The 72089-nt window shown below is 58.6% G+C and overlaps 1 long non-coding RNA gene across 2 annotated transcripts; it reads right to left on the reverse strand.

Annotated features, from left to right (window-relative positions):
* Positions 1 to 25246: 25246 nt before the first annotated feature.
* LOC146759471 (uncharacterized) lies at positions 25247 to 28655 on the reverse strand. Of its 2 annotated transcripts, XR_014932432.1 has the most exons (4): positions 28564 to 28655; positions 28139 to 28262; positions 27129 to 27230; positions 25247 to 26339 (listed from the first exon to the last, which is right to left on the reverse strand). It is a non-coding gene; the product is annotated as an uncharacterized LOC146759471 (long non-coding RNA). The 2 variants fall into 2 exon arrangements; XR_014932431.1 differs by having other exon boundaries at positions 25247 to 27230.
* Positions 28656 to 72089: the final 43434 nt, after the last annotated feature.

Raw genomic sequence — 72089 nt, forward strand, 5'->3', positions numbered from 1 at the left:
GCCACCTCCTGCCCCACAAGTGCCGCCTCCCGCCCAACAATTGTGGCCACATGACAAACAAGTTCCACTTCCGCCCCACAAGTGCCACCTCCTGCTTAACAAGTGCCATTTCTTACCCCACAGGTTCCAAATCCTACCCCACTGGTGCCATTTCCTGCCCCACAAGTGCCAATTCCCCCCCCACATGTGCCAACTCCTGCCTTACAAGTTTCACCTACCACCCCACAAATTCCACCTCCCACCCCACAAGTTCCACCTCCTGCCCCACAAGTGCCAATTCCTGCTTCACAAGTGCCAGCTCATGCTTCACAAATGCCAGCTCATGCCCCACATCATCAACTTCCTGCCCCACAAGTGCCACCTCTAACCCCACAAAGACAGCCTCCTGCCCCACATCATCCACCTCCTGCCCCACAAGTGCCAATTCCTGCCCCACAAGTGCCAGCTCATGCCCCACAAGTGCCACCTCCTACCCCACATCATCCACCTCCTACCCCACAAAGACCACCTCCTCCCCCACAAGTGACAATACCTGTTCCACAAGTGCCACCTCCCGCCCCACAACTTCAACATCCCGCCACACAAGTGCCACCTCCTGGCAACGTGTGCCACATCCTGCCCCACAAGTGCCAACTCCCAACCCACAAATGCCAAATCCTGCAATGCAACTTCCACCTCCTGCCTCACAAGTTCCACATCCCGCCCCACAACTTCCAACTCCTGGCCCACAAGTGCGACCTCCTGCCCCACCATTACCACCTCCTGCCCCACAATTTCCACCTCCTGCCCCACAAGTGCCACAACCTGCTCCACAATTTCAACGTCCTGCCTTACAAGTGCCACATTCTGCCCCACAAGTGTAGGCTCCTGCTCCACAAGTGCCACCTCCCGAACCACAACCTCAACCTCTGGCCCCACAAGTCCCACCTCCCGCCCCACAAGTGCCACATCCCACCCCACAAGTGCCACCACCCGCCCCACAAGTGCCACCTTCTGTTCCACAACTTCCACCTCCTGCCCCACAAGTTATAACTCCTGCCCCACAAGTGTTGCATTTTGCCCCACAAGTGCCACATCCCGCCCCACAAGTGCCACCTCCCGACCCACAAGTGCCAACTCCTGCCCCGCAACTTCCATCTCCTGCTCCACAAGTGCCACCTCGAACCGCACAATTGCCACCTCCTTCCCCATATCAACCACCTCCCATCCAACAAGTGCCCCACCTGACCCACAAGTGCCAACTCCTGCCCCACAAGTTCTACCTCCTGCCTTACAAGTGCCACCCCCTGCCTCACGGCTTCCACCTCCCGCCCCACAAATGCCACCTCCTGCCCTACAAGTGCCACCTCAGACCCCACAATTGTCCCCTCCCGCTCCACAAGTGCCACGTCCTGCCCCACAAGTGCCACCTCCTGCCCAACAAGTTACACCTCTTGCCCCACAACGTCGACCCCCGCCCCACATGTGCCACCACCTGACCCACAAGTGCCAACTCCTGCCCCACAAGTGCCATTTCCTGCACCACATTTGTCGCGTCCTGCCCCACAAGTGCCGGCTCCTGCCCCACAAGTGCTACCTCCCGCACCACAAGTGCCACCTCCCGCCCCACAAGTGCCACCTCCCGCCCCACTACTTCCACGTCACACCCCAAATCATCTTACCTTCCACCCCACAAGTGCAACCTCCTGCCCCAAACCTTCAACCTACTGCCCCACAACTGCCACTTCCCACCCAGCAATTGCCACCCCCCGCCCCACAAGTGCCTCCTCCCACCCCACAAGTGCCAACCCTTACCCCACAAGTGCTAACTCCTGCCCCACATCATCCACCAACCGCCCCACAAGTGTCACCTCCTGCCCCACAACTTCCATCTCCCACTCCACAAGTGCCACCTACCGCACAACAAATACCATCTCCTGCCCCATAAGTGCCACCTCCTGCCCCACAACCGCTACCTCCTGCCTCATATCATTCACCTCCCGCCCCACAATTTCCACCTCCTGCTCAACTAGTGCCACGTGCTGCCCCACAAGGTCCATTTCCCGCCCCACAAGTGCCGCCTCCAGCCACACAAGTGCTAAATCGTGCCGCACAACTTCCACCTCCCGCCCCACAACTGCCACCTCCCGCCTTAAAAGTGCCACCTCCCGACCCACAAGTGCCTCCTCCTGTCCCACAGTTGTCACCTCCCGCTCCACAAGTTACACCTCACCCCCCACAAGTTCTACCACCCACCCCACAAGTGCCACCTGCAGCCCCAGAAGTGTCAAATCCTGCCACACAACTTCCACATCCAGCCCCATAAGTGCCACCTCCCGCCCCACAACTTCCACTTCCCGCCCAACAACAGCCTCCTCCTGCCCCACAAGTGCCTCCTCCTGCCACACAAGTGCCACCTCCTGCCCCACAAGTGCCACTCCCTGCCCCACATCATCCACCTCCTGCCTCACAAATGCCTCCTCCTGACCCACAATTGCCACCTGCCGCCCCACAACTTCCACCTCACGCCCCACAAGTGCCACAACCCGCCCCACAAATCCAACTCCTGACCCACAAGTTCCACCTCCCGCCCCACAAGTTCCACCTCCCGCCCCACAAGTTCCACCTCCTGCCCCACAAGTGCCACCTCCCGACCCACGTGTGCCAACTTCTGCCCCACAAGTGCCAGCTCCTGCCCCTCAAGTGTCACCTCTTCCCCACAAGGGCCACCTTCTGCTCCACAAGTGCAACTTCCTGCCGCACAAGTGATACCTCCAGCCCCACAACTGCCACCACCCGCCCCACAACTTCCACCTCCCGCCTCACAAGTGCAACCTCCAGGCCCACAAGTGCCACCTCCAGATCCACAAGAATTAACTCCTGCCCCACACGTGCCACCTCCTGCCCTTCAAGAGCCACTACTTGCCCCACAAGTAACATTTCCTGCCCCACTAGTGCCACCCCCTGCCCTTCAAGAGCCACTTCTTGCCCCACAAGTAACATTTCCTGCCCCACAAGTGCCAACCCCTGCCCAACAAGTGCTATGACCCAGCCCACAAGTGCCAACTCCTGCCCCACTAGTGCCACCTCCCGCCCCTCAAGTGCCACCACCCTCCCGACAACTTCAACCTCCTTCCCCAAAACATCCACCTCCCACCCCACAGGTGTCATCATCTGCAACACAACTGCCACATCCCGCCCCACAAGTGCCACCTCCTGCCCCTCAAGTGCCACACACTGCCCCACAAGTGCCACACACTGCCCCGCAACTGCCACCTCTTGCCCCACAATTTCCACCTCCCACCCCACAATTTTTACCTCCCGCCCCACAAGTGCCATCTCCTGCCCCACAGGTGCCACCTACTGTTCCACAAGTTCCACCTCCTCCCCACATCATCCACCTCCTGCCCCACAAGTGCCACCTCCTGACCCACAACATCAATCTCCAGCCCCACAAGAGCCGCCTCCTGCCCGACAAGTCACACCTGCTACAAGTTCCACAAGTGCCACCTCCCTGCTCACGAGTGCCACGACCCGCCCCACATGTACCACCTCCTGCATCACAACTTCCACCTCCCGCCCCACATGTACCACCTCCTGCATCACAACTTCCACCTCCCGCCCCACATGTACCACCTCCTGCATCACAACTTCCACCTCCCGCCCCAAATGTACCACCTCCTGCATCACAACTTCCACCTCCCGCCCCACAAGTTCCACCTCCTCCCCACAAGTGCCACCTCCCGCCCCACAAGCACCACCTCCCTCTCCACAAACTCCACCTCCCACGCACAAGTGCCACATCCTGCCCCACAAGTGTCACCTCCTGCCCACAAGTGCCATCTTCCGCCCCACAAGTGCCACCTCACGCCCCACAACTTCCACATCCTACCCCACAAATGCCACCTCCTGCCCTACAAGTGCCACCTCAGGCCCCACAAGTGCCCCCCCCCGCTCCACAAGTGCCACGTCCTGCCCCACAAGTGCCATCTCCTGCCCCACAAGTGCCAAATCCTGACGCGCAACTTCCACCTCCTGCCCCACAAGTGCCATCTCCTGCCCCACAAGTTCCACCTCCCGCCACAAAAGTGCCACCTCCCGCCCCTCTGTGGCCACCTCCTGCCCCACAAGTTACACCTCTTGCCCCACAACGTCGACCCCCGCCCCACATGTGCCACCACCTGACCCACAAGTGCCAACTCCTGCCCCAAAAGTGCAGGCTCCTGCCCCACAAGTGCTACCTCTCGCCCCACAGCTTCAACCTCCAGCCACACAAGTGCCAACTCCTGCCCAACAAGTGCCACCTCCCGCCCCACAAGTGCCACCTCCCGCCCCACTACTTCCACGTCACACCCCAAATCTTCTTACCTTCCACCCCACAAGTGCCACCTCCTGCCCCAAACCTTCAACCTACTGCCCCACAACTGCCACTTCCCACCCAGCAATTGCCACCCCCCGCCCCACAAGTGCCTCCTCCCACCCCACAAGTGCCAACCCTTACCCCACAAGTGCCAACTCCTGCCCCACATCATCCACCAACCGCCCCACAAGTGCCACCTCCTGCACCACAAGTGCCACCTCCTGCACCACAAGTGCCACCTACTGCACAACAAATACCATCTCCTGCCCCATAAGTGCCACCTCCTGCCCCACAGGTGCCACTTACTGTTCCACATCATCCACCTCCTTCCCCACATCATCCACCTCCTGTTCCACAAATGTCACCTCCTGACCCACAACTTCCACCTCCTGCCCCACAAGTGCCACCTTCTGCCTCACAAGTGCCACCCCTTGCCCCACAAGTGCCACATCCCACCGCACAATTTCCACCTCTTGTTACACAAGTCCCACCTCCCGCCCAACAACAGCCTCCTCCTGCCCCACAAGTGCCACCTCCTGCCCCACAAGTGCCACCTCCCACCCCACAAGTGCCACGTCCTTCCCAATTGCCACGTCCTGTCCCACAAGTGCCACCTCCTGCCGTACAAGTGCCACCCTCTGCCCCACAATTGCCACTTCTTGCCCCACAATTGCCAATTCTTGCCCCACAACTTCAACCTCCCACCCCATAACTTCCACCTCCCGTCCCACAGCTTCCACATCCTGCCCCACAAGTGCCCGATCCTGCCCCAGAAGTACGACCACCTGACCCACAAGTGCCAACTCCTGCCCCACAAGTGCCACCTCGCATCCCGCAAGTGCCACATCCCGCCCCACAAGTTCCACCTCCAGCCTTACAAGTGCCCATTCCTGCTTCACAAGTGCCAGCTCATGTTTCACAATTGCCAGCTCCTGCCCCACATCATCAACTTCCTTTCCCACAAGTGTCACCTCCAACCCCACAAAGACAGCCTCCTGCCCCACATCATCCACCTCCTGCCCCACAAGTGCCAATTCCTGCCCCACAAGTGCCAGCTCATGCCCCACAAGTGCCACCTCCTGCCCCACATGTTCCACCTACCACCCCACAAATTCCAACTCCTGCCCCACAAGTGCCAGCTCCTGCCCGACAAGAGCCACTTCCTGCTCCACAAGTACCTCTTCCCTCCCAACAAGTTCCAATTTCCGCCCCACAAGTGCCACCTCCTGCCCCACAAATGCAACCTCCTGCCCCACAAGTGTCACCTTTCGCCCCACAAATGCCACCTCCCGCTCCACAACTTCCACCTCCTGCCCCACAAGTGCCACCTCCCGACCCACAAGTGCCACCTCACGCCCAACATCTACCACCTCCCACCCCACAAGTGCCACCTCCCGCCCTACAACTTCCATCTCCTGGCCCACAAGTGCCACTTCCTGCCTCAAAAGAGCCACCTCCCGCCTCAAAACTTCCACGTAACGTCACATAAGTTCCACCTCCTGCCCCACAAGTGCCATTTCCTGCCCCACAAATGCAACCTCCTGCCCCACAGGTGCCACATTTCACCCCACAAATGCCACCTCCCGCTCCACAACTTCCACCTCCTGCCCCACAAGTGCCATCTGCTGCTCCACATCATCCAACTCCCGCCCCACAAGTGCCATGTCCAGCCCCACAACATCTGCCTCCTGCCCCAAAAGTGTCAACTCCTGCCCCATAAGTTCCATATCCCGTCCCACAAGTGCCACCTCCCGCCCCACACGTGCCACCTCCTGCCCCACAAGTTCCTACTCTCGTCTAACAAGTGCCACCTCCTGCCCAACATTTACCACCTCCCGCTCCACAAGTGCCACCTCCTGCCCAACAAGTGCCATTTCTTACCCCACATGTTCCAACTCCTGCCCCACAGGTGCCATTTCCTGCCCCACAAGTACCACCTCCTGTCCCACATTTTCCAACTCCTGCCCCACAAGTGCCATTTCCTGCCCCACATCTGTTGCATACCACCGCACAAATTCCACCTCCCGCCACACAAGTGCCACCTCCCGCTTCACAACTTCCACATCCTGCCCTACAAGTGCCACCTCCCGCCATAAAATGCCACCTCCCGTCCCTCTATCACCACCTCCTGCCCCACAAGTTACACCCCCACCCCACAGGTACCACCACCTGCCCCACAAGTACCACCTCCTGCAAACAAATGCCATTTCTTAAACCACAGGTCCAAACTCCTGCCCCACAAGTGCCACCTCCAGTCCCACATGTGCCACCTCCTGCCCCACAAGAGCCACTTCCTGCCCCACAAGTACTTCTTCCCTCCCAACAAGTTCCAATTTCCGCCCCACAAGTGCCACCTCCTGCCCCACAAGTGCCACCTCCTGCCCCACAAGTGTCACCTTTCGCCCCACAAGTGCCACCTCCCGCTCCACAACTTCCACCTCCTGCCCCACAACTTCCACCTCCCGACCCACAAGTGCCACCTCCCGCTCCACAACTTCCACCTCCCACCCCACAAGTGCCACCTCCCGCCCTACAACTTCCATCTCCTGGCCCACAAGTGCCACCTCCTGCCTCAAAAGAGCCACCTCCTGCCCCACAACTTCCACGTAACGCCCCATAAGTTCCACCTCCTGCCCAACAAGTGCCACCTCTCGTCCCACAAGGACCACCTCCTGCCCCACAAGTGCCACCTCCTGCCCAACAAGTGCCACCTCCTGCCCCACAAGTGTCAACTCATGCTCCACAAATGCCACCTCCTGCCCCACAAGTGCCACCTCTTGCCCCACAAGTGCCAAATACTTCCCCACATCTTCCACCTTCTGCCGCACTAGTGCCAACTCCAATTCCACAAGTGCCATATCCCGCACCTCAAGTGCCATCACCTGACCCACAAGTGCCAACTCCTGCCCCACAAATGCCATTTCCTGCCCTACAACTTCCACCTCCTGCCCCACAAGAGCCAGTTCCAGCCCCACAAATGCCACCTCCCGCCCCACAACTTCAACATCCCTCCATACAAGTGCCACCTCCAGCCCCACAAATGCCACATCCCTCCCCAAAAGTGCCACCTCCTGCCCCACAAGTGCCACCTCCCGCCCAACAATTGTGGCCACATGACAAACAAATTCCACTTCCTGCCCCACAAGTTCCACCTCCTGCCCAGCAAGTTCCATTTCTTACCCCACAGGTTCCAACTCCTGCCCCACAGGTGCCATTTCCTGTTCCACAAGTGCCAACTCCTGCCCCACAAGTGCCATTTCCTACCCCACAACTTCGACCTCCCACCCTACAAGTGCCAATTCCAGCCCCACAAGTGCCAGCTCATGCTTCACAAGTGCCAGCTCCTGCCCCTCATCATCCACCTCCTGCCCCACAAGTGCCACTTCCTGCCAAACAAGTGTTACCTCCCGCCCCAAAAGTGCCACTTCCTGCCCCTATATCGCCACCTCCTGCCGCAGAAGTTCCACTTCCTGCACCACAAGTTACACCTACAGCCCCACAATTTCCACCTCCTGTTTTACAAGTTCCACTTCCGCCCCACAAGTGCCACCTCCTGCCCAACAAGTGCCAGTTCATGCCCCACAAGTGCAAGGTCCTGTCCTTCAACTTCCACCTCCTGCCCCACAACTTCCACCTCCTGCCCCACAACGACCACCTCCTGCCCCACATCATCCACCTCCTGCCCCATAAGTGCCACATCCCGCCCAACAATTGTGGCCACATGACAAACAAGTTCCACTTCCGCCCCACAAGTGCCACCTCCTGCCCAACAAGTGCCATTTCTTACCCCACAGGTTCCAAATCCTACCCCACTGGTGCCATTTCCTGCCCCACAAGTGCCATTTCCCCCCCCACATGTGCCAACTCCTGCCTTACAAGTTTCACCTACCACCCCACAAATTCCACCCCCCACCCCACAAGTTCCACCTCCTGCCCCAAAAGTGCCAATTCCTGCTTCACAAGTGCCAGCTCATGCTTCACAAATGCCAGCTCATGCCCCACATCATCAACTTCCTGCCCCACAAGTGCCACATCTAACCCCACAAAGACAGCCTCCTGCCCCACATCATCCACCTCCTGCCCCACAAAGGCCAATTCCTGCCCCACAAGTGCCAGCTCATGCCCCACAAGTGCCACCTCTTGCCCCACAGGTGCCACCTCCTACCCCACATCATCCACCTCCTCCCCCAAAAGTGACAATACCTGTTCCACAAGTGCCACCTCCCGCCCCACAACTTCAACATCCCGCCACACAAGTGCCAACTCCTGGCAACATGCCACATCCTGCCACACAAGTGCCAGCTCCTGCCCCACATCGTCCACCTCCCACCCAACAAGTGCCACCACCTGACCCACAAGTGCAACCTCCTGCCACACAAGTGCCAGCTCCTGCCCCACAAGTGCCAGCTCCTGCCCCACAAGAGCCACTTCCTGCCCCACAAGTACCTCTTCCCTCCCAACAAGTTCCAATTTCCACCCCACAAGTGCCACCTCCTGCCCCACAAGTGCCACCTCCTGCCCCACATCGTCCACCTCCCACCCAACAATTGCTACCACCTGCCCCACAAGTGCCAATTCCTGCCCCACATGTGCCAGCTCATGCTTCACAAGTGCCAGCTCCTGCACTACGTCATCCACTTCCTGCTCACAAGTGCCACCCCCTGACCGACAAAGACATCCTCCTGCTCCACAAGTGCCAATTCCTGCCCCACAAGTGCCAGTTCATGCCCCACAAGTGCCACATTTGTCCACACCACTGCCTCCTCCCCCCCAAATAATTCACCTCCTGCCCCACAAGTGTCACTGACTGACCAACTTCCTCCTCCTGACCCACAAGTGCCAGCTCCTACCCGACAAGAGCCACTTCCTGCCCCACAAGTACCTCTTCCCTCCCAACAAGTTCCAATTTCCACCCCACAAGTGCCACCTCCTGCCCCACAAGTGCAACCTCCTGCCCCACATCGTCCACGTCCCACCCAACAAGTGACAATTCCTGCCCCACAAGTGCCAATTCCTGCCCCACATTTGTCCACACCACTGCCACCTCCGCACCCCAAATAATCCACCTCCTGCCCCACAAGTGTCACTGACTGACCAACTTCCTCCTCCTGACCCAGAAGTGCAACCTCCTGCCCCACAAGTGCCAGCTCCTGCCCCACAAGTACCTCTTCCCTCCCAACAAGTTCCAATTTCCGCCCAACAAGTACCACCTCGTTCTGCACAAGTTCCAACTCCTGCCCTAAAAGCTCCATTTCCTGCCCCACAAGTGCCACCTCCCGCCCCAAAAGTGCCAAACTTCCACCTCCTGCCCAACAATTTCCAACTCGTGCCCCACAATTGCCACCTCCTGCCACACAAATGCCACCTTCTGCCTCTAAATGCCACCTCCTGCCCAACAACTCCAACCTCCCGCCCCACAAGTACCACCTCCTGCTCCACAAGTTCCACCTCCTGCCCCATAAGTGCCAATTTCTGCCCCACAAGTGCCACTTCCCGCCTTACAAATGCCACCTCCTGCCCCACAACTTTCACCTCCTGCCCCACAAGTGCAACCTCCCTGCCCACGAGTGACACAATCTGCCCAAGTGCCACCTCCTGCCTAGAATTTCCACCTCCCGCCCCACAAGTGCCACCTCCCGCCCCACAAGTGCCACCTCCCGCCCCACAAGATCCACCTCCCGCCCCACAAGTGCCACCTCCCGACCCACAAGTGCCAACTCCTGCCCCGCAACTTCCATCTCCTGCTCCACAAGTGCCACCTCGAACCGCACAATTGCCACCTCCTGCCCCACATCGTCCACCTCCCATCCAACAAGTGCCACCTCCTGCCCCACAAGTGCCAATTCCTGCCCCCCAAGTGCCAGCTCATGCTTCACAAGTGCCAGCTCCTGCCCCTCATCATCCACCTCCTGCCCCACAAGTGCCACCTCCTGACCCACAACATCAATCTCCAGCCCGACAAGAGCCACCTCCTGCCCGACAAGTTACACCTGCTACAAGTTCCACAAGTGCCACCTCCCTGCTCACGAGTGCCACATCCCGTCCCACATGTACCACCTCCTGCATCACAACTTCCACCTCCCGCCCCACATGTACCACCTCCTGCATCACAACTTCCACCTCCCGCCCCACATGTACCACCTCCTGCATCACAACTTTCACCTCCCGCCCCACAAGTTCCACCTCCTCCCCACAAGTGCCACCTCCCTGCCCACAACTGCCACCTCCCGCCCCACAAGTTCCACCTCCTCCCCACAAGTGCCACCTCCCGCCCCACAAGTGCCACCTCCCTCTCCACAAACTCCACCTCCCACGCACAAGTGCCACATCCTGCCCCACAAGTGCTACCTCATGCCTCACAAGTGCTACCCCCCCCAAGTGCCACCTCCCGCCCCAGAAGTGCCACCTCCCACGCACAAGTGTCACCTCCTGCCCACAAGTGCCACCTTCCGCCCCACAAGTGCCACCTCACACCCCAACAGTGTCAACTTCCGCCCCACAAGTGCCACCTCTTGCCCCACAACTTCCACATCCCGCCCCACAAGTGCCACGACCTGACCCACAAGTGCCACCACCTGCCCCACTAATGCAACTACCTGCCCCACAAGTGCCAACTCGTGCCCCACAAGTGCCAACTCCTGCCCCACAAGTTCTACCTCCTGCCTTACAAGTGCCACCCCGTGCCTCACAACTTCCACCTCCCGCCCCACAAGTGCCACCTCCTGCCCCACAAGTGCCACCTCCCGCGCCTCAAGTGCCACACACTGCCCCACAAGTGCCGCCCCCAGCCCCGCAACTGCCACCCCTTGCCCCACAATTTCCAACTCCCACCCACAATTTTTACCTCCCACCCCACAAGTGCCATCTCCTGCCCCACAGGTGCCACCTACTGTTCCACATCATCCGCCTCCTTCCCCACATCATCCACCTCCTGTTCCACAAATGTCACCTCCTGACCCACAACTTCCACATCCTGCCCCACAAGTGCCACCTCCTGCCCCACATAATCCACGTCCTGCTCCAAAATTGCCACCTCCTGCCCCACAAGTGCCACCTCCCACCCCACAAGTGCCACCTCCAGCCCCACCAGTTCCACTGCCCGCCCCACAAGTACCACCTCCTGACCCAGAAGTGCCACTACGTGACCCACAATTGCCACCTCCCGTCTCACAATTGCAACTCTCGCCCAACAAGTGCCACCTCCTGCCCCACAATTGCCACCACCCCCCCAACAAGTGCTACCTCCCGCCCCACAAGTACCACATCCCACCCCACAAGAGCAACCTCCTGCCCCACAAGTGCCAAATCTCGCCCCACAAGTGCCAACTCCTGCCCCACAACATCCACCTCACGCTCCAAAAGTGCCACCTCCTGCCCCACAAGTGCTACTTCCTGCCTTACAAGTGCCACTTCCCGCTGCACAAGTGACACCTCCAGCCCCACAGCTGCCACAACCCGCCCCACAACTTCCACATCCCGCCTCACAACTGCAAGCTCCTGCCCCACAATTGCCACCTCCTACCACACAAGTGCCAACTCCTGCCCCACAAGTGCCACCTCATGTCCCTCAATTTTCACCTTATGCCCCAAAAGTGCCACCTCCCGCCCAACAAGTGCAACATCTCGCCCCACTAGTGCCACGTCCCGGCCCAAAATTGCTACCTCCTGCCCCACATCATCCACCTCCTGTTCCACAAATGTCACCTCCTGACCCACAACTTCCACCTCCTGCCCCACAAGTGCCACCTTCTGCCTCACAAGTGCCACCCCTTGCCCCACAAGTGCCACATCCCACCGCACAATTTCCACCTCTTGTTACACAAGTCCCACCTCCCGCCCAACAACAGCCTCCTCCTGCCCCACAAGTGCCACCTCCTGCCCCACAAGTGCCACCTCCCACCCCACAAGTGCCACGTCCTTCCCAATTGCCACGTCCTGTCCCACAAGTGCCACCTCCTGCCGTACAAGTGCCACCCTCTGCCCCACAATTGCCACTTCTTGCCCCACAATTGCCAATTCTTGCCCCACAACTTCCACCTCCCACCCCATAACTTCCACCTCCCGTCCCACAGCTTCCACATCCTGCCCCACAAGTGCCCGATCCTGCCCCAGAAGTACCAACACCTGACCCACAAGTGCCAACTCCTGCCCCACAAGTGCCACCTCGCATCCCGCAAGTGCCACATCCCGCCCCACAAGTGCCACCTCCTGCCTTACAAGTGCCAATACCTGCTTCACAAGTGCCAGCTCATGTTTCACAAATGCCAGCTCCAGCCCCACATCATCAACTTCCTGCCCCACAAGTGCCAGCTCCTGCCCCACAAATGCCAGCTCCTGCCCCACATGTGCCAGCTCCTGCCCCACAAGTGCCACCTCCCACCCCACATTGCCAAATCCTGCAATGCAACTTCCACCTCCTGCTCCACAAGTGCCATCTCCTGCCCCACATCGTCCACCTCCCACCCAACAAGTGCCACCTCCTGCCCCACAAGTGCCAATTCCTGCCCCACAAGTGCCAATTCCTGCCCCACATCATCCACCTTCTGCCCCACAAGTGCCACCTCCTGCCCCACATCATCCACCCCCTGCCCCACAAGTGCCACCTCCTGCCCCACTACGACCACCTCCTGCCCCACTACGACCACCTCCTGCACCACAAGTACCAATTCCTGCCCTACAAGTGCCAGCTCATTCCCCTGAAGTGCCAGCTCCTGCCCCACAAGTGCCACATTTTGCCACACCACTGCCACCTCCCCCCCAAAATAATCCACCTCCTGCCCCACAAGCGTCACTGACCGCCCAACTTCCTCCTCTTGACACACAAGTGCAACCTCCTGCCCTACAAGTGCCAGCTCCTGCCCGACAAGAGCCACTTCCTGCCCCACAAGTACCTCTTCCCTCCCAACAAGTTCCAATTTCCGCCCCACAAATGCCACCTCCCGCTCCACAACTTCCACCTCCTGCCCCACAAGTGTAGGCTCCAGCCCCACAAGTGCCACCTCCAACCCCACAAAGACCACCTCCAACCCCACAAGTGACAATACTTGTTCCACAAGTGCCACCTCCCGCCCCACAAATGCCAAAACCTGCCCTGCAACTTCCACCTCCTGCCCCACAAGTGCCACCTCCTGCCCCACAAGTGCCAATTCCTGCCCCACAAGTGCCAGGTCATGCTTCACAAGTTCCAGCTCCTGCCCCACATCATCCTCTTCCTGCTCACATGTGCCACCTCCTGCCCGACAAAGACCACCTCCTGCCCCACATCATCCACCCCCTGCCCCACAAGTGCCACCTCCTGCCCCACAACGACCACCTCCTGCCCCACAACGACCACCTCCTGCCCCACATCATCCACCCCCTGCCCCACATCATCCACACCCTGCCCCACAAGTGCCACCTCCTGCCCCACATCATCCACCCCTGCCCCAGAAATGCCACCTCCTGCCCCACAACGACCACCCCCTGCACCACAAGTACCAATTCCTGCCCTACAAGTGCCAGCTCATTCCCCTGAAGTGCCAGCTCCTGCCCCACAAGTGCCACATTTTACCACACCACTGCCACCTCCCCCCCAAATAATCCACCTCCTGCCCCACAAGTGTCACTGACTGCCCAACTTCATCCTCCTGACACACAAGTGAAACCTCCTGCCCCACAAGTGCCAGATCCTGCCCAACAAGAGCCACTTCCTGCCCCACAAGTACCTCTTCTCTCCCAACAAGTTCCAATTTCCGCCCCACAAGTGCCACCTCCTGCCCCACAACTGCAACCTCCTGCCCCACAAGTGCAACCTTTCGCCCCACAAGTGCCACCTCCTGCCCCACAAGTGCAACCTCCTGCCCCACAAGTGCCACCTTTCGCCCCACAAGTGCCACCTCCTGCCCCACAAGTGCAACCTCCTGCCCCACAAGTGCCACCTTTCGCCCCACAAGTGCCACCTCCCGCTCCACAACTTCCACCTCCTGCCCCACAAGTGCCACCTCCCGCCCCACAAGAGCCACCTCCCGCCCCACAACTTCCATCTCCTGGCCCACAAGTGCCACCTCCTGCCTCAAATGAGCCACCTCCTGCCCCACAACTTCCACGTAACGCCCCATAAGTTCCACGTCCTGCCCCACAAGTGCCAGCTGCTGCTCCACATCATCCAACTCCCGCCCCACAAGTGCCATCTCCAGCCCCACAACATCTGCCTCCTGCCCCAAAAGTGTCAACTCCTGCTCCATAAGTTCCATATCCCGCCCCACAAGTGCCACCTCCCACCCCACTAGTGCCATCTCCATTTCCACAAGTGCCACCTCCCGCCCCACAAGTTCCAACTCTCGTCTAACAAGTGCCACCTCCTGCCCAACATTTACCACCTCCCGCTCCACAAGTGCCACCTCCTGCCCAACAAGTGCCATTTCTTACCCCACATGTTCCAACTCCTGCCCCACAGGTGCCATTTCCTGCCCCACAAGTACCACCTCCTGTCCCACATTTACCAACTCCTGCCCCACAAGTGCCATTTCCTGCCCCACATCTGGTGCATACCACCCCACAAATTCCACCTCCTGCACCACAAGTGCCACCTCTGGCCCCAAAACTTCAACCTCCCGCCACACAAGTGCCAACTCTTGCCCAACGTGTGCCACATCCTGCCCCACAAGTTCCACCTACCACCAAACAAATTCCACCTCCTGCCCCACAAGGGCCACCTCCCGCCACACAAGTGCCACCTCTCGCTTCACAACTTCCACATCCTGCCATACAAGTGCCACCTCCCGCCATAAAATGCCACCTCCCGTCCCTCTATCACCACCTCCTGCCCCACAAGTTACACCGCCTGCCCCACAAGTTACACCCCCACCCCACAGGTACCACCACCTGCCCAACAAGTACCACCTCCTGCAAACAAATGCCGTTTCTTAAACCACAGGTCCAAACTCCTGCCCCACAGGTGCCATTTCCTGCCCCACAAGTGCCACCTCCTGCCCCACAACGACCACCTCCTGCCCCACATCATCCACCCCCTGCCCCACAAGTGCCACCTCCTGCCCCACATCATCCACCCCTGCCCCACAAGTGCCACCTCCTGCCCCACAACGACCACCCCCTGAACCACAAGTGCCAATTCCTGCCCTACAAGTGCCAGCTCATTCCCCTGAAGTGCCAGCTCCTACCCCACAAGTGCCACATTTTGCCACACCACTGCCACCTCACCCCCAAAATAATCCACCTCCTGCCCCACAAGTGTCACTGACCGCCCAGCTTCCTCCTCCTGACACACAACTGCAAGCTCCTGCCCCACAAGTGCCAGCTCCTGCCCCACAAGAGCCACTTCCTGCCCCACAAGTACCTCTTCCCTCCCAACAAGTTCCAATTTCCGCCCCACAAGTGCCACCTCCTGCCCCAGAAGTGCAACCTCCTGCCCCACAAATGCCACTTTTCGCCCCACAAATGCCACCTCCCACTCCATAACTTCCACCTCCCGACCCACAAGTGCCACCTCACGCCCAACAAGTGCCACCACCCTTCCCAAAATGCCAACTCCTGCCCCACAAGTGCCACGTCCAGCCCCACAACTTCCACCTCCTGCCCCAAAAGTGTCAACTCCTGCCCCATAAGTTCCATATCCCGCCCCACAAGTGCCACTACCTGCCCCACTAGTGCCATCTCCATTTCCACAGGTGCCACCTCCCGCCCCACAACTTCCACGTAATGCCCCATAAGTTTCATCTCCTGCCCAACAAGTGCCACCTCTCGTCCCACAAGGACCACCTCCTGCCCCACAAGTGCCACCTCTTGCCCCACAAGTGCCAAATACTTCCCCACAACTTCCACCTTCTGACGCACTAGTGCCAACTCCAATTCCACAAGTGCCACCTCTGACACCACAAGTGCCACCACCTGACCCACAAGTGCCACCTCCTGCCCCACAAGTGCCATTTCCTGCCCTACAACTTCCACCTCCTGCCCAACAAGAGCCAGTTCCAGCCCCACAAATGCCACCTCCCGCCCCACAACTTCAACATCCCGCCATACAAGTGCCACCTCCAGCCCCACAAGTGCCACATCCCTCCCCAAAAGTGCAACCTCCTGCCCCACAAGTGCCACCTCCCGCCCAACAATTGTGGCCACATGACAAACTAGTTCCACTTCCTGCCCCACAAGTGCCAAATACTTCCCCACAACTTCCACCTTCTGCCCCACTAGTGCCAACTCCAATTCCACAAGTGCCACCTCCAGCCCTACAACTGCCACTTCCAGCCCCACAAGTGCAACCTCCCGCCCAACAACTTCAACATCCCACCACGCAAGTGCCAACTCCTGCCCGTGTGCCACATCCTGCCCCACAAGTGCCAACTCCTGCCGCACAACTGACAATTCCTGCCCCAAAAGTGACAGCTCATGCTTCACAATTGCCAGCTCCTGCCCCACATCATCCACCTTCTGCCCCACAAGTGCCAATTCCTGCCCCACAAGTGCCAGCTCATGCCCCACAAGTGCCACCTCTTGCCCCACAGGTGCCACCTCCTACCCCACAAAGACCACCTCCTGCCCCACATCATCCACCTCCTCCCCCAAAAGTGACAATACCTGTTCCACAAGTGCCACCTCCCGCCCCACAACTTCAACATCCCGCCACACAAGTGCCGACTCCTGGCAACGTGTGCCACATCCTGCCACACAAGTGCCAGCTCCTGCCCCACATGTTCCACCTACCACCCCACAAATTCCACCTCATGCCCCACAAGTGCCAACTCCCAACCCACAAATGCCAAATCCTGCAATGCAACTTCCACCTCCTGCTCCACAAGTGCCACCTCCTGCCCCACATCGTCCACCTCCCACCCAACAAGTGCCACCACCTGCCCCACAAGTGCCAATTCCTGCCCCACATGTGCCAGCTCATGCTTCACAAGTGCCAGCTCCTGCACTACGTCATCCACTTCCTGCCCCACAAGTGCCACCTCCTGACCGACAAAGACATCCTCCTGCCCCACAAGTGCCAATTCCTGACCCACAAGTGCCAGTTCATGCCCCACAAGTGCCACATTTGTCCACACCACTGCCTCCTCCCCCCCAAATAATCCACCTCCCGCCCCACAAGTGTCACTGACTGACCAACTTCCTCCTCCTGACCCACAAGTGCCAGCTCCTGCCCCACAAGTGCCAGCTCCTGCCCCACAAGAGCCACTTCCTGCCCCACAAGTACCTCTTCCCTCCCAACAAGTTCCAATTTCCGCCCAACAAGTACCACCTCCTTCTGCACAAGTTCCACCTCCTGCCCTAAAAGCTCCATTTCCTGCCCCACAAGTGCCACCTCCCGTCCCACAACTTCCACCTCCTGGCCCACAAGTGCCACCTCCCGCCCTACAACTGCCAAACCCTGCCCCAAAACTTCCACCTCCTGCCCAACCATTTCCAACTCGTGCCCCACAATTGCCACCTCCTGCCACACAAATGCCACCTTCTGCCTCTAAATGCCACCTCCTGCCCAACAACTCCAACCTCTTGCCCCACAAGTACCACCTCCTGCTCCACAAGTTCCACCTCCTGCCCCATAAGTTCCACCTTACGCCCCACAAGTGCCATCTCCTGCCCCAAAAGCTCAATTTCCTGCCCCATCAGTGCCACCTCCCGCAGCACAAGTGCCACCTCCTGCCCCATAAGTGCCAATTTCTGCCCCACAAGTGCCACTTCCCGCCTTACAAATGCCACCTCCTGCCCCACAACTTTCACCTCCTGCCCCACAAGTGCCACCTCCCGTCACTCAACTTCCACCTCCCGCCCCACATGTACCACCTCCTGCATCACAACTTCCACCTCCCGCCCCACAAGTGCCACCTCCTGTCTCACAAGTGCAACCTCCCGCCCCACAACTTCCACAACCTGCCCCACAAGTGCCACCTCCCATCACTCAACTTCCACCTCCCGCCCCACATGTACCACCTCCTGCATCACAACTTACACCTCCCACCCCACAAGTTCCACCTCCTCCCCACAAGTGCCACCTCCCGCCCCACAAGCGCCACCTCCCTCTCCACAAACTCCACCTCCCACGCACAAGTGCCACATCCTGCCCCACAAGTGCCACCTCATGCCTCACAAGTGCCACCCCCTCCACAAGTGCCACCTCCCACGCACAAGTGCCACATCCTGCCCCACAAGTGTCACCTCCTGCCCACAAGTGCCACCTTCCGCCCCACAAGTGCCACCTCCCTCTCCACAAACTCCACCTCCCACGCACAAGTGCCACATCCTGCCCCACAAGTGTCACCTCCTGCCCACAAGTGCCACCTTCCGCCCCACAAGTGCCATCTCACACCCCAATAGTGTCAACTTCCGGCCCACAAGTGACACCTCACGCCCCACAACTTCCACATCCCGCCCCACAAGTGCCACCACCTGACCCACAAGTGCCACCACCTGACCCACTAATGCAACTACCTGCCCCACAAGTGCCAACTCGTGCCCCACAAGTGCCAACTCCTGCCCCACAAGTGCCACCTCATGCCTCACAAGTGCCACCCCCTCCACAAGTGCCACCTCCCACGCACAAGTGCCACATCCTGCCCCACAAGTGTCACCTCCTGCCCACAAGTGCCACCTTCCGCCCCACAAGTGCCACCTCCCTCTCCACAAACTCCACCTCCCACGCACAAGTGCCACATCCTGCCTCACAACTTACACCTCCCACCCCAAGAATGCCACATCCTGCCCCACAAGTGCCACCTCCCGCCCCACAAACTCCACCTCCCACGCACAAGTGCCACATCCTGCCCCACAAGTGTCACCTCCTGCCCACAAGTGCCACCTTCCGCCCCACAAGTGCCATCTCACACCCCAATAGTGTCAACTTCCGGCCCACAAGTGACACCTCACGCCCCACAACTTCCACATCCCGCCCCACAAGTGCCACCACCTGACCCACAAGTGCCACCACCTGACCCACTAATGCAACTACCTGCCCCACAAGTGCCAACTCGTGCCCCACAAGTGCCAACTCCTGCCCCACAAGTTCTACCTCCTGCCTTACAATTGCCACCCCCTGCCTCACAGCTTCCACCTCCCGCCCCACAAATGCCACCTCCTGCCCTACAAGTGCCACCTCAGGCCCCACAAGTGCCCCCTCCCGCTCCACAAGTGCCACGTCCTGCCCCACAAGTGCCATCTCCCGCCCCACAAGGGCCAAATCCTGCCACGCAACTTCCACCCTCCTGCCTTACACCATCCACCTCCCACCCCACAAGTGCCACCTCCTGTGGCACAAGTGCCAATTCCAGCCCTAAAAGTGCCAGCTCATGCTTCACAATTGCCAGCTCCTGCCCCACATCATCCACCTCCTGCCCCACAAGTGCCACCTCCTATCCCACATGTGCCAACTCCTGCCCCACAAGTGCCGCCTCCTGCCCCAAGTGCAACCTCCTGCCCCACAAATGCCACCGTTCGCCCCACAAATGCCACCTCCCGCTCCACAACTTCCACCTCCTGCCCCACAAGTGCCACCTCCCGACCCACAAGTGCCACCTCACGCCCAACATCTACCACCGCCCACCCCACAAGTCCCACCTCCGGCCCCACAAGTGCCACCTCCTGCCCCAAGTGCAACCTTCTGCCCCACAAATGCCACCTTTCTCCCCACAAGTGCCACGTCCTTCCCAATTGCCACGTCCTGTCCCCCAAGTGCCTCCTCCTGCCGTACAAGTGCCACCCTCTGCCCCACAATTGCCACTTCTAGCCCCACAATTGCCAATTCTTGCCCCACAACTTCCACCTCCCAGCCCATAACTTCCACCTCCCGTCCCACAGCTTCCACATCCTGCCCCACAAGTGCCCGATCCTGCCCCAGAAGTACCACCACTTGACCCACAAGTGCCAACTCCTGCCCCACAAGTGCCACCTCGCATCCCGCAAGTGCCACATCCCGCCCCACAAGTTCCACCTCCTGCCTTACAACTGCCCATTCCTGCTTCACAAGTGCCAGCTCATGTTTCACAAATGCCAGCTCCTGCCCCACATCATCAACTTCCTGCCCCACAAGTGCCACCTCCAACCCCACAAAGACAGCCTCCTGCCCCACATCATCCACCTCCTGCCCCACAAGTGCCAATTCCTGCCCCACAAGTGCCAGCTCATGCCCCACAAGTGCCACCTCCTGCCCCACAAGTGCCACCTCCTGCCCCACAAGTGCCACCTCCTGCCCCACATGTTCCACCTACCACCCCACAAATTCCAACTCCTGCCCCACAAATGCCACCTCCTGCCCTGCAACTTCCACCTCCTGCTCCACAATTGCCATCTCCTGCCCCACATCATCCACCCCCTGCCCCACAAGTGCCACCTCCTGCCCCACAACGACCACCTCCTGCCCCACATCATCCACCCCCTGCACCACAAATGCCAGCTCATTCCCCTGAAGTGCCAGCTCTTGCCCCACAAGTGCCAGCTCCTGCCCAACAAGAGCCACTTCCTGCCCCACAAGTACCTCTTCCCTCCCAACAAGTTCCAATTTCCGCCCCACAAGTGCCACCTCCTGCCCCAAGTGCAAACTCCTGCCCCACAAATGCCACCTTTCTCCCCACAAGTGCCACCTCCTGCCCCACAAGTGCAACCTCCTGCCCGACAAATGCCACCTCCCGCTCTACAACTTCCACCTCCTGCCCCACAAGTGCCACCTCCCGACCCACAAGTGCCACCTCACGCCCAACATCTACCACCTCCCACCCCACAAGTGCCACCTCCCGCCCTACAACTTCCATCTCCTGCCCCACAAGTGCAGCCTCCAGCCCCACAAGTGTCAACTCATGCTCCACAAATGCCACCTCCTGCCCCTCAAGTTCCACCTCTTGCCCCACAAGTGCCAAATACTTCCCCACAACTTCCACCTTCTGCCCCACTAGTGCCAACTCCAATTCCACAAGTGCCACCTCCAGCCCTACAACTGCCACTTCCAGCCCCACAAGTGCCACCTCCCGCCCAACAACTTCAACATCCCACCACACAAGTGCCAACTCCTGCCCGTGTGCCACATCCTGCCCCACAAGTGCCAACTCCTGCCGCACAACTGACAATTCCTGCCCCAAAAGTGACAGCTCATGCTTCACAATTGCCAGCTCCTGCCCCACATCATCCACCTTCTGCCCCACAAGTGCCACCTCTCGCCCCACAAGTGCCACATCCCGCCCCACAAGTGCCACCTCCTGCCAAACTAGTGCAACCTCCTGCCCCACAAGTGCCTTATCTCGCCAGACAATTTACAGCTCCTGCCCCACAAGTGCTACATCCTGCACCACAACTTCAACCTCCTGCCCAACAAGTGCCACGTTCTGCCCCACAAGTGTAGGCTCCTGCCCCACAACTGCCAATTCCTGCCCCACATGTGCCAGCTCATGCTTCACAAGTGCCAGCTCCTGCACCACATCATCCACTTCCTGCCCACAAGTGCCAATTCCTGCCCCACAAGTACCAGCTCCTTCACCACAGGTACCCCATCCCACCCCACAAGTTTTAATTCCTGCCATACAAGTGACACCTCCTTCCCCACAAGTGCCACCTCCTTCCCAACAAGTGCCACCTCCTGCCCCACAAGTGCCAATTTCTGCCCCACAAGTGCAACCTCCTGCCCCACAAGTGCCACCTCCTGCCCCACAAGTGCCACCTCCCGCCAAACAACTGACACCTCCTGCCCCACAAGTGTCACCTCCTGCCCAACAAGTTCCACCTCTTGACCTACAAGTGCCACCTCCTGCCCCATAAGTTTCACCTCTCGCCCAACAAATGCCACCACCTCCCCCAAAAGCGCCACCTCCTGCCCCACAGGTGCCATTTCCTGCCCCACAACATCCACCTCCCACGCACAAGTGCAACCTACTGCCCCACAACTTCCACCTCCTGCCCCACAAGTGCCAACACCTGCCCCACAAATGCCAGCTCCTGCCCCACAAGCGCCAGCTCCTGCCCCACAAGTGCCACCTCCTGCCCCACAGGTAACCCATCCCACCCCAAAAGTTTCAATTCCTGCCATACAAGTGCCACCTCCTTCCCCACAAGTGCCACCTCCTGCCCCACAAGTGCCACCTCTTGCCCAACAGGTGCCACCTCCTGCCCCACATCATCAACTTACTGCCCCACAAGTGCCACCTCCAACCCCACAAAGACAGCCTCCTGCCCCACATCATCTACCTCCTGCCCCACAAGTGCCAATTCCTGCCCCACAATTGCCACCTCATGCCCCACAAGTGCCACCTGTTGCCCAACAGGTGCCAGCTCCTGCCCCACAAGTGCCAGCTCTTGCCTCACAGGTGCCACCTCCTGCCCCACAAGTGCCACCTCTTGCCCAACAGGTGCCACCTCCTGCCCCACAAATGCCAAATCCAGCCCTGCAACTTCCACCTCCTGCCCCACAAGTGCCAATTCCTGCCTAACAAGTGCCAGCTCATGCTTCACAAGTGCCAGCTCCTGCCCCACATCATCCACTTCCTGCTCACATGTGCCACCTCCTGTCCGACAAAGACCACCTCCTGCCCCACATCATCCACCCCCTGCACCACAAGTGCCAATTCCTGCCCTACAAGTGCCAGCTCATTCCCCTGAAGTGCCAGCTCCTGCCCCACAAGTTCCACAGTTTGCCACACCACTGCCACCTCCCCCCCCAAATAATCCACCTCCTGCCCCACAAGTGTCACTGACCGCCCAACTTCCTCCTACTGACACACAAGTGCAACCTCCTGCCCCACAAGTGCCAGCTCCTGCCCGACAAGAGCAACTTCCTGCCCCACAAGTACCTCTTCCCTCCCAAGAAGTTCCAATTTCCGCCCCACATGTGCCACCTCCTGCCCCACAAGTGCAACCTCCTGCCCCACTAGTGCCACATTTCACCCCACAAATGCCACCTCCCGATCCACATCTTCCACCTCCTGCCCCACAAGTGCCACCTCCCGCCCTACAACTTCCATCTCCTGGCCCACAAGTGCCACTTCCTGCCTCAAAAGAGCCACCTCCCGCCTCACAACTTCCACGTAACGTCCCATAAGTTCCACCTCCTGCCCCACAAGTGCCACCTCCTTCCCCACAAGTTCCAGCTGCTGCTCCACATCATCCAACTCCCGCCCCACAAGTGCCACGTCCAGCCCCACAACTTCCGCCTCCTGCCCCAAAAGTGTCAACTCCTGCCCCATAAGTTCCATATCCCGCCCCACAAGTGCCACTACCTGCCCCACTAGTGCCATCTCCATTTCCACAAGTGCCACCTCCCGCCCCACAAGTGCCACCTCCTGCCCCACAAGTTCCAACTCTCGTCTAACAAGTGCCACCTCCTGCCCAACATTTCCCACCTCCCGCTACACAAGTGCCACCTCCTGCCCAACAAGTGCCATTTCTTACCCCACATGTTCCAACTCCTGCCCCACAGGTGCCATTTCCTGCCCCTCAAGTACCACCTCCTGTCCCACATTTACCAACTCCTGCCCCACAAGTGCCATTTCCTGCCCCACATCTGGTGCATACCACCCCACAAATTGCACCTCCTGCCCCACAAGTGCCACCTCTGGCCCCACAACTTCAACCTCCCGCCACACAAGTGCCAACTCTTGCCCAACGTGTGCCACATCCTGCCCCACAAGTTCCACCTACCACCAAACAAATTCCACCTCCTGCCCCACAAGTGCCACCTCCCGCCACACAAGTGCCACCTCTCGCTTCACAACTTCCACATCCTGCCATACAAGTGCCACCTCCCGCCATAAAATGCCACCTCCCGTCCCTCTATCACCACCTCCTGCCCCACAAGTTACACCGCCTGCCCCACAAGTTACACCCCCACCCCACAGGTACCACCACCTGCCCCACAAGTACCACCTCCTGCAAACAAATGCCGTTTCTTAAACCACAGGTCCAAACTCCTGCCCCACAGGTGCCATTTCCTGCCCCACAACTTCAACCTCCCGTCAAACAAGTGCCAACTCCTGCCCAATGTGTGCCCAATCCTGCCCCACAAGTGCCAACCCCTGCCCCACAAGTTCTACCTACCACCCAACAAATTCCACTTCCTGCCCCACAAGTGCCACCTCCCACCCCACAACTGCCATCTCCCGCTTCACAACTTCCACATCCTGCCCCAGAAGTGCCACCTCCCGCCCCACAAGTGCCAATTCCTGCCCCAAAAGTGCCAGCTCATGCTTCACAATTGCCAGCTCACGTTTCACAACTGCCACCTCCTGCCCCACAAGTGCTACCTCCCGCCCCACAAGTGCCACCTCCCGCCCCACAAGTGCCACCACCTGCCCAACAAGTGCCATTTCTTACCCCACAGGTTCCAACTCCTTCCCCACAGGTGCCATTTCCTGCCCCATAAGTGCCACCTCCTGTGCCACATGTGCCAACTCCTGCCCCACAAGTGCCATTTCCTGCCCCACATTAGCCACCTACCACTCCACAAATTCAACCTCTTGCCCCACAAGTGCCAAACCCTGACCCGCAACATCCACCTCCTGCTCCACAATTGCCACCTCCTGCCCCACATCATCCACCTCCCACCCAAGTGCCAACTCCTGCCCCACATCATTCACCTCCTGCCCCACAAGTGCCAATTTCTGCCCCACAAGTGCCAGTTCATGCCCCACAAGTGCCAGTTCATGCCCCACAAGTGCCAATTTCTGCCCCACAAGTGCCAGTTCATGCCCCACAAGTGCCACATTTTGCCACACAACTGCCACCTCCCGCCCCAAATCATCCACCTCCCGCTCCACAAGTGTCATTAACTGCCCAACATCCTCCTCATGACCCACAAGTGCAACCTCCTGCCCCACAAGTGCAACCTCCTGCCCCACAAGTGCCACCTCCTCCATCCACCCCCCACAAGTGCCACCCCCTGCCCCACAATCGCCACCCCCTGCCCCACAACTTCCATTTTCCTCCCCACAAGTGCCACCTTGACCTGCTGTCCATGCTCTTTGTAATACACCCCAGTATTCCATCGGCTTTTTTGGCTACAAGGGCACACTGCTGGCTCATGGTCAATCTGTCGTCCACCAGGACACCCAGGTTCCTCTCTTCAGAGCTCCTCTCCAGCAGCTTTTCCCCCAGCCTGTACTGGTGCATGCAATTACTGCTCCCTAGGTGCAAGACTCTACACTTGCTTTTGTTAAACCTCATCCGGTTTCTTACTGCCCAGCTCTCCAGCCTGTCCAGGTCTCGCTGAATGGCAGCACAGCCTTCAGGCGTGTCAGCCAGTCCTCCCAACTTCGTGTCATCACAAACTTGCTGAGGGTGGTCACTATCTCCTCATCAAGGTCGTTGATGAAGATATTGAACAAGACCGGACCCAGCACTGACCCCTGGGGGACGCCGCTAGTTACAGGTCTCCACCTGGATTCTGCACTGCCAACAACGTCTCTCTGTGCTCTGCCAGTCAGCCACTTCTCAACCCACCTCTCTGTCCACTCATCTATCCCACGCTTGCTCAGCTTGTTATAAGGATGTCCTGGGAGACAGTACCAGATGCCTTGCTGAAATCATGGTAAACTACATCCACCGCCCTATCCAAAACTATCTTGCAGGTTCTTAGTTCTTTACCACTGTTTCCTTTCCCACGCCTTACAACTACAAGCAGCTAGAACAATGTTCTCTGAAGATATCCAGGACAGAAGAGTCCCGGTAGATCAGTATCAAGCCCAGCTCACGGGAGGCCAATGCCCACTGTTTCCTGCCTGATAAACGCAGATCTCTGGCAGCATTCAATTGTCTTCCCTGTACAACCACCCAGCCCCCCTCGTCGTCATCAAAACCAGTATCATTTTAAAGTCAATGAATCTTGCCTGTAAAAGCACATCTAGCCTCCTACAGAAATTCATTGCTTTGGGGGACTGAAATTGAGAACACATCTGTAGGCAAACACTCCCATCAACTTCCATATGTCTGAATGTGCAGCCCCTCCTCATGCAGTGACCCTCCTTCCACAATTGCAGACGGTTTCATTCCCCACAGCAACTTCACAGTGGCAGAAGGGACGGACACCTCCCTGTAACCAGAAGGAAACAACAAAGGAAAATAAAGGGACGCCCGCAACCTCTCCAGCCTGTCCCGGTCCCTCTGGTTGGCTTCCCTCCCCTACAATATATTGACTGCACTGCTCAGTTTGTATCGTCTGCAAACCTGCCATCATCTATGTCACTGACGAAGGAAGATGCTGAAGAGCAACGGTTTATATGGGTTAATACCTTGGAGCCCCTCTCTTCAAGGAGCTAGTTCTGCAAGTCTGAGTCCCACAAAGGGTGGTCTCCATAGACGTTCAAATTCGTGCTGCACAACCCTACTTAATTTTCTGTATTCATTTCTGTATTGATCTCATGTGGATCAAAATAACACAGTCAGTATCTGCAACGAGTCTAGGCCGAGCAAAACTTTTGATGGAGGGAGCAAAGAGATCAAGACAAGATGATGTAGTGCAATGCAGTCAAAGCAGCTGGCCAAGCAAAAGCTATGTGCATGCATTTCCAAGCTGAGCACGCACCTGGAGCTGGGACTGTATCACTCATTGTCAGAAGAATTCCTGAGTACCCTCATAAAGAAAGCTATACACCAGTGTGACTGGAGTCCATTTACACCAATTAGACCTCTTTACATTTTAATAAGCACCATTTACTACTCCAAAGTTGCACTTCCCTTTGCCTTTCCATCTGAAGGGCTTTGAAAAAGTCTCTGAAATAGAAATTCTGTGATTGCTGTAATACACTTGGGTAGGTATCTGGACTTCCATCTTGAGACATCCAGCGCCTTTTACAGAAATAAAGAATACTCAAGGACTTACGCCACCAAATTCCAACTCAGTTTTACACCACTGGTTTTTGATCTGATAGGCAGGAGACAGCGAAAGGCAGCTGCTCAGCAATCCCAGGAAGACAGCTGGGCTCTAGGGAGACAAGAAGGGCAGTAAGGTGACAAACAAAGTGATTATAAGGTTTTATTTAACAGCTCTGTATGGGACGATTCAACTACTTCAAGCTCCAGCAAGCTGCTAGAGACTGATAAAGCAAGACACCTCAGCGACCTCAAAAGCTGACAGCCTTTCAAAAGATAAACTGAACATACCACCTCAAAAAGCATACAATCAATCCATAGAAATTAATCCAGCAAGCAGTCCTATGGTCAAATTGTGTGCTGCCAGTAAAGCCTTTTCATGAGCATTAAGAACATTTCTGGTTAGAGAGTTATCACAACATGGGCAGAAAATACCTAGGAGAATAGGAAAAAGAAAAAAGCAACCTACCCTTACCCTTACCCTACCCTTATCCAACTCCTCTCCCACATTTAGAATTGAAACAAGTTCAAATGCCATAAAAAATTGGGGGAATAAAACCATCTGGTATTTCCCAGGCAAACCACCAAGACCACAGAACCACAGAATAGCCCAAGTTGTAAAGGAACCACGAGGATTATCAAGTCCAACCCGATGCTCCAGGAAGGACAACCTAAACTCAAACGGCCTTTAAGCTGCAGCAGCTCAGGGCCAGGCCCACAGCCTCAGGGAGCATGTTCCACGACCGCTGGTATCAGACACAGCAAGCACAGGGAGCAGGCAGGTAGGCACAGCAAAGCAGCAAGCAAAGCCCAATTTCTCAGAGGGGGCCTGCTAACAGGAAGACCAGACACTGTCCTCCCAAAAAAACTCCACCATTTTGACAGCCAAAACAGAAACTACATTTTCGGTTCTCATGACTCTTCCCTGTGCTCCCAAATAAATAGTTTCGTGACATCCTCTATCACACTGCAACTGCTCAGAAGTAATAATCAAAATTATATCACTCATAAGAAACTCACTTTTGCATGGTGGTAACGAGAGTCCATTCCCATTGTGTCCCTCCGTGTTATGAACACTGCAATTGGCCTTCTGACAGCCTCCTGAATGAATCCACCAAAAGCAAGGAAGCACCCTGCCCTTACTCTGAAGAGAGAAAGAAAGCAAGGTTCATGGAAACAGGCACACAAGGCTCGCAACCAGACACGGTGCTCCAGGCTCCTGATCATGCCAGAGATAGGACTACCACAGTGCCAGAACATGATTTACCACTAAAGGAAACATCTGGGAGCACAATCACAACTTCAGCACAAGCTGTAACGGCTCAGCATATTTAGCTTTCGTATCATACAGCTGGAGAACGAGACACTCCCAAGCATCAGTCAGCAAGCACTCGGATGAGCCAGCCCTTTGGTTTTAATGATGACTGCCACCTTTGACACCTTACCAGAAGATACTTCCATTTATTAGCCTGGACTTCGTTTCTTCCATCAGCAGCTGCTCCTAAACTGCCCTTGATTCATACAGCGATACCATCGACTTCTAGCCCTTATGTATTTCTTACGCATCTGATTAAGCTGACTGCAGTTCGAACCAGGAGAATTTACAGTCTCTTGCAAATGACACCCGTGAAGCAGATCATGATGCAGCAAAGGAAAAAAGCAAAACAAAGAAAAATAAAGAAAGAAAAAAAAAAAGCAAGCCAAAGACCAGGGAATCAAAGTTAAAAAACAACAACAATACAAACAACAAAAAACAACCACACAAAACAGATTAAAAAAAAAAAAAAAAAAGGAAATCCATAACATACGTAACAGCAGAAAGATAGGCGCAACAGGAATATATCACAAAAGTAAAAAAAAAAAAAGAATGGCTCACCCACCACTGAGGATGGAAGTGCACAGAACAAACTCCACAGAGGAGAAATCATCAGAAAGAGATCCCACCCAGAGGCAGACTGGGACAGTCAACCTACTGCCCCACAACTGCCACTTCCCACCCAGCAATTGCCACCCCCAGCCCCACAAGTGCCTCCTCCCACCCCACAAGTGCCAACCCTTACCCCACAAGTGCCAACTCCTGCTCCACCAATGCAACTACCTGCCCCACAAATGCCAACTCGCGCCCCACAAGTGCCAACTCCTGCCCCACAAGTTCTACCTCCTGCCTTACAAGTGCCACCCCCTGCCTCACAGCTTCCACCTCCCGCCCCACAAATGCCACCTCCTGCCCTACAAGTGCCACCTCAGGCCCCACAAGTGCCCCCTCCCGCTCCACAAGTGCCACGTCCTGCCCCACAAGTGCCATCTCCCGCCCCACAAGGGCCAAATCCTGCCACACAACTTCCACCTCCTGCCCCACATCATCCACCTCCCACCCCACAAGTGCCACCTCCTGTGGCACAAGTGCCAATTCCAGCCCTAAAAGTGCCAGCTCATGATTCACAATTGCCAGCTCCTGCCCCACATCATCCACCTCCTGCCCCACAAGTGCCACCTCCTATCCCACATGTGCCAACTCCTGCCCCACAAGTGCCATTTCCTGCACCACATTTGCCACCTCCTGCCCCACAAGTGCCACCTCCTTCCCCACAAGTGCCACCTCCCGCCCCACAAGTTTAACCTCCAGACACACAAGTGCCACGTCCTGCCCCACAAGTGCCATCTCCCGCCCCACAAGTGCCAAATCCTGACGCGCAACTTCCACCTCCTGCTCCACAATTGCCATCTCCTGCCCCACAAGTGCCACCTCCCGCCACAAAAGTGCCACCTCCCGCCCCTCTATGGCCACCTCCTGCCCCACAAGTTACACCTCTTGCCCCACAAGTTACACCTCTTGCCCCACAACGTCGACCCCCGCCCCACATATGCCACCACCTGACCCACAAGTGCCAACTCCTGCCCAGCAAGTGCCACCTCCCGCCCCACAAGTGCCACCTCCTGCCCCAAACCTTCAACCTACTGCCCCACAACTGCCACTTCCCACCCAGCAATTGCCACCCCCCGCCCCACAAGTGCCTCCTCCCACCCCACAAGTGCCAACCCTTACCCCACAAGTGCCAACTCCTGCCCCACATCATCCACCAACCACCCCACAAGTGTCACCTCCTGCACCACAAGTGCCACCTCCCGACCCACAACTTCCAGCTCCCGCCCCAATAGTGCCAGCTCCCGGCCAACAATTGCCACTCCTGCCCCACAACTTCCATCTCCCACTCCACAAGTGCCACCTACTGCACAACAAATACCATCTCCTGCCCCATAAGTGCCACCTCCTGCCCCACAACCGCTACCTCCTGCCTCATATCATTCACCTCCCGCCCCACAATTTCCACCTCCTGCTCAACTAGTGCCACGTGCTGCCCCACAAGTTCCATTTCCCGCCCCACAAGTGCCGCCTCCAGCCACACAAGTGCTAAATCGTGCCGCACAACTTCCACCTCCCGCCCCACAACTGCCACCTCCCGCCTTAAAAGTGCCACCTCCCGACCCACAAGTGCCTCCTCCTGTCCCACAGTTGTCACCTCCCGCTCCACAAGTTACACCTCACCCCCCACAAGTTCTACCACCCACCCCACAAGTGCCACCTGCAGCCCCAGAAGTGTCAAATCCTGCCACACAACTTCCACATCCAGCCCCACAAGTGCCACCTCCCACCCCACAACCTCCACTTCCCGCCCAACAACAGCCTCCTCCTGCCCCACAAGTGCCTCCTCCTGCCCCACAAGTGCCTCCTCCTGCCACACAAGTGCCACCTCCTGCCCCACAAGTGCCACTTCCTGCCCCACAAGTGCTACCTACTTCCCCACAAGTGCCACCTCCTGCCCCACATCATCCACCTCCTGCCTCACAAATGCCTCCTCCTGACCCACAATTGCCACCTGCCGCCCCACAACTTCTACCTCCCGCCCCACAAGTGCCACCTCCCGCACCACAAGTTCCACCTTCCGCACCACAAGTGCCACCTCCTGCCCCACAAGTGCCACCTCCCGACCCACATGTGCCAACTTCTGCCCCACAAGTGCCAGCTCCTGCCCCTCAAGTGTCACCTTCTGCTCCACAAGTGCCACTTCCTGCCGCACAAGTGATACCTCCAGCCCCACAACTGCCACCACCCGCCCCACAACTTCCACCTCCCGCCTCACAAGTGCAAACTCCAGGCCCACAAGTGCCACCTCCAGATCCACAAGAATTAACTCCTGCCCCACAAGTGCCACCTCCTGCCCTTCAAGAGCCACTTCTTGCCCCACAAGTAACATTTCCTGCCCCACTAGTGCCACCTCCCGCCCCACAAGTGCCACCACCCTCCCCACAACTTCAACCTCCTTCCCCAAAACATCCACCTCCCGCCCCACAGGTGTCATCATCTGCCCCACAACTGCCACATCCCGCCCCACAAGTGCCACCCCTTGCCCCACAAGTGCCACATCCCACCGCACAATTTCCACCTCTTGTTACACAAGTCCCACCTCCCGCCCAACAACAGCCTCCTCCTGCCCCACAAGTGCCACCTCCTGCCCCACAAGTGCCACCTCGCATCCCACAAGTGCCACATCCCGCCCCACAAGTTCCACCTCCTGCCTTACAAGTGCCAATTCCTGCCCTACAAGTGCCAGCTCATTCCCCTGAAGTGCCAGCTCCTGCCCGACAAGAGCCACTTCCTGCCCCACAAGTACCTCTTCCCTCCCAACAAGTTCCAATTTTCGCCCCACAAGTGCCACCTCCTGCCCCACAAGTGCAACCTCCTGCCACACAAGTGTCACCTTTCGCCCCACAAAAGCCACCTCCCACTCCACAACTTCCACCTCCTGCCCCACAACTTCCACCTCCCGACCCACAAGTGCCACCTCACGCCCAACATCTACCACCTCCCACCCCACAAGTGCCACCTCCCACCCTACAACTTCCATCTCCTGGCCCACAAGTGCCACCTCCTGCCTCAAAAGAGCCACCTCCTGCCCCACAACTTCCACGTAACGCCCCATAAGTTCCACCTCCTGCCGCACTAGTGCCACCTCCTGCCCAACTAGTTCTACCTCTTGACCTACAAGTGCCACCTCCTGCCCCATAAGTTTCACCTCTCGCCCAACAAATGCCACCACCTCCCCCAAAAGCGCCACCTCCTGCCCCACTAGTGCCATTTCCTGCCCCACAACATCCACCTCCCACGCACAAGTGCAACCTACCGCCCCACAACTTCCACCAACACCTGCCCCACAAGTGCCAACACCTGCCCCACAAGTGCCACCTCCTGCCCAACAAGTGCCATTTCTTACCCCACAGGTTCCAAATACTCCCCCACCGGTGCCATTTCCTGCCCCACAAGTGCCATTTCCCCCCCCACATGTGCCAACTCCTGCCTTACAAGTTTCACCTACCACCCCACAAATTCCACCACCCACCCCACAAGTTCCACCTCCAGCCCCAAAAGTGCCAATTCCTGCTTCACAAGTGCCAGCTCATGCTTCACAAATGCCAGCTCATGCCCCACATCATCAACTTCCTGCCCCACAAGTGCCAGCTCATGCCCCACAAGTGCCACCTCTTGCCCCACAACTGCCACATCCTGCCCCACAAGTGCCAGCTCCTGCCCCACATGTTCCACCTACCACCCCACAAATTCCACCTCATGCCCCACAAGTGCCTACTCCCAACCCACAAATGCCAAATCCTGCAATGCAACTTCCACCTCCTGCTCCACAAGTGCCACCTCCTGCCCCACATCGTCCACCTCCCACCCAACAAGTGCCACCACCTGCCCCACAAGTGCCAATTCCTGCCCCACATGTGCCAGCTCATGCTTCACAAGTGCCAGCTCCTGCACTACGTCATCCACTTCCTGCTCACAAGTGCCACCTCCTGACCGACAAAGACATCCTCCTGCCCCACAAGTGCCAATTCCTGCCCCACAAGTGCCAGTTCATGCCCCACAAGTGCCACATTTGTCCACACCACTGCCTCCTCCCCCCCAAATAATCCACCACCTGCCCCACAAGTGTCACTGACTGACCAACTTCCTCCTCCTGACCAACAAGTGCCAGCTCCTGCCCCACAAGTGCCAGCTCCTGCCCGACAAGAGCCACTTCCTGCCCCACAAGTACCTCTTCCCTTCCAACAAGTTCCAATTTCCGCCCCACAAGTGCCACCTCCTGCCCCACAAGTGCAACCTCCTGCCCCACATCGTCCACCTCCCACCCAACAAGTGCCACCACCTACCCCACAAGTGCCAATTCCTGCCCCACAAGTGCCACATTTGTCCACACCACTGCCACCTCCCCCCCCAAATAATCCACCTCCTGACCCACAAGTGTCACTGACTGTCCAACTTCCTCCTCCTGACCCACAAGTACAACCTCCTGCCCCACAAGTGCCACCTCCTGCCCTACAACTTCCACCTCCTGGCCCACAAGTGCCACCTCCCGCCCTACAACTGCCAAACCCTGCCCCAAAACTTCCACTTCCTGCCCAACAATTTCCAACTCGTGCCCCACAATTGCCACCTCCTGCCACACAAATGCCACCTTCTGCCTCAAAATGCCACCTCCTGCCCAACAACTCCAACCTCCCGCCCCACAAGTACCACCTCCTGCTCCACAAGTTCCACCTCCTGCCCCATAAGTTCCACCTTACGCCCCACAAGTGCCATCTCCTGCCCCAAAAGCTCAATTTCCTGCCCCATCAGTGCCACCTCCCGCACCACAAGTGCCACCTCCTGCCCCATAAGTGCCAATTTCTGCCCCACAAGTGCCACTTCCCGCCTTACAAATGCCACCTCCTGCCCCACAACTTTCACCTCCTGCCCCACAAGTGCAACCTCCCTGCCCACGAGTGACACAATCTGCCCAAGTGCAACCTCCCGCCCCACAACTTCCACAACCTGACCCACAAGTGCCACCTCCCGTCACTCAACTTCCAACTCCCGCCCCACATGTACCACCTCCTGCATCACAACTTACACCTCCCGCCCCACATGTACCACCTCCTGCATCACAACTTACACCTCCTGCCCCACATGTACCACCTCCTGCATCACAACTTACACCTCCCGCCCCACATGTACCACCTCCTGCATCACAACTTCCACCTCCCGCCCCACATGTACCACCTCCTGCTTTACAACTTCCACCTCCCGCCCCACATGTACCACCTCCTGCATCACAACTTCCACCTCCCGCCCCACATGTACCACCTCCTGCATCACAACTTCCACCTCCCGCCCCAAGAATGCCACATCCTGCCCCACAAGTGCCACCTCCCGCCCCACAAGTGCCACCTCCCACGCACAAGTGCCACATCCTGCCCCACAATTGTCACCTCCCACGCACAAGTGCCACATCCTGCCCCACAAGTGCCACCTCACACACCAACAGTGTCAACTTCCACCCCACAAGTGCCACCTCACGCCCCACAACTTCCCCATCCAGCCCCACAAGTACCACCACCTGACACACAAGTGCCACCACCTGACACACTAATGCAACTACGTGCCCCACAAGTGCCAACTCGTGCCCCACAAGTGCCAACTCCTGCCCCACAAGTTCTACCTCCTGCCTTACAAGTGCCACCCCCTGCCTCACAGCTTCCACCTCCCGCCCCACAAATGCCACCTCCTGCCCCACAAATGCCACCTCCTGCCCTACAAGTGCCACCTCAGGCCCCACAAGTGCCCCCTCCCGCTCCACAAGTGCCACGTCCTGACCCACAAGGGCCAAATCCTGCCACGCAACATCCACCTCCTGCCCCACATCATCCACCTCCCACCCCACAAGTACCAATTCCAGCCCTAAAAGTGCCAGCTCATGCTTCACAATTGCCAGCTCCTGCCCCACATCATCCACCTCCTGCCCCACAAGTGCCACCTCCTAACCCACATGTGCCAACTCCTGCCCCACAAGTGCAATTTCCTGCACCACATTTGCCACCTCCTGCCCCACAAGTGCCACCTCCTTCCCCACAAGTGCCACCTCCCACCCCACAAGTTTAACCTCCAGACACAGAAGTGCCATCTCCCGCCCCACAAGTTTAACCTCCAGACACACAAGTGCCATCTCCCGCCCCACAAGTTTAACCTCCAGACACACAAGTGCCAACTCCCGCCCCACAAGTGCCAAATCCTGACGTGCAACTTCCACCTCCTGCTCCACAATTGCCATCTCCTGCCCCACAAGTGCCACCTCCCGCCACACAAGTGCCACCTCCCGCCCCTCTATAGCCACCTCCTGCCCCACAAGTTACACCTCTTGCCCCACAAGTTCCACCTCTTGCCCCACAACGTCGACCCCCGCCCCACATGTGCCACCACCTGACCCACAAGTGCCAACTCCTGCCCCACAAGTGCCACCTCCCGCCCCACAAGTGCCACCTCCCGCCCCACTACTTCCACGTCACACCCCAAATCTTCTTACCTTCCACCCCACAAAGTGCCACCTCCTGCCCCAAACCTTCAACCTACTGCCCCACAACTGCCACTTCCCACCCAGCAATTGCCACCCCCCGCCCCACAAGTGCCTCCTCCCACCCCACAAGTGCCAACCCTTACCCCACAAGTGCCAACTCCTGCCCCACATCATCCACCAACCGCCCTACAAGTGCCACCTCCTGCACCACAAGTGCCACCTCCCGACCCACAACTTCCAGCTCCCGCCCCAATAGTGCCAGCTCCCGGCCCACAATTGCCACCTCCTGCCCCACAACTTCCATCTCCCACTCCACAAGTGCCACCTACTGCACAACAAATACCATCTCCTGCCCCATAAGTGCCATCTCCTGCCCCACAGGTGCCACCTACTGTTCCACATCATCCACCTCCTTCCCCACATCATCCACCTCCTGTTCCACAAATGTCATCTCCTGACCCACAACTTCCACATCCTGCCCCACAAGTGCCACCTCCTGCCCCACATAATCCACGTCCTGCTCCAAAATTGCCACCTCCTGCCCCACAAGTGCCACCTCCCACCCCACAAGTGCCACCTCCAGCCCCACCAGTTCCACTGCCCGCCTCCTGACCCACAAGTGCCACTACGTGACCCACAATTGCCACCTCCTGTCTCACAATTGCAACTCTCGCCCAACAAGTGCCACCTCCTGCTCCACAATTGCCACCACCCCCCCAACAAGTGCCACCTCCCGCCCCACAAGTACCACATCCCACCCCACAAGTGCAACCTCCTGCTCACAAGTGCCAACTCTCGCCCCACAAGTGCCAACTCCTGCTCCACAACATCCACCTCACGCTCCAAAAGTGCCACCTCCTGCCCCACAAGTGCTACTTCCTGCCTTACAAGTGCCACTTCCCGCTGCACAAGTGACACCTCCAGCCCCACAGCTGCCACAACCCGCCCCACAACTTCCACATCCCGCCTCACAACTGCAAGCTCCTGCCCCACAATTGCCACCTCCTACCACACAAGTGCCAACTCCTGCCCCACAAGTGCCACCTCATGTCCCTCAATTTTCACCTTATGCCCCAAAAGTGCCACCTCCCGCCCAACAAGTGCAACATCTCGCCCCACTAGTGCCACATCCCGGCCCAAAATTGCTACCTCCTGCCCCACATCATCCACCTCCTGTTCCACAAATGTCACCTCCTGACCCACAACTTCCACCTCCTGCCCCACAAGTGCCACCTTCTGCCTCACAAGTGCCACCCCTTGCCCCACAAGTGCCACATCCCACCGCACAATTTCCACCTCTTGTTACACAAGTCCCACCTCCCGCCCAACAAGAGCCTCCTCCTGCCCCACAAGTGCCACCTCCTGCCCCACAAGTGCCACCTCCCACCCCACAAGTGCCACGTCCTTCCCAATTGCCACGTCCTGTCCCACAAGTGCCACCTCCTGCCGTACAAGTGCCACCGTCTGCCCCACAATTGCCACTTCTTGCCCCACAATTGCCAGTTCTTGCCCCACAACTTCCACCTCCCACCCCATAACTTCCACCTCCAGTCCCACAGCTTCCACATCCTGCCCCACAAGTGCCCGATCCTGCCCCAGAAGTACCACCACCTGACCCACAAGTGCCAACTCCTGCCCCACAAGTGCCACGTCCTTCCCAATTGCCACGTCCTGTCCCACAAGTGCCACTTCCTGCCGTACAAGTGCCACCCTCTGCCCCACAATTGTCACTTCTTGCCCCACAATTGCCAATTCTTGCCCCACAACTTCCACCTCCCACCCCATAACTTCCACCTCCCGTCCCACAGCTTCCACATCCTGCCCCACAAGTGCCCGATCCTGCCCCAGGAGTACCACCACCTGACCCACAAGTGCCAACTCCTGCCCCACAAGTGACACATCCCGCCCCACAAGTGCTACCACCTGCCTTACAAGTGCCCATTCCTGCTTCACAAGTGCCAGCTCATGCTTCACAAATGCCAGCTCCTGCCCCACATCATCACCTTCCAGCCCCACAAGTGCCACCTAAAACCCCACAAAGACAGCCTCCTGCCCCACAAGTGCCAATTCCTGCCCCACAAGTGCCAATTCCTGCCCCACAAGTGCCAGCTCATGCCCCACAAGTGCCAGCTCCTGCCCCACAAGTGCCAGCTCTTGCCTCACAGGTGCCACCTCCTGCCCCACAAAGTCCACCTCCTGCCCAACAAGTGTCAATTCCTGCCCCACAAGTGCCAGCTCATGCCCAACAAGTGCCAGCTCCTGCCCCACAAGTGCCTGCTCTTGCCTCACAGGTGCCACCCCCTGCCCCACAAAGTCCACCTCCTGCCCCACAAGTGCCAAATCCTGCCCCACAAGTGCCACCTCCCGCCAAACAACTGACACCACCTGCCCCACAAGTGCCACCTCCTGCCCAACTAGTTCCACCTCTTGACCTACAAGTGCCACCTCCTGCCCCATAAGTTTCACCTCTCGCCCAACAAATGCCACCACCTCCCCCAAAAGCGCCACCTCCTGCCCCACAGGTGCCATTTCCTGCCCCACAACATCCACCTCCCACGCACAAGTGCAACCTACTGCCCCACAACTTCCACCTCCTGCCCCACAAGTGCCAACACCTGCCCCACAAGTGCCACCTCCTGCCCCACAAGTGCCACCTCCCGCCCCACAAGTGCCACCTGTCACCCTGCAAGTCCAGCTCCTCTCGCCCCACAAGTGCCAGCTCATGCTTCACAAGTGCCAGCTCCTGCCCCACATCATCAACTTCCTGCCCCACAAGTGCCACCTCCAACCCCACAAAGACAGCCTCCTGCCCCACATCATCCACCTCCTGCCCCACAAGTGCCAATTCCTGCCCCACAATTGCCAGCTCATGCCCCACAAGTGCCACCTCTTGCCCAACAGGTGCCACCTCCTGCCCCACAAATGCCAAATCCTGCCCTGCAACTTCCAACTCCTGCCCCACAAGTGCCAATTCCTGCCCCACAAGTTCCAGCTCATGCTTCACAAGTGCCAGCTCCTGCCCCACATCATCCACTTCCTGCTCACATGTGCCACCTCCTGACCAACAAAGACCACCTCCTGCCCCAGATCATCCACCCCCTGCCCCACAAGTGCCACCTCCTGCCCCACAACGACCACCCCCTGCACCAAAAGTTCCAATTCCTGCCCCACAAGTGCCAGCTCCTGCTCAAAAAGAGCCACTTCCTGCCCCACAAGTACCTCTTCCCTCACAACAAGTTCCAATTTCTGCCCCACAAGTGCCACTACCTGCCCCACAAATGCAACCTCCTGCCCCACAAGTGCCACCTTTCGCCCCACAAATGCCACCTCCCGCTCCACAACTTCCACCTCCTGCCCCACAAGTGCCACCTCCCACCCCACAACTTCCATCTCCTGGCCCAGAAGTGCCACTTCCTGCCTCAAAAGAGCCACCTCCCGCCTCACAACTTCCACGTAACGTCCCATAAGTTCCACCTCCTGCCCCACAAGTGCCAGCTGCTGCTCCACATCATCCAACTCCTGCCCCACAAGTGCCATGTCCAGCCCCACAACTTCTGCCTCCTGCCCCAAAAGTGTCAACTCCTGCCCCATAAGTTCCATATCCCGCCCCACAAGTGCCACCTCCCACCCCACAAATGCCACCTCCCGCCCCACAAGTTCCAACTCTCGTCTAACATGTGCCACCTCCTGCACAACATTTACCACCTCCCGCTCCACAAGTGCCACCTCCTGCCCAACAAGTGCCATTTCTTACCCCACATGTTCCAACTCCTGCCCCACAGGCGCCATTTCCTGCCCCACAAGTACCACCTCCTGTCCCACATTTACCAACTCCTGCCCCACAAGTGCCATTTCCTGCCCCACATCTGTTGCATACCTCCCCACAAATTCCACCTCCCGCCACACAAGTGCCACCTCCCGCTTCACAACTTCCACATCCTGCCCTACAAGTGCCACCTCCCGCCATAAAATGCCACCTCCCGTCCCTCTATCACCACCTCCTGCCCCACAAGTTACACCCCCACCCCACAGGTACCACCACCTGCCCCACAAGTACCACCTCCTGCAATCAAATGCCATTTCTTAAACCACAGGTCCAAACTCCTGCCCCACAAGTGCCACCTCCTGTCCCACATGTGCCACCTCCTGCCCCACAAGTGCCAACTCCCGACCGACAAATGCCACCTCCCGCCAAACAACTGACACCTCCTGCCCCAAAAGTTCCACCTCTTGACCTACAAGTGCCACCTCCTGCCCCATAAGTTTCACCTCTCGCCCAACAAATGCCACCTCCTCCCCCAAAAGCGCCACCTCCTGCCCCACAGGTGCCATTTCCTGCCCCACAACATCCACCTCCCACGCACAAGTGCAACCTACCGCCCCACAACTTCCACCTCCTGCCCCACAAGTGCCAACACCTGCCCCACAAATGCCAACAACTGCCCCACAAGTGCCAGCTCCTGCCCCACAAGAGCCACTTCCTGCCCCACAAGTACCTCTTCCCTCCCAACAAGTTCCAATTTCCGCCCCACAAGTGCCACCTCCTGCCCCACAAGTGCCACCTCCTGCCCCACAAATGTCACCTTTCGCCCCACAAGTGCCACCTCCCGCTCCACAACTTCCACCTCCCACCCCACAAGTGCCACCTCCCACCCTACAACTTCCATCTCCCGGCCTACAAGTGCCACCTCCTGCCTCAAAAGAGCCACCTCCTGCCGCACAAGTACCTCTTCCCTCCCAACAAGTTCCAATTTCCGCCCCACAAGTGCCACCTCTCGTCCCACAAGGACCACCTCCTGCCCCACAAGTGCCACCTCCTGCCCCACAAGTGTCACCTCCTGCCCCACAAGTGCCACCTCTTGCCCCACAAGTGCCAAATACTTCCCCACAACTTCCAACTTATGCCGCACTAGTGCCAACTCCAATTCCACAAGTGCCACATCCCGCATCTCAAGTGCCACCACCTGACCCACAAGTGCCAACTCCTGCCCCACAAGTGCCATTTCTTGCCCCACAATTGCCACCTCCTGCCCCACAAGTGCCATTTCCTGCCCTACAACTTCCACCTCCTGCCCCACAAGAGCCAGTTCCAGCCCCACAAATGCCACCTCCCGCCCCACAACTTCAACATCCGTCCATACAAGTGCCACCTCCAGCCCCACAAGTGCCACATCCCTCCCCAAAAGTGCCACCTCCTGCCCCACAAGTGCCACCTCCCGCCCAACAATTGTGGCCACATGACAAACAAATTCCACTTCCTGCCCCACAAGTTCCACCTCTTGCCCAGCAAGTGCCATTTCTTACCCCACAGGTTCCAACTCCTGCCCCACAGGTGCCATTTCCTTTTCCACAAGTGCCAACTGCTGTCCCACATGTGCCAACTCCTGCCCCACAAGTGCCATTTCCTACCCCACAACTTCCACCTCCCACCCTACAAGTGCCAATTCCAGCCCCACAAGTGCCAGCTCATGCTTCACAAGTGCCAGCTCCTGCCCCTCATCATCCACCTCCTGCCCCACAAGTGCCACTTCCTGCCAAACAAGTGTTACCTCCCGCCCCAAAAGTGCCACTTCCTGCCCCTCTATCGCCACCTCCTGCCCCAGAAGTTCCACTTCCTGTACCACAAGTCACACCTACAGCCCCACAATTTCCACCTCCTGTTTTACAAGTTCCACTTCCGCCCCACAAGTGCCACCTCCTGCCCCACAAGTGCCAGTTCATGCCCCACAATTGCAAGGTCCTGTCCTTCAACTTCCACCTCCTGCCCCACAAGTGCAACCTCCTGCCCCACAAGAGCCACCTCCTGCCCCACAACTTCCACCTCCCGCCCTACAATTGCCACCTCCTTCCCCACAAGTGCCACCTCCCGCCCAACAATTGTGGCCACATGACAAACAAGTTCCACTTACGCACCACAAGTGACACCTCCTGCCCAACAAGTGCCATTTCTTACCCCACAGGTTCCAAATCCTACCCCACTGGTGCCATTTCCTGCCCCACGTGCCATTTCCCCCCCCACATGTGCCAACTCCTGCCTTACAAGTTTCACCTACCACCCCACAAATTCCACCTCCCACCCCACAAGTTCCACCTCCTGCCCCAAAAGTGCCAAATCCTGCTTCACAAGTGCCAGCTCATGCTTCACAAATGCCAGCTCATGCCCCACATCATCAACTTCCTGCCCCACAAGTGCCAGCTCATGCCCCACAAGTGCCACCTCTTGCCCCACAGGTGCCACCTCGTACCCCACAAAGACCACCTCCCGCCCCACATCATCCACCTCCTCCCCCACAAGTGACAATACCTGTACCACAAGTGCCACCTCCCGCCCCACAACTTCAACATCCCGCCACACAAGTGCCGACTCCTGGCAACGTGTGCCACATCCTGCCCCACAAGTGCCAGCTCCTGCCCCACATGTTCCACCTACCACCGCACAAATTCCACCTCATGCCCCACAAGTGCCAACTCCCAACCCACAAATGCCAAATCCTGCAATGCAACTTCCACCTCCTGCTCCACAAGTGCCACCTCCTGCCCCACATCGTCCACCTCCCACCCAACAAGTGCCACCACCTGCCCCACAAGTGCCAATTCCTGCCCCACAAGTGCCAGTTCATGCCTCACAAGTGCCACATTATTCCACACCACTGCCTCCTCCCCCCCAAATAATCCACCTCCTGCCCCACAAGTGCCAGCTCCTGCCCCACAAGAGCCACTTCCTGCCCCACAAGTACCTCTCCCCTCCCAACAAGTTCCAATTTCCGCCCAACAAGTGCCACCTCCTTCTGCACAAGTGCAACCTCCTGCCCTAAAAGCTCCATTTCCTGCCCCACAAGTGCCACCTCCCGCCCCACAACTTCCACCTCCCGCCCCACAAGTGCCACCTCCCGCCCTACAACTGCCAAACCCTGCCCCAAAACTTCCACCTCCTGCCCAACCATTTCCAACTCATGCCCCACAATTGCCACCTCCTGCCACACAAATGCCACCTTCTGCCTCAAAATGCGACTTCCTGCCCAACAACTCCAACCTCCCGCCCCACAAGTACCACCTCCTGCTCCACAAGTTCCACCTCCTGCCCCATAAGTTCCACCTTACGCCCCACAAGTGCCATCTCCTGCCCCAAAAGCTCAATTTCCTGCCCCATCAGTGCCACCTCCCGCACCACAAGTGCCACCTCCTGCCCCATAAGTGCCAATTTCTGCCCCACAAGTGCCACTTCCCGCCTTACAAATGCCACCTCCTTCCCCACAACTTTCACCTCCTGCCCCACAAGTGCAACCTCCCTGCCCACGAGTGAAACAATCTGCCCAAGTGCCACCTCCTGCCTCACAACTTCCACCTCCCGCCCCACAAGTGCCACCTCCTGTCTCACAAGTGCAACCTCCCGCCCCACAACTTCCACAACCTGCCCCACAAGTGCCACATCCCGTCACTCAACTTCCAACTCCTGGCCCAGAAGTGCGACCTCCTGCCCCACAATTTCCACCTCCTGCCCCACAGGTGCCACAACCTGCTCCACAATTTCAACGTCCTGCCTTACAAGTGCCACATTCTGCCCCACAAGTGTAGGCTCCTGCTCCACAAGTGCCACCTCCCGAACCACAACCTCAACCTCTGGCCCCACAAGTCCCACCTCCCGCCCCACAAGTGCCACATCCCGCCCCACAAGTGCCACCACCCGTCCCACAAGTGCCACCTTCTGTTCCATAACTTCCACCTCCTGCCCCACAAGTTATAACTCCTGCCCCACAAGTGTTGCATTTTGCCCCACAAGTGCCACCTCCCGCCTCACAAGTGCCACCTCCTGACCCACAAGTGCCACCTCGAACCGCACAATTGCCACCTCCTTCCCCATATCAACCACCTCCCATCCAACAAGTGCCAACTCCTGCCCCACAAGTGCCAATTCCTGCCCCACAAGTGCCAGCTCATGCTTCACAAGTGCCAGCTCCTGCACCACATCACCCAACTCCGGCCCCACAAGTGCCACCTCCTGCATCACAACTTCCACCTCCCGCCCCACATGTACCACCTCCTGCATCACAATTTCCACCTCCCGCCCCACATGTACCACCTCCTGCATCACAACTTCCACCTCCTGCCCCACATGTACCACCTCCTGCATCACAACTTCCACCTCCCGCCCCACAAGTTCCACCTCCTGCATCACAACTTCCACCTCCCGCCCCACATGTACCACCTCCTGCATCACAACTTCCACCTCCCGCCCCACATGTACCACCTCCCTCTCCACAAACTCCACCTCCCACGCACAAGTGCCACATCCTGCCCCACAAGTGCCACCTCATGCCTCACAAGTGCCACCCCCCCCCAAGTGCCACCTCCCGCCCCACAAGTGTCACCTCCTGCCCACAAGTGCCACCTTCCGCCCCACAAGTGCCACCTCACACCCCAACAGTGTCAACTTCTGCCCCACAAGTGCCACCTCACGCCCCACAACTTCCACATCCCGCCCCACAAGTGCCACGACCTGACCAACAAGTGCCACCACCTCCCCACTAATGCAACTACCTGCCCCACAACTGCCAACTCCTGCCCCACGAGTGCCAACTCCTGCCCCAGAAGTTCTACCTCCTGCCTTACAAGTGCCAACCCCTGCCTCACAACTTCCACCTCCCGCCCCACAAATGCCACCTCCTGCCCTACAAGTGCCACCTCAGGCCCCACAAGTGCCCCCTCCCGCTCCACAAGTGCCACGTCCTGCCCCACAAGTGCCATCTCCCGCCCCAAAAGGGCCAAATCCTGCCCAACATCATCCACCAACCGCCCCACAAGTGTCACCTCCTGCCCCACAACTTCCATCTCCCACTCCACAAGTGCCACCTACTGCACAACAAATACTATCTCCTGCCCCATAAGTGCCACCTCCTGCCCCACAACCACTACCTCCTGCCTCATATCATTCACCTCCCGCCCAACAATTTCCACCTCCTGCTCAACTAGTGCCACGTGCTGCCCCACAAGTTCCATTTCCCGCCCCACAAGTGCCACCTCCCGCCCCACAACTGCCACCTCCCGCCTTAAAAGTGCAACCTCCCGCCTCACAAGTGCCACCTCCCGCCCCACAAGTGCCGCCTCCAGCCCCACAAGTGCTAAATCGTGCCGCATAACTTCCACCTCCCGCCCCACAACTGCCACCTCCCGCCTTAAAAGTGCCACCTCCCGACCCACAAGTGCCTCCTCCTGTCCCACAGTTGTCACCTCCCGCTCCACAAGTTACACCTCACCCCCCACAAGTTCTACCACCCACCCCACAAGTGCCACCTGCAGCCCCAGAAGTGTCAAATCCTGCCACACAACTTCCACATCCAGACCCATAAGTGCCACCTCCCGCCCCACAACTTCCACTTCCCGCCCAACAACAGCCTCCTCCTGCCCCACAAGTGCCTCCTCCTGCCACACAAGTGCCACCTCCTGCCCCACAAGTGCCACTTCCTGCCCCACAAGTGCTACCTACTTCCCCACAAGGGCCACCTCCTGCCCCACATCATCCACCTCCTGCCTCACAAATGCCTCCTCCTGACCCAAAAGTGCCACCTCACGCCCCACAAGTGCCACCTCCCGACCCACATGTGCCACCTCCTGCCCCACAAGTGCCACCTCCCGACCCACATGTGCCAACTTCTGCCCCACAAGTGCCAGCTCCTGCCCCTCAAGTGTCACCTCTTCCCCACAAGTGCCACCTCCTGCCCTTCAAGAGCCACTTCTTGCCCCACAAGTAACATTTCCTGCCCCACAACTGCCAACCCCTGCCCAACAAGTGCTATGACCCAGCCCACAAGTGCCAACTCCTGCCCCACTAGTGCCACCTCCCGCCCCACAAGTGCCACCACCCTCCCCACAACTTCAACCTCCTTCCCCAAAACATCCACCTCCCGCCCCACAGGTGTCATCATCTGCCCCACAACTGCCACATCCCGCCCCACAGGTGCCACCTCCCGCCCCACAAGTGCCACATCCCGCCCCACAAGTGCCACCTTCTGTTCCATAACTTCCACCTCCTGCCCCACAAGTTATAACTCCTGCCCCACAAGTGTTGCATTTTGCCCCACAAGTGCCACCTCCCGCCTCACAAGTGCCACCTCCCGACCCACAAGTGCCACCTCGAACCGCACAATTGCCACCTCCTTCCCCATATCAACCACCTCCCATCCAACAAGTGCCACCTCCTGCCCCACAAGTACCACATCCCACCCCACAAGTGCAACCTCCTGCCCCACAAGTGCCAACTCTCGCCCCACAAGTGCCAACTCCTGCCCACAACATCCACCTCACGCTCGAAAAGTGCCACCTCCTTCCCCACAAGTGCTACTTCCTGCCTTACAAGTGCCACTTCCCGCTGCACAAGTGCCACCTCCTGCCCCACATAATCCACGTCCTGCTCCAAAATTGCCACCTCCTGCCCCACAAGTGCCACCTCCCACCCCACAAGTGCCACCTCCAGCCCCACCAGTTCCACCGCCCGCCCCACAAGTACCACCTCCTGACCCACAAGTGCCACTACGTGACCCACAATTGCCACCTCCCGTCTCACAATTGCAACTCTCGCCCAACAAGTGCCACCTCCTGCCCCACAATTGCCACCACCCCCCCAACAAGTGCCACCTCCCGCCCCACAAGTACCACATCCCACCCCACAAGTGCAACCTCCTGCCCCACAAGTGCCAACTCTTGCCCCACAAGTGCCAACTCCTGCCCCACAACATCCACCTCACGCTCCAAAAGTGCCACCTCCTGCCCCACAAGTGGTACTTCCTGCCTTACAAGTGCCACTTCCCGCTGCACAAGTGACACCTCCAGCCCCACAGCTGCCACAACCCGCCCCACAACTTCCACATCCCGCCTCACAACTGCAAGCTCCTGCCCCACAATTGCCACCTCCTACCACACAAGTGCCAACTCCTGCCCCACAAGTGCCACCTCATGTCCCTCAATTTTCACCTTATGCCCCAAAAGTGCCACCTCCCGCCCAACAAGTGCAACATCTCGCCCCACTAGTGCCACGTCCCGGCCCAAAATTGCTACCTCCTGCCCCATATCATCCACCTCCTGTTCCACAAATGTCACCTCCTGACCCACAACTTCCACCTCCTGCCCCACAAGTGCCACCTTCTGCCTCACAAGTGCCACCCCTTGCCCCACAAGTGCCACATCCCACCGCACAATTTCCACCTCTTGTTACACAAGTCCCACCTCCCGCCCAACAACAGCCTCCTCCTGCCCCACAAGTGCCACCTCCTGCCCCACAAGTGCCACCTCCCACCCCACAAGTGCCACGTCCTTCCCAATTGCCACGTCCTGTCCCACAAGTGCCACCTCCTGCCGTACAAGTGCCACCCTCTGCCCCACAATTGCCACTTCTTGCCGCACAATTGCCAATTCTTGCCCCACAACTTCCACCTCCCACCCCATAACTTCCACCTCCCGTCCCACAGCTTCCACATCCTGCCCCACAAGTGCCCGATCCTGCCCCAGAAGTACCACCACCTGAACCACGAGTGCCAACTCCTGCCCCACAAGTGCCACCTCGCATCCCGCAAGTGCCACATCCCTCCCCACAAGTTCCACCTCCTGCCTTACAAGTGCCAATTCCTGCTTCAGAAGTGCCAGCTCATGTTTCACAAATGCCAGCTCCTGCCCCACATCATCAACTTCCTGCCCCACAAGTGTCACCTCCAACCCCACAAAGACAGCCTCCTGCCCCACATCATCCACCTCCTGCCCCACAAGTGCCAATTCCTGCCCCACAAGTGCCAGCTCATGCCCCACAAGTGCCAGCTCCTGCCCCACAAGTGCCAATTCCTGCCCCACAAGTGCCAGCTCATGCCCCACAAGTGCCAGGTCCTGCCCCACAACAGCCTCCTCCTGCCCACAAGTGCCACCTCGCATCCCACAAGTGCCACATCCCGCCCCACAAGTTCCACCTCCTGCCTTACAAGTGCCAATTCCTGCCCTACAAGTGCCAGCTCATTCCCCTGAAGTGCCAGCTCCTGCCCCACAAGTGCCACATTTTGCCACACCACTGCCACCTCCCTTCCCAAATAATCCACCTCCTGCCCCACAAGTCCCAATTCCTGCCCCACATGTGCCAGCTCATGCTTCACAAGTGCCAGCTCCTGCACTACATCATCCACTTCCTGCTCACAAGTGCCACCTCCTGACCGACAAAGACATCCTCCTGCCCCATAAGTGCCAATTTCTGCCCCACAAGTGCCAGCTCATTCCCCTGAAGTGCCACATTTGTCCACACCACTGCCTCCTCCCCCCCAAATAATCCACCTCCTGCCCCACAAGTGTCACTGACTGACCAACTTCCTCCTCCTGACCCACAAGTGCCAGCTCCTGACCCACAAATGCCACTTCCTGCCCCACAAGTACCTCTTCCCTCCCAACAAGTTCCAATTTCCGCCCAACAAGTACCAACTCCTTCTGCACAAGTTCCACCTCCTGCCCTAAAAGCTCCATTTCCTGCCCCAGAAGTGCCACCTCCTGCCCCACAAGTGCCACCTCCCGCCCTACAACTGCCAAACCCTGCCCCAAAACTTCCACCTCCTGCCCAACAATTTCCAACTCGTGCCCCACAATTGCCACCTCCTGCCACACAAATGCCACCTTCTGCCTCAAAATGCCACCTCCTGCCCAACAACTCCAACCTCCCGCCCCACAAGTACCACCTCCTGCTCCACAAGTTCCACCTCCTGCCCCATAAGTTCCACCTTACGCCCCACAAGTGCCATCTCCTGCCCCAAAAGCTCAATTTCCTGCCCCATCAGTGCCACCTCCCGCACCACAAGTGCCACCTCCTGCCCCATAAGTGCCAATTTCTGCCCCACAAGTGCCACTTCCCGCCTTACAAATGCCACCTCCTGCCCCACAACTTTCACCTCCTGCCCCACAAGTGCAACCTCCCTGCCCACGAGTGACACAATCTGCCCAAGTGCCACCTCCTGCCTCACAACTTCCACCTCCCGCCCCACAAGTGCCACCTCCTGTCTCACAAGTGCAACCTCCCGCCCCACAACTTCCACAACCTGCCCCACAAGTGCCACCTCCCGTCACTCAACTTCCAACTCCCGCCCCACAAGTGCCACCTCCCGCCCTACAACTTCCACATCCCGCCCCACAACTTCCAACTCCTGGCCCACAAGTGCGACCTCCTGCCCCACCATTACCACCTCCTGCCCCACAATTTCCACCTCCTGCCCCACAAGTGCCACAACCTGCTCCACAATTTCAACGTCCTGCCTTACAAGTGCCACATTCTGCCCCACAAGTGTAGGCTCCTGCTCCACAAGTGCCACCTCCCGAACCACAACCTCAACCTCTGGCCCCACAAGTCCCACCTCCCGCCCCACAAGTGCCACATCCCGCCCCACAAGTGCCACCACCCGCCCCACAAGTGCCACCTTCTGTTCCACAACTTCCAGCTCCTGCCCCACAAGTTATAACTCCTGCCCCACAAGTGTTGCATTTTGCCCCACAAGTGCCACCTCCCACCTCACATGTGCCACCTCCCGACCCACAAGTTCCAACTCCTGCCCCACATCATTCACCTCCTGACCCACAAGTGCCACCTCGAACCGCACAATTGCCACCTCCTTCCCCATATCAACCACCTCCCATCCAACAAGTGCCACCTCCTGCCCCACAAGTGCCAATTACTGCCCCACAAGTGCCAGCTCATGCTTCACAAGTGCCAGCTCCTGCCCCTCATCATCCACCTCCTGCCCCACAAGTGCCACCTCCTGACCCACAACATCAATCTCCAGCCCCACAAGAGCCGCCTCCTGCCCGACAAGTTACACCTGCTACAAGTTCCACAAGTGCCACCTCCCTGCTCACGAGTGCCACATCCCGCCCCACATGTACCACCTCCTGCATCACAACTTCCACCTCCCGCCCCACATGTACCACCTCCTGCATCACAACTTACAACTCCCGCCCCAAGAATGCCACATCCTGCCCCACAAGTGCCACCTCCCGCCCCACAAACTCCACCTCCCACGCACAAGTGCCAAATCCTGCCCCACAAGTGTCACCTCCTGCCCACAAGTGCCACCTTCCGCCCCACAAGTGCCACCTCACGCCCCACAACTTCCACATCCCGTCCCACAAGTGCCACCACCTGACCCACAAGTGCCAACTCCTGCCCCACTAATGCAACTACCTACCCCACAAGTGCCAACTCGCGCCCCACAAGTGCCAACTCCTGCCCCACAAGTTCTACCTCCTGCCTTACAAGTGCCACCCCCTGCCTCACAGCTTCCACCTCCCACCCCACAAATGACCTCCTGCCCTACAAGTGCCACCTCAGGCCCCACAAGTGCCCCCTCCCGCTCCACAAGTGCCACGTCCTGCCCCACAAGTGTCACCTCCCACCCCACAAGTGCCACCTCCTGTGGCACAAGTGCCAATTCCAGCCCTAAAAGTGCCAGCTCATGCTTCAAAATTGCCAGCTCCTGCCCCACATCATCCACCTCCTGCCCCACAAGTGCCACCTCCTGTCCCACATGTGCCAACTCCTGCCCCACAAGTGCCATTTCCTGCACCACATTTGCCACCTCCTGCCCCACAAGTGCCACCTCCTTCCCCACAAGTGCCACCTCCCACCCCACAAGTTTAACCTCCAGACACACAAGTGCCATCTCCCGCCCCACAAGTTTAACCTCCAGACACACAAGTGCCACGTCCTGCCCCACAAGTGCCATCTCCCGCCCCACAAGTGCCAAATCCTGACGCGCAACTTCCAACTCCTGCTCCACAAGTGCCATCTCCTGCCCCACAAGTGCCACCTCCCGCCACAAAAGTGCCACCTCCCGCCCCTCTATGGCAACCTCCTGCCCCACAAGTTACACCTCTTGCCCCACAACGTCGACCCCCACCACACATGTGCCACCACCTGACCCACAAGTGCCGGCTCCTGCCCCACAAGTGTTACCTCTCGCCCCACAGCTTCAACCTCCAGCCACACAAGTGCCAACTCCTGCCCAACAAGTGCCACCTCCCGCCCCACAAGTGCCACCTCCCGCCCCACTACTTCCACGTCACACCCCAAATCTTCTTACCTTCCACCCCACAAAGTGCCACCTCCTGCCCCAAACCTTCAACCTACTGCCCCACAACTGCCACTTCCCACCCAGCAATTGCCACCCCCCGCCCCACAAGTGCCTCCTCCCACCCCACAAGTGCCAACCCTTACCCCACAAGTGCCAACTCCTGCCCCACATCATCCACCAACCGCCCCACAAGTGCCACCTCCTGCACCACAAGTGCCACCTCCCGACCCACAACTTCCAGCTCCCGCCCCAATAGTGCCAGCTCCCGGCCCACAATTGCCACCTCCTGCCCCACAACTTCCATCTCCCACTCCACAAGTGCCACCTACTGCACAACAAATACCATCTCCTGCCCCATAAGTGCCACCTCCTGCCCCACAACCGCTACCTCCTGCCTCATATCATTCACCTCCCGCCCCACAATTTCCACCTCCTGCTCAACAAGTGCCACGTGCTGCCCCACAAGTTCCATTTCCCGCCCCACAAGTGCCACATCCCGCCCCACAAGTGCCGCCTCCAGCCACACAAGTGCTAAATCGTGCCGCACAACTTCCACCTCCCGCCCCACAACTGCCACCTCCCGCCTTAATATTGCCACCTCCCGACCCACAAGTGCCTCCTCCTGTCCCACAGTTGTCACCTCCCGCTCCACAAGTTACACCTCACCTCCCACAAGTTCTACCACCCACCCTACAAGTGCCACCTGCAGCCCCAGAAGTGTCAAATCCTGCCACACAACTTCCACATCCAGCCCCACAAGTGCCACCTCCCACCCCACAACTTCCACTTCCCGCCCAACAACAGCCTCCTCCTGCCACACAAGTGCCTCCTCCTGCCACACAAGTGCCACCTCCTGCCACACAAGGGCCACCTCCTGCCCCACAAGTGCCACTTCCTGCCCCTCAAGTGCTACCTACTTCCCCACAAGTACCACCTCCTGCCCCACATCATCCACCTCCTGCCTCACAAATGCCTCCTCCTGACCCACAATTGCCACCTGCCGCCCCACAACTTCCACCTCACGCCCCACAAGTGCCACAACCCGCCCCACAAATCCAAGTCCTGACCCACAAGTGCCACCTCCCGCCCCACAAGTTCCACCTCCCGCACCACAAGTGCCACCTCCTGCCCCACAAGTGCCACCTCCCGACCCACATGTGCCAACTTCTGCCCCACAAGTGCCAGCTCCTGCCCCTCAAGTGTCACCTCCTCCCCACAAGTGCCACCTTCTGCTCCACAAGTGCCACTTCCTGCCGCACAATTGATACCTCCAGCCCCACAACTGCCACCACCCGCCCCACAAATTCCACCTCCCGCCTCACAAGTGCAACCTCCAGGCCCACAAGTGCCACCTCCAGTTCCACAAGAATTAACCCCTTGCCCCACAAGTGCCACCTCCTGCCCCACAAGTGCCACCTCCCACCCCACAAGTGCCACGTCCTTCCCAATTGCCACGTCCTGTCCCACAAGTGCCACCTCCTGCCGTACAAGTGCCACCCTCTGCCCCACAATTGCCACTTCTTGCCCCACAATTGCCAATTCTTGCCCCACAACTTCCACCTCCCACACCATAACTTCCACCTCCCGTCCCACAGCTTCCACATCCTGTCCCACAAGTGCCCGATCCTGCCCCAGAAGTACCACCACCTGACCCACAAGTGCCAACTCCTGCCCCACAAGTGCCATCTCGCATCCCACAAGTGCCACATCCCGCCCCACAAGTTCCACCTCCTGCCTTACAAGTGCCAATTCCTGCTTCACGAGTGCCAGCTCATGTTTCACAAATGCCAGCTCCTGCCCCACATCATCAACTTCCTGCCCCACAAGTGCCACCTCCAACCCCACAAAGACAGCCTCCTGCCCCACATCATCCACCTCATGCCCCACAAGTGCCACATCCTGCCCCACAAGTGCCAGCTCCTTCCCCACAAGTTCCATCTCTTGCCCCACAAGTGCCAAATACTTCCCCACAACTTCCACCTTCTGCCCCACTAGTGCCAACTCCAATTCCACAAGTGCCACATCCAGCCCTACAACTGCCACTTCCAGCCCCACAAGTGCCACCTCCCGCCCAACAACTTCAACATCCCACCACACAAGTGCCAACTCCTGCCCGTGTGCCACATCCTGCCCCACAAGTGCCAACTCCTGCCGCACAACTGACAATTCCTGCCCCAAAAGTGACAGCTCATGCTTCACAATTGCCAGCTCCTGTCCCACATCATCCACCTTCTGCCCCACAAGTGCCACCTCTCGCCCCACAAGTGCCACATCCCGCCCCACAAGTGCCACCTCCTGCCAAACTAGTGCAACCTCCTGCCCCACAAGTGCCATATCTCGCCAGACAATTTACAGCTCCTGCCCCACAAGTGCTACATCCTGCACCACAACTTCAACCTCCTGCCCCACAAGTGCCACGTTCTGCCCCACAAGTGTAGGCTCCTGCCCCACAACTGCAAATTCCTGCCCCACATGTGCCAGCTCACGCTTCACAAGTGCCAGCTCCTGCACCACATCATCCACTTCCTGCCCACAAGTGCCAATTCCTGCCCCACAAGTGCCAGCTCCTGCCCCACAAGTGCCAGCTCCTGCCCCACAAAAGCCACTTCCTTCACCACAGGTACCCCATCCCACCCCACAAGTTTCAATTCCTGCCATACAAGTGCCACCTCCTTCCCCACAGGTGCCACCTCCTGCCCCACAAGTGCCACCTCCTGCCCTACAAATGCCACCTCCCACCAAACAACTGACACCTCCTGCCCCACAAGTGTCACCTCCTGCCCAACAAGTTCCACCTCTTGACCTACAAGTGCCACCTCCTGCCCCATAAGTTTCACCTCTCGCCCAACAAATGCCACCACCTCCCCCAAAAGCGCCACCTCCTGCCCCACAGGTGCCATTTCCTGCCCCACAACATCCACCTCCCACTCACAAGTGCAACCTACCGCCCCACAACTTCCACCTCCTGCCCCACAAGTGCCAACACCTGCCCCACAAGTGCCACCTTCTGCCCCACAAGTGCCACCTCCTGCCCCGCCAGTGCCACCTGTCACCCTGCAAGTCCAGCTCCTGCCCCACAAGTGCCAGCTCATGCTTCACAAGTGCCAGCTCCTGCCCCACATCATCAACTTCCTGCACCACAAGTGCCAATTCCTGCCCCACTATTGCCAGCTCATGCCCCACAAGTGCCAGCACCTGCCCCACAAGTGCCACCTCTTGCCCAACAGGTACCACCTCCTGCCCCACATCATCCACCTCCTCCCCCACAAGTGACAATACTTGTTTCACAAGTGCTACCTCCCGCCCCACAAATGCCAAATCCTGCCCTGCAACTTCCACCTCCTGCCCCACAAGTGCCAATTCCTGCCCCACAAGTGCCAGCTCATGCTTCACAAGTGCCACCTCCTGCCCCACATCATCCACTTCCTGCTCACATGTGCCACCTCCTGTCCGACAAAGACCACCTCCTGCCCCACATCATCCACCCCCTGCACCACAAGTGCCACCTCCTGCCCCACATCATCCACCCCCTGCACCACAAGTGCCAATTCCTGCCCCACAAGTGCCACATTTGTCCACACCACTGCCACCTCCCCCCCAAAATAATCCACCTCCTGCCCCACAAGTGTCACTGACCGCCCAACTTCCTCCTCCTGACACACAAGTGCAACCTCCTGCCCCACAAGTGCCAGCTCCTGCCCAACAAGAGCCACTTCCTGCCCCACAAGTACCTCTTTCCTCCCAACAAGTTCCAATTTCCGCCCCACAAGTGCCACCTCCAGCCCCACAAGTGCCACCTTCTGCCCCACAAGTGCCACCTTTCGACCCACAAATGCCACCTCCCGCTCCACAACTTCCACCTCCTGCCCCACAAGTGCCACCTCCCGACCCACAAGTGCCACCTCACGTCCAACATCTACCACCTCCCACCCCACAAGTGCCACCTCCCGCCCTACAACTTCCATCTCCTGGCCCACAAGTGCCACCTCCTGCCTCAAAAGAGCCACCTCCCGCCCCACAACTTCCACGTAACGCCCCATAAGTTCCACCTCCCGCCCAACAAGTGCCACCTCTCGTCCCACAAGGACCACCTCCTGCCCCACAAGTGCCACCTCCTGCCCCACAAGTGCCACCTCCTGCCCCACAAGTGCCACCTCTTCCCCACAAGTGCCAAATACTTCCCCACAACTTCTACCTTCTGCCCCACAAGTGCCAGCTCATGCTTCATAAGTGCCAGCTCCTGCCCCACATCATCCACTTCCAGCCCCACAAGTGCCACCTCCCGCCCAACAACTTCAACATCCCACCACACAAGTGCCAACTCCTGCCCGTGTGCCACATCCTGCCCCACAAGTGCCAACTCCTGCCGCACAACTGACAATTCCTGCCCCAAAAGTGACAGCTCATGCTTCACAATTGCCAGCTCCTGCCCCACATCATCCACCTTCTGCCCCACAAGTGCCACCTCTCGCCCCACAAGTGCCACATCCCGCCCCACAAGTGCCACCTCCTTCCAAACTAGTGCAACCTCCTGCCCCACAAGTGCCTTATCTCGCCAGACAATTTACAGTTACTGCCCCACAAGTGCTACATCCTGCACCACAACTTCAACCTCCTGCCCCACAAGTGCCACGTCCTGCCCCACAAGTGTAGGCTCCTGCCCCACAACTGCCAATTCCTGCCCCACATGTGCCAGCTCATGCTTCACAAGTGCCAGCTCCTGCACCACATCATCCACTTCCTACCCACAAGTGCCAATTCCTGCCCCACAAGTGCCAGTTCATGCCCCACAAGTGCCACATCCTGCCCCACAAGAGCCACTTCCTTCACCACAGGTACCCCATCCCACCCCACAAGTTTCAATTCCTGCCATACAAGTGACACCTCCTTCCCCACAAGTGCCACCTCCTTCCCCACAAGTGTCACCTCCTGCCCCACAAGTGCCACCTCCTTCCCCACAAGTGCCAGCTCCTGCCCCACAAGTGCCACCTCCTTCCCCACAAGTGCCACCTCCTTCCCCACAAGTGCCACCTCCTTCCCCACAAGTGCCACCTCCTGCCCTACAATTGCCACCTCCCACCAAACAACTGACACCTCCTGCCCAATAGTGTCACCTCCTGCCCAACAAGTTCCACCTCTTGACCTACAAGTGCCACCTCCTGCCCCAAAAGCGCCACCTCCTGCCCCACAGGTGCCATTTCCTGCCCCACAACATCCACCTCCCACGCACAAGTGCAACCTACCGCCCCACAACTTCCACCTCCTGCCCCACAAGTGCCAACACCTCCCCCACAAGTGCCACCTCCTGCCCCGCCAGTTCCACCTGTCACCCTGCAAGTCCAGCTCCTGCCCCACAAGTGCCAGCTCATGCCCCACAAGTGCCAGTTCATGCCCCACATCATCCACCTTCTGCCCCACAAGTGCCACCTCCTGCCCCACAACGACCACCTCCTGCCCCACAAGTGCCAATTCCTGCCCTACAAGTGCCAGCTCATTCCCCTGAAGTGCCAGCTCCTGCCCCACAAGTGCCACATTTTGCCACACCACTGCCACCTCCCCCCCAAATAATCCACCTCCTGCCCCACAAGTGTCACTGACCGACCAACTTCCTCCTCCTGACGCACAAGTGCAACCTCCTGCCCCACACGTGCCAGCTCCTGCCCGACAAGAGCCACTTCCTGCCCCACAAGTACCTCTTCCCTCGCAACAAGTTCCAATTTCCGCCCCACAAGTGCCACCTCCTGCCCCACAAGTGCAACCTCCTGCCCCACAAATGCCACCTTTCGCCCCACAAATGCCACCTCCCGCTCCACAACTTCCACCTCCTTCCCCACAAGTGCCACCTCCCACCCCACAAGTGCCACCTCCCGCCCTACAACTTCCATCTCCTGGCCCACAAGTGCCACCTCCTGCCTCAAAAGAGCCACCTCCCACCCCACAACTTCCACGTAACGCCCCATAAGTTCCACCTCCCGCCCAACAAGTGCCACCTCTTTTCCCACGAGGACCACATCCTGCCCCACAAGTGCCAACTCCTGCCCCACAAGGACCACCTCCTGCCCCACAAGTGCCACCTCCTGCCCCACAAGTGCCACCTCCTGCCCCACAAGTGCCAAATTCTTCCCCACAACTTCCACCTTCTGCCCCACTAGTGCCAACTCCAATTCCACAAGTGCCACCTCCAGCCCTACAACTGCCACTTCCAGCCCCACAAGTGCCACCTCCCGCCCAACAACTTCAACATCCCACCACACAAGTGCCAACTCTTGCCCGTGTGCCACATCCTGCCCCACAAGTGCCAACTCCTGCCGCACAACTGACAATTCCTGCCCCAAAAGTGACAGCTCATGCTTCACAATTGCCAGCTCCTGCCCCACGTCATCCACCTTCTGCCCCACAAGTGCCACCTCCTGCCCCACAAGTGCCACCTCCCGCCCAACAATTGTGGCCACATGACAAACAAGTTCCACTTCCGCCCCACAAGTGCCACCTCCTGCCCAACAAGTGCCATTTCTTACCCCACAGGTTCCAAATCCTACCCCACTGGTGCCATTTCCTGCCCCACAAGTGCCATTTCCCCCCCCACATGTGCCAACTCCTGCCTTACAAGTTTCACCTCCCACCCCACAAGTTCCACCTCCTGCCCCAAAAGTGCCAATTCCTGCTTCACAAGTGCCAGCTCATGCTTCACAAATGCCAGCTCATGCCCCACATCATCAACTTCCTGCCCCACAAGTGCCACCTCTAACCCCACAAAGACAGCCTCCTGCCCCACATCATCCACCTCCTGCCCCACAAATGCCACCTCCCGCTCCACAACTTCCACCAACTGCCCCACAAGTGCCACCTCCCGCCCTACAACTTCCATCTCTTGGCCCACAAGTGCCACCTTCTGCCTCAAAAGAGCCACCTCCCGCCCCACAACTTCCACGTAACGCCCCATAAGTTCCACCTCCTGCCCAACAAGTGCCACCTCTCGTCCCACAAGGACCACCTCCTGCCCCACAAGTGCCACCTCTTGCCCCACAAGTGCCACCTCCTGCCCCACAAGTGCCACCTCCTGCCCCACAAGTGCCAAATACTTCCCCACAACTTCCACCTTCTGCCCCACTAGTGCCAACTCCAATTCCACAAGTGCCACCTCCAGCCCTACAACTGCCACTTCCAGCCCCACAAGTGCCACCTCCCGCCCAACAACTTCAACATCCCACCACACAAGTGCCAGCTCCTGCCCGTGTGCCACATCCTGCCCCACAAGTGCCAACTCCTGCCGCACAACTGACAATTCCTGCCCCAAAAGTGACAGCTCATGCTTCACAATTGCCAGCTCCTGCCCCACATCATCCACCTTCTGCCCCACAAGTGCCACCTCCTGCCCCACAAGTTCCACCTCCCGCCCAACAATTGTGGCCACATGACAAACAACTTCCACCTTCCGCCCCACAAGTGCCACCTCCTGCCCAACAATTGCCATTTCTTACCCCACAGGTTCCAAATCCTACCCCACTGGTGCCATTTCCTGCCCCACAAGTGCCATTTCCCCCCCCACATGTGCCAACTCCTGCCTTACAAGTTTCACCTCCCACCCCACAAGTTCCACCTCCTGCCCCAAAAGTGCCAATTCCTGCTTCACAAGTGCCAGCTCATGCTTCACAAATGCCAGCTCATGCCCCACATCATCAACTTCCTGCCCCACAAGTGCCACCTCTAACCCCACAAAGACCACCTCCTGCCCCACATCATCCACCTCCTCCCCCACAAGTGACAATACCTTTTCCACAAGTGCCACCTCCCGCCCCACAACTTCAACATCCCGCCACACAAGTGCCGACTCCTGGCAACGTGTGCCACATCCTGCCCCACAAGTGCCAGCTCCTGCCCCACATGTTCCACCTACCACCCCACAAATTCCACCTCATGCCCCACAAGTGCCAACTCCCAACCCACAAATGCCAAATCCTGCAATGCAACTTCCACCTCCTGCTCCACAAGTGCCACCTCCTGCCCCACATCGTCCACCTCCCACCCAACAATTTCCACCTCCTGCCCCACAAGTGCCAATTCCTGCCCCACAAGATCCAGTTCATGCCCCACAAGTGCCACATTTGTCCACACCACTGCCACCTCCCCCCGCAAATAATCCACCTCCTGCCCCACAAGTGTCACTGACTGACCAACTTCCTCCTCCTACCCCACAAGTGCCAGCTCCTGCCCCACAAGTGCCAGCTCCTGCCCCACAAGTGCCAGCTCCTGCCCCACAAGAGCCACTTCCTGCCCCACAAGTACCTCTTCCCTCCCAACAAGTTCCAATTTCCGCCCAACAAGTACCACCTCCTTCTGCACAAGTTCCACCTCCTGCCCTAAAAGCTCCATTTCCTGCCCCAGAAGTGCCACCTCCCGCCCCACAAGTGCCACCTCCTGCCCTACAACTTCCACCTCCTGGCCCACAAGTGCCACCTCCCGCCCTACAACTGCCAAACCCTGCCCCAAAACTTCCACCTCCTGCCCAACAATTTCCAACTCGTGCCCCACAATTGCCACCTCCTGCCACACAAATGCCACCTTCTGCCTCAAAATGCCACCTCCTGCCCAACAACTCCAACCTCCCGCCCCACAAGTACCACCTCCTGCTCCACAAGTTCCACCTCCTGCCCCATAAGTTCCACCTTACGCCCCACAAGTGCCATCTCCTGCCCCAAAAGCTCAATTTCCTGCCCCATCAGTGCCACCTCCCGCACCACAAGTGCCATCTCCTGCCCCATAAGTGCCAATTTCTGCCCCACAAGTGCCTCTTCCCGCCTTACAAATGCTACCTCCTGCCCCACAACTTTCACCTCCTGCCCCACAAGTGCAACCTCCCTGCCCACGAGTGACACAATCTGCCCAAGTGCCACCTCCTGCCTCACAACTTCCACCTCCCGCCCCACAAGTGCCACCTCCTGTCTCACAAGTGCAACCTCCCGCCCCACTACTTCCACAACCTGCCCCACAAGTGCCACATCCCGTCACTCAACTTCCAACTCCCGCCCCACATGTACCACCTCCTGCATCACAACTTCCACCTCCCGCCCCACATTACCACCTCCTGCATCACAACTTACACCTCTCGCCCCACATGTACCACCTCCTGCATCACAACTTCTACCTCCCGCCCCACATGTACCACCTACTGCATCACAACTTCCACCTCCCGCCCCACATGTACCACCTCCTGCATCACAACTTCCACCTCCCGCCCCACATGTACCACCTCCTGCATCACAACTTCCACCTCCCGCCCCACATGTACCACCTCCTGCATCACAACTTACACCTCCCGCCCCACATGTACCACCTCCTGCATCACAACTTCCACCTCCCGCCCCCCATGTACCACCTCCTGCATCACAACTTACACCTCCCGCCCCACATGTACCACCTCCTGCCTCACAACTTCCACCTCCCGCCCCACAAATGCCACCTCCTGCCCTACAAGTGCCACCTCAGGCCCCACAAGTGCCCCCTCCCGCTCCACAAGTGCCACGTCCTGCCCCACAAGTGCCACCTGCAGCCCCAGAAGTGTCAAATCCTGCCACACAACTTCCACATCCAGCCCCACAAGTGCCACCTCCCACCCCACAACTTCCACTTCCCGCCCAACAACAGCCACCTAATGCCCTACAAGTGCCACCGCAGGCCCCACAAGTGCCCCCTCCCGCTCCACAAGTGCCACGTCCTGCCCCACAACTGCCATCTCCCGCCCCACAAGGGCCAAATCCTGCCCCACATCATCCACCAACCGCCCCACAAGTGTCACCTCCTGCCCCACAGCTTCCATCTCCCACTCCACTAGTGCCACCTACTGCACAACAAATACCATCTCCTGCCCCATAAGTGCCACCTCCTGCCCCACAACCGCTACCTCCTGCCTCATATCATTCACCTCCCGCCCCACAATTTCCACCTCCTGCTCAACTAGTGCCACGTGCTGCCCCACAAGTTCCATTTCCCGCCCCACAAGTGCCACCTCCCGCCCCACAAGTGCCGCCTCCAGCCACACAAGTGCTAAATCGTGCCGCACAACTTCCACCTCCCGCCCCACAACTGCCACCTCCCGCCTTAAAAGTGCCACCTCCCGACCCACAAGTGCCTCCTCCTGTCCCACAGTTGTCACCTCCCGCTCCACAAGTTACACCTCACCCCCCACAAGTTCTACCACCCACCCCACAAGTGCCACCTGCAGCCCCAGAAGTGTCAAATCCTGCCACAAAACTTCCACATCCAGCCCCACAAGTGCCACCTCCCACCCCACAACTTCCACTTCCCGCCAAACAACAGCCTCCTCCTGCCCCACAAGTGCCTCCTCCTGCCCCACAAGTGCCTCCTCCTGCCGCACAAGTGCCACCTCCTGCCCCACATCATCCACCTCCCGACCCACAAGTGCCTCCTCCTGACCCACAATTGCCACCTGCCGCCCCACAACTTCCACCTCACCCCCCACAAGTTCTACCACCCACCCCACAAGTGCCACCTGCAGCCCCAGAAGTGTCAAATCCTGCCACACAACTTCCACATCCAGCCCCACAAGTGCCACCTGCCACCCCACAACTTCCACTTCCCGCCCAACAACAGCCTCCTCCTGCCCCACAAGTGCCTCCTCCTGCCACACAAGTGCCACCTCCTGCCCCACAAGAGCCACTTCCTGCCCCACAAGTGCTACCTACTTCCCCACAAGTGCCACCTCCTGCCCCACATCATCCAACTCCTGCCTCAGAAATGCCTCCTCCTGACCCACAATTGCCACCTGTTGCCCCACAACTTCCACCTCACGCCCCAGAAGTGCCACCTCCCGCCCAAGAGGTGCCACAACCCGCCCCACAAATCCAACTCCTGACCCACAAGTGCCACCTCCCGCCCCACAAGTTCCACCTCCCGCACCACAAGTGCCACCTCCCGACCCACATGTGCCAACTTCTGCCCCACAAGTGCCAGCTCCTGCCCCTCAAGTGTCACCTCCTCCCCACAAGTGCCACCTTCTGCTCCACAAGTGCCACTTCCTGCCGCACAAGTGATACCTCCAGCCCCACAACTGCGACCACCCGCCCCACAACCTCCACCTCCCGCCTCACAAGTGCAACCTCCAGGCCCACAAGTGCCACCTCCAGTTCCACAAGAATTAACCCCTTGCCCCACAAGTGCCACCTCCTGCCCCACAAGTGCCACCTCCCACCCCACAAGTGCCACGTCCTTCCCAATTGCCACGTCCTGTCCCACAAGTGCCACCTCCTGCCGTACAAGTGCCACCCTCTGCCCCACAATTGCCACTTCTTGCCCCACAATTGCCAATTCTTGCCCCACAACTTCCACCTCCCACCCCATAACTTCCACCTCCCGTCCCACAGCTTCCACATCCTGCCCCACAAGTGCCCGATCCTGCCCCAGAAGTACCACCACCTGACTCACAAGTGCCAACTCCTGCCCCACAAGTGCCACCTCGCATCCCGCAAGTGCCACATCCCGCCCCACAAGTGCTACCTCCTGCCTTACAAGTGCCCATTCCTGCTTCACAAGTGCCAGCTCATGTTTCACAAATGCCAGCTCCAGCCCCACATCATCAACTTCCTGCCCCACAAGTGCCACCTCCAACCCCACAAAGACAGCCTCCTGCCCCACATCATCCACCTCCCGCCCCACAAGTGCCGCCTCCAGCAACACAAGTGCTAAATCGTGCCGCACAACTTCCACCTCCCGCCCCACAACTGCCACCTCCCGCCTTAAAAGTGCCACCTCCCGACCCACAAGTGCCTCCTCCTGTCCCACAGTTGTCACCTCCCGCTCCACAAGTTACACCTCACCCCCCACAAGTTCTACCACCCACCCCACAAGTACAACATCCAGCCCCAGAATTGTCAAATCCTGCCACACAACTTCCACATCCAGCCCCACAAGTGCCACCTCCCACCCCACAACTTCCACTTCCCGCCCAACAACAGCCTCCTCCTGCCCCACAAGTGCCTCCTCATGCCAAACAAGTGCCACCTCCTGCCCCACAAGTGCCACTTCCTGCCCCACAAGTGCTACCTACTTCCCCACAAGTGCCACCTCCTGCCGCACAAGTGCCACCTCCTGCCCCACATCATCCACCTCCTGCCTCACAAATGCCTCCTCCTGACCCACAAGTGCCACCTCCCGACCCACATGTGCCAACTTCTGCCCCACAAGTGCCAGCTCCTGCCCCTCAAGTGTCACCTCTTCCCCACAAGTGCCACCTTCTGCTCCACAAGTGCCACTTCCTGCCGCACAAGTGATACCTCCAGCCCCACAACTGCCACCACCCGCCCCACAACTTCCACCTCCCGCCTCACAAGTGCAACCTCCAGGCCCACAAGTGCCACCTCCAGATCCACAAGAATTAACTCCTGCCCCACAAGTGCCACCTCCTGCCCTTCAAGAGCCACTTCTTGCCCCACAAGTAACATTTCCTGCCCCACAAGTGCCAACCCCTGCCCAACAAGTGCTATGACCCAGCCCACAAGTGCCAACTCCTGCCCCACTAGTGCCACCTCCCGCCCCACAAGTGCCACCACCCTCCCCACAACTTCAACCTCCTTCCCCAAAACATCCACCTCCCGCCCCACAGGTGTCATCATCTGCCCCACAACGGCCACATCCCGCCCCACAAGTGCCACCTCCTGCCCCACAAGTGCCACCTCCCGCCCCTCAAGTGCCACACACTGCCCCACAAGTGCCGCCCCCAGCCCCGCAACTGCCACCCCTTGCCCCACAATTTCCACCTCCCACCCCACAATTTTTACCTCCCGCCCCACAAGTGCCATCTCCTGCCCCACAGGTGCCACCTACTGTTCCACATCATCCACCTCCTTCCCCACATCATCCACCTCCTGTTCCACAAATGTCACCTCCTGACCCACAACTTCCACATCCTGCCCCACAAGTGCCACCTCCTGCCCCACATAATGCACGTCCTGCTCCAAAATTGCCACCTCCCTGCCCACAACTTCCACCTCCCGCCCCACAAGTTCCACCTCCTCCCCAGAAGTTCCACCTCCCTCCCCACAAGCGCCACCTCCCTCTCCACAAACTCCACCTCCTCCCCACAAGTGCCACATCCTGCCCCACAAGTGCCACCTCATGCCTCACAAGTGCCACCCCCCCCCCACAAGTGCCACCTCCCGCCCCACAAGTGCCACCTCCCACGCACAAGTGCCCCACAAGTGTCACCTCCTGCCCACAAGTGCCACCTCCTGCCCACAAGTGCCACCTTCCGCCCCACAAGTGCCACATCACACCCCAACAGTGTCACCTTCCGCCCCACAAGTGCCACCTCACGCCCCACAACTTCCACATCCCGCCCCACAAGTGCCACCACCTGACCCACAAGTGCCACCACCTGACCCACTAATGCAACTACCTGCCCCACAAGTGCCAACTCATGCCCCACAAGTGCCAACTCGTGCCCCACAAGTTCTACCTCCTGCCTTACAAGTGCCACCCCCAGCCTCACAACTTCCACCTCCTGCCCCACAAATGCCACCTCCTGCCCTACAAGTGCCACCTCAGGCCCCACAAGTGCCCCCTCCCGCTCCACAAGTGCCACGTCCTGCCCCACAGGTGCCATCTCCCGCCCCACAAGGGCCAAATCCTGCCACGCAACATCCACCTCCTGCCCCACATCATCCACCTCCCACCCCACAAGTGCCACCTCCTGTGGCACAAGTGCCAATTCCAGCCCGAAAAGTGCCAGCTCATGTTTCACAATTGCCAGCACCTGCCCCACATCATCCACCTCCTGCCCCACAAGTGCCACCTCCTATCCCACATGTGCCAACTCCAGCCCCACAAGTGCCATTTCCTGCACCACATTTGCCACCTCCTGCCCCACAAGTTTAACCTGCGGACACACAAGTGCCATCTCCCGCCCCACAAGTGCCATCTCCCGCCCCACAAGTGCCAAATCCTGACGTGCAACTTCCACCTCCTGCTCCACAATTGCCATCTCCTGCCCCACAAGTGCCACCTCCCGCCACACAAGTGCCACCTCCTGCCCCTCTATAGCCACCTCCTGCCCCACAAGTTACACCTCTTGCCCCACAACTTCCACCTCCCACCACACAACGTCGACCCCCGCCCCACATGTGCCACCACCTGACCCACAAGTGCCAACTCCTGCCCCACAAGTGCCATTTCCTGCACCAGATTCGCCGCGTCCTGCCCCACAAGTGCCACCTCCCGCCCCTCAAGTGCCAAACACTGCCCCACAACTTCCATCTCCCACTCCACAAGTGCCACCTACTGCACAACAAATACCATCTCCTGCCCCATAAGTGCCATCTCCTGCCCCACAGGTGCCACCTACTGTTCCACATCATCCACCTCCTTCCCCACATCATCCACCTCCTGTTCCACAAATGTCACCTCCTGACCCACAACTTCCACATCCTGCCCCACAAGTGCCACCTCCTGCCCCACATAATGCACGTCCTGCTCCAAAATTGCCACCTCCTGCCCCACAAGTGCCACCTCCCACCCAACAAGTGCCACCTCCAGCCCCACCAGTTCCACAGCTCGCCCCACAAGTACCACCTCCTGACCCAGAAGTGCCACTACGTGACCCACAATTGCCACCACCCCCCCAACAAGTGCCACCTCCCTCCCTACAACTTCCATCTCCATGCCCACAAGTGCCACCTCCCGCCCCACAAGTGTCAACTCATGCTCCACAAATGCCACCTCCTGCTCCACAAGTTCCACCTCTTGCCCCACAAGTGCCAAATACTTCCCCACAACTTCCACCTTCTGCCCCACTAGTGCCAACTCCAATTCCACAAGTGCCACCTCCAGCCCTACAACTGCCACTTCCAGCCCCACAAGTGCCACCTCCCGCCCAACAACTTCAACATCCCACCACACAAGTGCCAACTCCTGCCCGTGTGCCACATCCTGCCCCACAAGTGCCAACTCCTGCCGCACAACTGACAATTCCTGCCCCAAAAGTGACAGCTCATGCTTCACAATTGCCAGCTCCTGCCCCACATCATCCACCTCCTGCCCCACAAGTGCCATATCTCACCAGACAATTTACAGCTCCTGCCCCACAAGTGCTACATCCTGCACCACAACTTCAACCTCCTGCCCAACAAGTGCCACGTTCTGCCCCACAAGTGTAGGCTCCTGCCCCACAAGTGCCAATTCCTGCCCCACATGTGCCAGCTCATGCTTCACAAGTGCCAGCTCCTGCACCACATCATCCACTTCCTGCCCACATGTGCCAGTTCATGCCCCACAAGTGCCAGCTCCTGCCCCACAAGAGCCACTTCATAAACCACAGGTACCCCATCACACCCCACAAGTTTCAATTCCTGCCATAATGGTGCCACCTCCTTCCCCACAAGTGCCACCTCCTGCCCAACAAGTGCCACCTCCTGCCCCACAAGCGCCACCTCCTGCCCCACATCATCCACCCCTGCCCCACAAGTGCCACCTCCTGCCCCACAACGACCACCCCCTGCACCACAAGTGCCAATTCCTGCCCTACAAGTGCCAGCTCATTCCCCTGAAGTGCCAGCTCCTGCCCCACAAGTGCCACATTCTGCCACACCACTGCCACCTCCCCCCCAAAATAATCCACCTCCTGCCCCACAAGTGTCACTGACCGCCCAACTTCCTCCTCCTGACACACAACTGCAACCTCCGGCCCCACAAGTGCCAGATCCTGCCCGACAAGAACCACTTCCTGCCCCACAAGTACCTCTTCCCTCCCAACAAGTTCCAATTTCCGCCCCACAAGTGCCACCTCCTGCCCCACAAGTGCAACCTCCTGCCACACAAGTGTCACCTTTCGCCCCACAAATGCCACCTCCCGCTCCACAACTTCCACCTCCCGACCCATAAGTGCCACCTCACGCCCAACATCTACCACCTCCCACCCCACAAGTGCCACCTCCCGCCCTACAACTTCCATCTCCTGGCCCACAAGTGCCACCTCCTGCCTCAAAAGAGCCACCTCCCGCCCCACAACTTCCACGTAACGCCCCATAAGTTCCACCTCCCGCCCAACAAGTGCCACCTCCTGCCCCACAAGTGCCACCTCCTGCCCCACAAGTGTCAACTTATGCTCCACAAATGCAACCTCCTGCTCCACAAGTTCCACCTCTTGCCCCACAAGTGCCAAATACTTCCCCACAACTTCCACCTTCTGCCCCACTAGTGCCAACTCCAATTCCACAAGTGCCACCTCCAGCCCTACAACTGCCACTTCCAGCCCCACAAGTGCCACCTCCCGCCCAACAACTTCAACATCCCACCACACAAGTGCCAGCTCCTGCCCGTGTGCCACATCCTGCCCCACAAGTGCCAACTCCTGCCGCACAACTGACAATTCCTGCCCCAAAAGTGACAGCTCATGCTTCACAATTGCCAGCTCCTGTCCCACATCATCCACCAACCGCCCCACAAGTGCCACCTCCTGCACCACAAGTGCCACCTCCTGCCCCACAACTTCCATCTCCCACTCCACAAGTGCCACCTACTGCACAACAAATACCATCTCCTGCCCCATAAGTGCCACCTCCTGCCCCACAACCGCTACCTCCTGCCTCATATCATTCACCTCTCGCCCCACAATTTCCACCTCCTGCTCAACTAGTGCCACGTGCTGCCCCACAAGTTCCATTTCCCGCCCCACAAGTGCCACCTCCCGCCCCACAAGTGCCGCCTCCAGCCATACAAGTGCTAAATCGTGCCGCACAACTTCCACCTCCCGCCCCACAACTGCCACCTCCCGCCTTAAAAGTGCCACCTCCCGACCCACAAGTGCCTCCTCCTGTCCCACAGTTGTCACCTCCCGCTCCACAAGTTACACCTCACCCCCCACAAGTTCTACCACCCACCCCACAAGTGCCACCTGCAGCCCCAGAAGTGTCAAATCCTGCCACACAACTTCCACATCCAGCCCCACAAGTGCCACCTCCCGCCCCACAAGTGCCACCTCCCACCCCACAACTTCCACTTCCCGCCCGACAACAGCCTCCTCCTGCCCCACAAGTGCCTCCTCCTGCCCCACATCATCCACCTCCTGCCTCACAAATGCCTCCTCCTGACCCACAAGTTCCACCTTCCGAACCACAAGTGCCACCTCCCGCCCTTCTATAGCCACCTCCTGCCCCACAAGTTACACCTCTTGCCCCACAAGTTACACCTCTTGCCCCACAACGTCGACCCTTGCCCCACATGTGTCACCACCTGACCAACAAGTGCCAACTCCTGCCCCACAAGTGCCATTTCCTGCACCACATTCGCCGCGTCCTGCCCCACAACTTCCACCTCACGCCCCACAAGTGCCACCTCCCGACCCACATGTGCCACAACCAGCCCCACAAATCCAACTCCTGACCCACAAGTGCCACATCCCGACCCACATGTGCCAACTTCTGCCCCACAAGTGCCATCTCCTGCCCCTCAAGTGTCACCTCTTCCCCACAAGTGCCACCTTCTGCTCCACAAGTGCCACTTCCTGCCGCACAAGTGATACCTCCAGCCCCACAAGTGCCACCACCCGCCCCACAACTTCCACCTCCCGCCTCACAAGTGCAACCTCCAGGCCCACAAGTGCCACCTCCAGATCCACAAGAATTAACTCCTGCCCCACAAGTGCCACCTCCTGCCCCTCAAGAGCCACTTCTTGCCCCACAAGTAACATTTCCTGCCCCACAAGTGCCAACCCCTGCCCAACAACTGCTATGACCCAGCCCACAAGTGCCAACTCCTGCCCCACTAGTGCCACCTCCCGCCCCACAAGTGCCACCACCCTCCCCACAACTTCAACCTCCTTCCCCAAAACATCCACCTCCCGCCCCACAGGTGTCATCATCTGCCCCACAACTGCCACATCCCGCCCCACAAGTGCCACCTCCTGCCCCACAAGTGCCACCTCCCGCCCCTCAAGTGCCACACACTGCCCCACAATTGCCGCCCCCAGCCCCGCAACTGCCACCCCTTGCCCCACAATTTCCACCTCCCACCCCACAATTTTTACCTCCCGCCTCACAAGTGCCACCTCCCGCCCCTCTATAGCCACCTCCTGTCCCTCAAGTTACACCTCTTGCCCCACAAGTTCCACCTCTTGCCCCACAATGTCGACCCCCGCCCCACATGTGCCACCACCTGACCCACAAGTGCCAACTCCTGCCCCACAAGTGCCGGCTCCTGCCCCACAAGTGCTACCTCTCGCCCCACAACTTCAACCTCCAGCCACACAAGTGCCAACTCCTGCCCAACAATTGCCACCTCCCGCCCCACAAGTGCCACCTCCCGCCCCAAACCTTCAACCTACTGCCCCACAACTGCCACTTCCCACCCAGCAATTGCCACCCCCCGCCACACAAGTGCCTCCTCCCACCCCACAAGTGCCAACCCTTACCCCACAAGTGCCAACTCCTGCCCCACAGCATCCACCAACCGCCCCACAAGTGCCACCTCCTGCACCACAAGTGCCACCTCCCGACCCACAACTTCCAGCTCCCGGCCCACAATTGCCATCTCCTGCCCCACAACTTCCATCTCCCACTCCACAAGTGCCACCTACTGCACAACAAATACCATCTCCTGCCCCATAAGTGCCACCTCCTGCCCCACAGGTGCCACCTACTGTTCCACATCATCCACCTCCTTCCCCACATCATCCACCTCCTGTTCCACAAATGTCACCTCCTGACCCACAACTTCCACAACCTGCCCCACAAGTGCCACCTCTTGCCCCACATAATCCACGTCCTGCTCCAAAATTGCCACCTCCTGCCCCACAAGTTCCACCTCCCACCCCACAAGTGCCACCTCCAGCCCCACCAGTTCCACCGCCCGCCCCACAAGTACCACCTCCTGACCCAGAAGTGCCACTACATGACCCACAATTGCCACCTCCCGTCTCACAATTGCAACTCTCGCCCAACAAGTGCCACCTCCTGCCCCACAAGTACCACATCCCACCCCACAAGTGCAACCTCCTGCCCCACAAGTGCCAACTCTCGCCCGACAAGTGCCAACTCCTGCCCCACAATATCCACCTCACGCTCCAAAAGTGCCACCTCCTGCCCCACAAGTGCTACTTCCTGCCTTACAAGTGCCACTTCCCGCTGCACAAGTGACACCTCCAGCCCCACAGCTGCCACAACCCGCCCCACAACTTCCACATCCCGCCTCACAACTGCAAGCTCCTGCCCCACAATTGCCACCTCCTACCACACAAGTGCCAACTCCTGCCCCACAAGTGCCACCTCATGTCCCTCAATTTTCACCTTATGCCCCAAAAGTGCCACCTCCCGCCCAACAAGTGCAACATCTCGCCCCACTAGTGCCACGTCCCGGCCCAAAATTGCTACCTCCTGCCCCACATCATCCACCTCCTGTTCCACAAATGTCACCTCCTGACCCACAACTTCCACCTCCTGCCCCACAAGTGCCACCTTCTGCCTCACAAGTGCCACCCCTTGCCCCACAAGTGCCACATCCCACCGCACAATTTCCACCTCTTGTTACACAAGTCCCACCTCCCGCCCAACAACAGCCTCCTCCTGCCCCACAAGTGCCACCTCCTGCCCCACAAGTGCCACCTCCCACCCCACAAGTGCCACGTCCTTCCCAATTGCCACGTCCTGTCCCACAAGTGCCACCTCCTGCCGTACAAGTGCCACCCTCTGCCCCACAATTGCCACTTCTTGCCGCACAATTGCCAATTCTTGCCCCACAACTTCCACCTCCCACCCCATAACTTCCACCTCCCGTCCCACAGCTTCCACATCCTGCCCCACAAGTGCCCGATCCTGCCCCAGAAGTACCACCACCTGACCCACAAGTGCCAACTCCTGCCCCACAAGTGCCACCTCGCATCCTGCAAGTGCCACATCCCGCCCCACAAGTTCCACCTCCTGCCTTACAAGTGCCCATTCCTGCTTCAGAAGTGCCAGCTCATGCTTCACAAATGCCAGCTCCTGCCCCACATCATCAACTTCCTGCCCCACAAGTGCCAATTCCTGCCCCACAATTGCCAGCTCATGCCCCACAAGTGCCAGCTCCTGCCCCACAAGTGCAAGCTCTTGCCTCACAGGTGCCACCTCCTGCCCCACAAGTGCCACCCCCTGCACCACAAGTGCCAATTCCTGCCCTACAAGTGCCAGCTCATTCCCCTGAAGTGCCAGCTCCTGCCCCACAAGTGCCACATTTTGCCACACCACTGCCACCTCCCCCCCCAAATAATCCTCCTCCTGCCCCACAAGTGTCACTGACCGCCCAGCTTCCTCCTCCTGACACACAAGTGCAACCTCCTGCCCTACAAGTGCCAGCTCCTGCCCGACAAGAGCCACTTCCTGCCCCACAAGTGCCAATTCCTGCTTTACAAGTGCCAGCTCATGCTTCACAAATGCCAGCTCCTGACCCACATCATCAACTTCCTGCCCACAAGTGCCACCTCCAACTCCACAAAGACAGCCTCCTGCCCCACATCATCCACCTCCTGCCCCACAAGTGCCAATTCCTGCCCCACAAGTGCCAGCTCATGCCCCACAAGTGCCAGCTCCTGCCCCACAAGTGCCAGCTCTTGCCTCACAGGTGCCACCTCCTGCCCCACAAGTGCCACCTCCCACCCCACAAGTGCCACCTCCCGCCCCACAAGTGCCACACACTGCCCCACAAGTGCCGCCCCCAGCCCCGCAACTGCCACCCCTTGCCCCACAATTTCCACCTCCCGCCCCACAAGTGCCATCTCCTGCCCCACAGGTGCCACCTACTGTTCCAAATCATCCACCTCCTTCCCCACATCATCCACCTCCTGTTCCACAAATGTCACCTCCTGACCCACAACTTCCACATCCTGCCCCACAAGTGCCACCTCCTGCCCCACATAATGCACGTCCTGCTCCAAAATTGCCACCTCCTGCCCCACAAGTGCCACCTCCCACCCCACAAGTGCCACCTCCTAGCCCACAAGTGCCACTACGTGACCCACAATTGCCACCTCCCGTCTCACAATTGCAACTCTCGCCCAACAAGTGCCACCTCCTGCCCCACAATTGCCACCACCCCCCAACAAGTGCCACCTCCCGCCCCACAAGTACCACATCCCACCCCACAAGTGCAACCTCCTGCCCCACAAGTGCCAACTCTCACCCCACAAGTGCCAACTCCTGCCCCACAACATCCACCTCACGCTCCAAAAGTGCCACCTCCTGCCCCACAAGTGCTACTTCCTGCCTTACAAGTGCCACTTCCCGCTGCACAAGTGACACCTCCAGCCCCACAGCTGCCACAACCCGCCCCACAACTTCCACATCCCGCCTCACAACTGCAAGCTCCTGCCCCACAATTGCCACCTCCTACCACACAAGTGCCAACTCCTGCCCCACAAGTGCCAGCTCCTGCCCGACAAGAGCCACTTCCTGCCCCACAAGTACCTCTTCCCTCCCAACAAGTTCCAATTTCCGCCCCACAAGTGCCACCTCCTGC

This window comes from Coturnix japonica, chromosome 10, assembly GCF_054131305.1.
Source record: "Coturnix japonica strain WE chromosome 10, WE-NBRP24, whole genome shotgun sequence".
In the NCBI taxonomy this organism is placed as follows: domain Eukaryota; kingdom Metazoa; phylum Chordata; class Aves; order Galliformes; family Phasianidae; genus Coturnix; species Coturnix japonica.